The 70,642-nt window shown below is 48.3% G+C and overlaps 1 protein-coding gene and 1 long non-coding RNA gene across 3 annotated transcripts; one reads left to right on the top strand and one right to left on the bottom strand.

Moving 5' to 3' along the window:
- Window positions 1-29,912: 29,912 nt before the first annotated feature.
- On the bottom strand, window positions 29,913-35,079 carry LOC308566124. Its single transcript, XR_014000129.1, has 3 exons — window positions 34,283-35,079; window positions 33,393-33,501; window positions 29,913-32,322 (listed from the first exon to the last, which is right to left on the bottom strand). It is a non-coding gene; the product is annotated as an uncharacterized lncRNA (long non-coding RNA).
- A 169-nt stretch (window positions 35,080-35,248) lies between these two features.
- Window positions 35,249-49,230, top strand: SLC20A1 (solute carrier family 20 member 1). 2 transcript variants are annotated; one of them, XM_081156293.1, is made up of 11 exons: window positions 35,249-35,398; window positions 35,649-36,270; window positions 36,411-36,551; window positions 36,739-36,824; window positions 41,157-41,253; window positions 43,645-43,764; window positions 45,202-45,471; window positions 45,584-46,142; window positions 46,711-46,896; window positions 47,441-47,525; window positions 48,312-49,230. In XM_081156293.1, the coding sequence occupies exons 2-11, from the start codon at window positions 35,907-35,909 to the stop codon at window positions 48,465-48,467; spliced, it is 2,064 nt and encodes a 687-aa protein (XP_081012419.1). In that variant the 5' UTR covers window positions 35,249-35,398; window positions 35,649-35,906; the 3' UTR covers window positions 48,468-49,230. The 2 variants fall into 2 exon arrangements, with proteins under 2 accessions (XP_081012419.1, XP_081012420.1); XM_081156294.1 differs by lacking the exons at window positions 35,249-35,398; window positions 43,645-43,764; window positions 45,202-45,471; ... (2 more) ...; window positions 47,441-47,525; window positions 48,312-49,230 and adding an exon at window positions 41,344-41,502 and having other exon boundaries at window positions 35,812-36,270.
- Window positions 49,231-70,642: the final 21,412 nt, after the last annotated feature.

The raw sequence follows: 70,642 nt of genomic DNA, 5'->3' as shown, positions 1-70,642 counted from the left end.
AGGGCCCTGGCTTCCTGAGGGCAGGCTGGGCTGGTTTGGGGAAGAAAGGTCCCCCCCACCCCATTCACCCCACAGCCTGAAGAAGCCAAGTGCCAGCGGGATGGACCCGCATGAAAGCCAGAGACGCGCTCAGCCTGCCAGCCCCACACCCTGTCCTGGAGCAGCCCAGCCACCGCCACTCTGTGCGGGGACCTGGCCTCCTGCCCCTGAACCTGCCCCCCACCTGCCCAGGGACCAAGCAGATCCTCTTCCTGCTCATCGGGACAGAGGGGGAACATTTTCAGAGAATCGTTAAGGGACAGACGACCAAAGCCACATCCTGCACGGTCCCCGCTTCCCTCACCCTCCTCTCTTTCCAGACCCCCGGCCTCCTCGCTCTACCTCCATGTTGTTCCTCCAGATCTCGGGATTGTCCTCCTCACAGAGTTTGGTCATTTCCACTCTGCTCTTCCTGAGGGGAGGGACAGAGGAAAGACATGTCCAGGAATGATGGGGGAGGGGCGCTAAGGGCAGATTCCTTCTGACCATCTAAAGTTTCAAACTCCCGGGGGGAGGGTCCTCATGGGTTCCTCTGAGCAGGACCCTCTCCGTGGGACTGGGGCCGGGCTCTCAGATGGTCACCGGGGCCCCCATTCCCATTGCTCTTGAGCGGTTTTGACCAGTTCTGGTTTCCGCTGGGCATAGGCTTCTGGTGCTGGAAACACTTGCCAATCTCCTATTTGGCTCAGTGCAGCCTCTGACATTTAAGGGCACTGACTCTTGAAACAGAGCTGGTGGCCTGAGGTCCCAGGGAGGCTGAGAGTCTCCGCCCACGAACCCAGTTCCTGTCCCCAGGGTTGGCTGCCTCCCAGGAGGTGAGGGGACTTTGGGAGACACATGGGAGACACTCCGTCCTCTGACGGGGGAGGCGTGCACACCTGGAAACTTCCTTCCACGTCTTCTTCAGCCGATGGACTGGCGTGCTCTCTAGACCCGACAGGATTGCGTGGAGGGAAGAGAAGTTCCCCAGGGCTCTGCACTCCTGGGAAGGGGGAGATGGGCTGTGAGGTGGGGAGCTGGAGCTCTAGCTTCAGTCCCCCCCAATTGACACCCCCTCCTGGGTGAGGCAGATGCTCAGGGTGGACACGTTTAGCACCCAAAGACCAACACTCACAGAGAGGAGGGTCTTAGCTCAACCCAAGGAAGGAGCCAGGTAGGAAGTGAGCCTCCCACCACTGGGACCTGAGAGTCAAGGTCAGCATGCCCCTGGCACAGGGGACCTAGAGACTGTGCCGGGGCTCAGACGTCAGGCCTCAGTCCTGAGAGCTGACAAAGCAGTAGAGGCATTTGTAAGGCTCCACACAGGGACTCCACTGGGCCTCCCATCACATACCTTGGCCACCTTCACCCAGTGCTCCACGACCTTGGCCCTGTCCTGGGGCCTCATGCCTGGGTCCCCAAGGCAGGTGGTCATCACGCAGGTGGCCACGCGAGTGAAGTGCGCCATGGTGGCACGGGCAGTTGGTTCCAGCTGCTCATTGGCAGGATTTTCCAAATGGGGCCAGATGGAGCCCAGGCACTGGGAGGGCAGCACCTCCGTGAACAGCTCCTGGGGAGGAAGGGCAGTGTCACCCGGCCCAACAGCGCCCAGAAGCCTGGTCCACAGCAGTTGTGAGGTGTTAACATCTGTGCTTTATGGGTACAAGGTTTGAGAGCAGTGTTATTTGTGCCTCGGTTTCCCCATCTGACACTCAGCAATAATAAAACCTTACCCTCTCTGAGGTTATGGAGGGTGTTGAAGAATTAATGTTTGAAAAATGGTGGGAACACTTGGCACATCACAAGGGCCGTGTCTACGTGTTAAAATCAGTTTCAACATTCTTCCAGTGTCTTTAAGTGCCCGAGGGTGAGGAGGAGCTCCTGGCCCAAGATAGAGAGCACTCCACAACATATGAATACGTGAACAGGTGACACTTTGGAAGGCCTTGCAAATGTCCCCTCCTGCCCTGGCCTCACATTCTCCATGTGAAGAGCTGGGTCAGACCACAGATCTGTGCATGTCTGTTCATGGTTTGAGGCCAGAACTTCTCAGGGTCCTGGGGACTTCTGGAGAAAGATGGGACCCCCTGGGTGGGGTGAAGGTGGTAATCAGGGTCAGCCAAGCCTTCTCTGGGGGAGGGCAGGGGCACTGAGCTGAGGACAGAACCCGCCCCAGCCCTGGGCCTGGAAGCCAAGAAGGGAGCAGACACTGCCCAGGAGGCTCTGATGGAACAGGCAGAGGCCAGCAGGAGACTCTTGGGGTCCATATTACCGGCTGCTCCTGCCGCGTGGAAGGCCCTGCGCGGAGATATTTGAATGACTCCTTTTGATGCTAGAAATTCAACTTCTGTTTAAAATTATACATGTGCCTAATACTTACACCAGCTGAGTGGACACTGCAAGGCTGTCTGGGGGGCCAGGATGAGGACCCCTCTCCTAGGAGCAGCTGGAGCTCTGTTCCTGGTCCCAAACCAGGATGGTTTTCTGCCGGGTGGGAATCTGCAGCCTGCAGGAGCAAACCTCAGCCTCCAAGGAAGGAGCCCAAGACAGGCGGCAGTGGGGAGGGAGCTGCCAGCCCCTTCACCCTCCCCACCTTAAAACTACCTGCCCCCACAGTATCACTAAGCCCTAAAAGGAGGGGAATTGGGGTACACTCCAGGACGAGTGCATGCATCTGGAGGACACTGTGCTACGGGACATGAACCCATCACAAAAAGACAAATATGGATGATCCCTCTTTCATGAGATTCCTGTTTGCATCATAGTCCCAGGCAGGGAAAGTGGAAGGGAGGCTGCCAGAGGTGGGAGGAGAGGGGGACTGGGAGTTAGTGTTTCCGTTTCACAAGATGAAGAGTTGTGGAGTTGGGGGCCGTGATGGTGGCACAGCAGTGTGAATATACTTCATACCAGTGAATTGCAGACGTAAAAATTACTAAGAAGGTCAGTTTTGTGTTACGTGTATTTAACCACAAGTATTTTTTTATTAAAACTAATGATCTGGGGCTGCCTAGAATCTGCAGTCATGCTGACACCCATCTGGAAGGACACGTCCTGGACATCCCTGGGGGCTGGGACTGTGACAGCTAGATCTCTCCCATTGCCCTCCAAGGGCACGGGAACTTTCCTGGGGTGGCCCCAGGGGTCTGGGGTGGGCTGCGCTGACTTTGGATCTGCATCTGTGGACAAGCCAGAGGGTGGAAACCCATGAAGGCCTTGGCCAGGAATGGTTCTTCTGGGTGTGACCTGGAGGAAGCCCAAACCTGGCACCGACCAGCTGCAGGACTCCTGCCCCCAAGAATCAAAGATGCAGCCCCGGATCTCAGGAGAACACACCTTCTCCCTGGTGGTTCCATGGGCTGTGCTGCTGGGTTCGCAGCTGAGGCCTTTGGGGAGAAAGCCCAGTAAGTGCTTCCTGTCCTGGGACCCTGCTCCAGCTTTCAGGGCATTGGGTCAGGGAATGGTCAAGCTGCAGGACAGAGACAGACCCAGTCAGATCACCTAGATGACAATTCAGTGGCCACTTCTCTCAAGCTTCGAAGTCTACAGACACCTCATGCCCACGCCCTCCTCACACACACACTGTCACCCAGCCCCAATGGTGGCTCCTGGTAAGATACCCTAGCTGCCGCCCGGGTTACCTGATCCCATCAGCCCCGCCCAGGAACACATCTGAAGCCAGCAGGACAGCACATGTCCTCCATGATGGCACCGCCACGGTGACAGAGTTCCCTCACACACCCTGCAGTGCCCATTTTGCTGGGTTGCTGGCCCTGTCCTTTGTGGGCTGTGGAGTAGCAAGTGGCCGTGCTGGGGAGCCCCACGGGTCACTAAGCTCCCTGCGGCCTCTGGGAGCTGAGGGCGGCCTGCAGCCCCAGCAAAGAAGAAATCCAACCCCTGAGTCCTCCACCTGCAGGAAACCGGGTTGTGCCCACCCCGGAGGGAGATTGGAAGCTGCTCCTTGCCTCGTAGACCCTCAGAGGGGACCCCAGTCTCAGCCAAACCCTGGTCTGGTGAGGCCCGAGTCAGAGGGACCGCTTATGCCGTGCGCTGCTCCTGCCTGTAGAAGCTGTCGGACAGGCACGAGCGTGTACTGTCCCTAGGTTAGTGGAGACATGGCTCCACAGCACGAGATGACTAAACTGGGTCCTTTAGGAATCAGGTCCTGTCCACCCTGTGGTGTCAGCAGAGATGGAGGGAGGGCATGACCTGAATTAAAACTTTGGAGTTAGAAACTATTAATCCCCAATGGGGAAACTGAGGCTTGGAGACTGAGTTACACAGACACAGGGGGACTAGCGCCCTGAACTTTATACAAATCTGGATCTTCATCACCCTCTTCCCACGTGCCCACCTATATCCCTGTGATATAAATTTCCTGTTTATATCCTAAACTTAGATGTCTGTGTGTGCGCCCATTTTAGAGTTAGATGTCTGTGTGTGTGCCCATTTTAGAGTTAGATGTCTGTGTGTGCGCCCATTTTAGAGTTAGATGTCTGTGTGTGCGCCCATTTTAGAGTTAGATGTCTGTGTGTGCGCCCATTTTACAGTTAGATGTCTGTGTGTGTGCCCATTTTAGAGTTAGATGTCTGTGTGTGTGCCCATTTTAGAGTTAGATGTCTGTGTGTGTGCCCATTTTAGAGTTAGATGTCTGTGTGTGTGCCCATTTTAGAGTTAGATGTCTGTGTGTGTGCCCATTTTAGAGTTAGATGTCTGTGTGTGTGCCCATTTTAGAGTTAGATGTCTGTGTGTGCCCATTTTAGAGTTAGATGTCTGTGTGTGTGCCCATTTTAGAGTTAGATGTCTGTGTGTGTGCCCATTTTAGAGTTAGATGTCTGTGTGTGTGCCCATTTTAGAGTTAGATGTCTGTGTGTGTGCCCATTTTAGAGTTAGATGTCTGTGTGTGTGCCCATTTTAGAGTTAGATGTCTGTGTGTGTGCCCATTTTAGAGTTAGATGTCTGTGTGTGTGCCCATTTTAGAGTTAGATGTCTGTGTGTGCCCATTTTACAGTTAGATTGCCTTCACAATTTTTGAGGGCTCTTTTTATATCAGGGATGGTAATCTTCTGTTATGCACATATTGCAAAAACTTGCTAGCAGTTTGACTTTCAGTCTTAAGTTTAAAATTTGCTTACAGTGTTTGCCATGACAATGTCAATGTCCCACTTACAGAAGATAGGTGGGATCACAGAGGACCTGGGGACCCCGGCTTAGCTTTCCCTCTCTTTGGAGGCAACTGGGCTGTTTCAGTACCGTGAAAATTGCTAATCCTGTAGGAATTTACTGAGGACATTCTCAGTAGACGGTGCCAACATCTCTTAACATTCCTTTTCTATGTGTCACCCCCCCTCCCACCACGGGAGTGCTGCTTTCACACTCTGCCTAAAGGACCATTAAATCAACATTCAAAGCCCTCTCCCCACAAGTTATTGAAATGCTAACAGAGCAGACATTCTGCAGACCTGAGGTATCTAGATTCTAAAGACTGAATTTCTACCAAGTTACCCTTTGGAAGGAACATATGGCCAACTTACTCTGCTGGATCAGGAATTCCACTGGCATCAAAATGTTTAAGAAACATCCAGTTTAATTCTCCCCTCTCACCAGCTGACTAGGAAATGAAAACGTAGATGAAACAGCCTCTGAAAGAGTCAAGTGTATAAGCACATACCAGGTCCTTCTACAGGAACAAAGTTAGTGTCCATTTTAGACTGAACACTGTTCACAGGAAAATCAAGTGAAGCACAGGGGGTCCCTTTGTACTTTCAGAGCTCCTGGTGACAAGCAAACCCCATCCAGTTAAATTGCTCCTGAAAATCCCGTCACCTGGCTGATGATGTGGCAGCTGGTGCTGAGCCCCCTGAGTGATACGTGTGATGGAATGAGCCCAAGTCACATCAACAGCACAGCTCAGGAAGCCTTGTCTCCCTGACAGATAAGCGGATAAACCAGCAAGCTCAATTGTTCAAGGGTCTTTCCTGCTCAGAACTTGGTCCAAGTGTCAACTGTCAGGGGCCACTGGGGCCTACCTGGGGGTTCTGCTCCTGTCCTACCCACACTACACAGATGGGCGAATCTGCCTGAGAGGAATGAAAGGATGGCGCTCTGCCACCAGTGCAGGAACAGGGGCTCCCTGGGTTCCCGTGAGGCCTAGTGTATATACCACACCTTTCAAGCTATTGGACTATGGGGACAGATAATGACTATCACAGACCCACACCCACTGGGTCAGTAGTTTATATGATGTGAAGTTAATCCAAGTTTCCTGTGTTCCCTTTAAAATAATCACCACTTTGCCTGGTCCCTTCATTAGAACCCTCATTCAGGAGGGTAAGTGCCCTCTGACTCTAGGGCGGAGGGAAACCGCGGGGGATAAATTGCATACTTCAGAATATAAGGAACTGACACCCGATTTGAGCTTGTTTTCCTTCTTTGACAGTTTTTAATTTTTGTTGTTTTTGTTTTGTCACAAATCACTAACCAATAGCAGGCTTTTCCGCTGTTGCTCAGTAATGCCCTGTATTTTTTTTTCCTTTTTACCTTTTCACCCCCTTCACCCATTTTAACCACCCCTCACCCCTGGCAACCACTAATCTGTTCTCTGTATCTATGAGGTTGTTTGTTTTTGAGACTCCACACACAAGCGAGATCATATGGTATTTGTCTTTCTCTCTGTCTGACTTAGTTCCCTTAGCATCATGCGCTCAAAGGCCACCTATGTTGTTGCAAATGTCAAGATTTCATTCTTATTCATGGCTGAGTAATATTCCACTGTGCGTGTTCCGCATCTTCTTTATCCAGCTGTCTATCGACGGGCACTGAGGTTGCTTCCACATCTTCACTGTTGTAAATACTGCCGCAATGAACACAGGGATGCATACATCTTTTTGAATTAGTGTTCTGGATTTCTTCAAACACCCAGAAGTGAGATTGCTGGGTCATATGCTAGTTTTATTTTTTATTTTTTGAGGAACTCCCACACTGTTTTCCACGGTGGCTGTACCGATTTATAATCCTACCAAGGGCAAGAGGGCTCCCTTTTCCCCACATCCTCGCCACCACCTGTCACTTCTCGTCTTCTGATATGAGCTAATCTGACAGTGGGAGGTGATATTCTGTGGTTCTGATTTGCATTTCCCCGGTGACTAATGATGCTGACCATCTTCTACACGTTAATTTTAAATGCTACTGCATAAGCAGCGCTATACATAAAATTACAACCACGGCCATTCTGCCCTGGCCAGTGTGGCTCAACCTTTAGAGCGTTGTCGGCCTGCACGCAGAAGGATCTCGGGTTTGGTTCCCAGTCAAGGGCAGCACGTCCCATCCCTGTCCCCATTGGGGGCGGGGGCGGGGGGCAACCAGTCGATGTCTCTCTCACGTTGACGTTTCTCTCCCTCTCTCTCTCTCTCTCTCTCTCTCTCATTGATGTTTCTCTCTCTCTCTTCCTCTCTCCCCCTCTCTCCCTTCCACTCTCTTTAAAAAATAAATCGAAAAAAGATCCTCTGGTGAGGATTAACAAAACAAAAAACAAAAAACCAAAAAACCACTGCCACCCCCATTCCTCAGGGCTTAAAATTCTATGACACTCAAAAACATCAATTATTTTACCTGTCAATACAGGCTTTAAAACCTTCCCTTTGAACTGATACAGTAGAAAGCTTCCCCTCTAACTGACGTACATTGCGAATACAAGAAATTCCAAGTTCAAGTAATATTCCAAGATCTGGAGATGAAGAATGGGACCTGATAAGACAATCACCACCAAGCAAGCACAGCAAGGTGGCAGTAACCTGAAACAGTGAGAAAACTAAGGTTACCAACAAACATTAAACCTGGGGGGGGTGTCAGCTCCACTCACCTGTAAATGGTTTATGCCCTCGCATCAGGGTAAAGGTCTTTTAAAGGAATCAAAAAGCAGATGGACTGGACTCATCTGAACCAATGATTTGAAATTTAAAACATTAACTATGTGTTAAAGGGAAATACCTTTCCCTTCACTTACCCTTCCTTGGAGAGGCTAAGTAAAACAAGTACTATACCTAGGTCCCCAGAGGTGTGAGAAACATCAGTTGCATATATAAAATATTTACACTAATCATAGTGATTTGTAAACAGAGCTAAAATTGAAGACTTATACACACCTTGCTCAATTTTCCTGAGGCGAGCCTTGTGAATGCCCCTTCCCTTCCCTTCTGCTCATTCCATTCCCTCTCCCGGGACAGCCACCTCCCTCTTTCCTGCCTATAAAATCCCACCCATCCTCCAAGGTCTAGATTCTCTGCTACAAAACCTTCCTGAGCCTGGAATCAAGTTCTCCCCCTTCTGAGCCTGGAATGAATTTCTCCCTCCCCTGAGCCTGGAATGAATTTCTCCCGCCTCTGAGCCTGGGATGAATTTCTCCCGCCTCTGAGCCTGGAATGAATTTCTCCTTCCCCTGAGCCTGGAATGAATTTCTCCCTCCCCTGAGCCTGGAATGAATTTCTCCTTCCCCTGAGCCTGGAATGAATTTCTCCCTCCCCTGAGCCTGGAATGAGTTTCTCCCCCCTCTGAGCCTCCACAGCGCCTGGGGTCCCCTAACTGCTACCTTCTGCCACGGGGACAGTTCCCAGCAGCGCCCACCCCGCAGGGTGCTCTGAGGGTTACAGGAGGGGGTGCCCCGGCTTAGAGCTGCAGAAACACAGGCCTTGTTACAAGTGCACAGGTTTCTCCTCTAGCCCCATGTCAGCTCCCACAGTACCTAGGAAGAGTGCCTTGCACCTCACAGGTGCTTAACTTCATTCAACAAAGGAACAAACACCTCCTGTTCATCCTTCCAAACAGCTCGTCTTTGCATCTGAGACCTTAGAAAACTGCACCCTAAACGCCTCACACACACACACCGGCCAGGTCAGGACTAGGAGGCGCTGCGCAAATACAAGCAGCAGGTGCTCAGAGGACCACGGGGCCTTCAGGACCTGTGTTCTAGACACGTGTGGACACACAGAGCACACAGCGTGGGGGCCACGCCTCTGCCACACCCGGTGCCCTCTCACTGAACCTCTGTCTTGCTTTCAGATCTTCTGATGCCACAGAGGGTTAATGCCGGTTCTTAGGGCGCAGTGACACGGGAACTCGTGTGGCAGGGAAGAAATACTAAGGCAAGGAAAAGTTGGAGGGAGAAACATTAAGTGAAACACACTCAGACAAGTAATCTTATCAGAAGAACACAGACATCTTCGCCGTCACTGCCCCGTGGGACTGACGCAGGGTCTGGAACCCCCGGCCTCACTGCGGTCCCTTTCATTCCGGTCCTGCCTGTCCCTGGGCGGGATGTCCCAGTCCCCTAGGCGTCACCCTTGATTTCATCTGAAGAAAGTACAGCTCACATTAACACAGTGGGAGCTTTCATTTTTGAAAATCACTTCTTAAATGTTGTTTTTCTGTTTTCATTTTTCTGCAGAGGACACTCGTTAGACTTGAACCCTGAAGTCCACTGAATGAGATGATTCATGGGCATTATAACTTTGCTGAGTCAGAAACGTGAGTAATTTTTATCACCATCCTCAAAGAACATTAAATAACTTAAAGATTCAAACCTGACCCCGTATTTTCTGTACTAAACATAATTATATCATTTCGGAAATATACTCTGACAGCCTCACCTTAGAGATTAATTGAATCCCACCTGACGGGTAAAAGAAGTTCCTGTTTCATTCCATTCCCTCAGCAGATGACTCACCCGGGAGGAAAGGTCCATGTTTGGGGCTTTTTAGGTTGCCGTGTGGCTCTGACTGCACGAGGGTTGCTCAGACCCGAAATGAGATTTCCCCATTTGAAATCATGTAGAAAGTTCTCTGAAAGATCAGGAAGCTTCCACGCCCCAAACGGTTAACAGTGACGATGCTGTGTGGAGCAGAGGGAAAAGGGATCATTCACTTTTCACTTTGTGCAATTCTGTCGTGTTTTTTTTCTTTTAACATGATGTACATACATGACTTTTAAAATGATTAACGTAAAATAAATGTTACAGGACTTACTTATAAAACAGAAAAGAAACTAATAAAATGAATCAGACTCAGATCTTTGCACTAGTAATAGATGATATTAAGTGCAATACTTAATATCTGAGCCAGGTTTACCAGAAAAGGAAGTGAAATTTCAGCTATAAACGACCTTTTAAGAAACATGACCCATAAGAGCATTTCATGTGTAGTCCATCACCCTGCCCCAACAAGGCTAACAGCTCAGACACACGGTTCCATCTTCTTCAAGATCTCAAGGCCCGTATATTATATTCTTTCTGCAATTTATCTCTTATAAAATGCTACTGCAGAACTTAGTCCCACAGCATCATAAAACAATTAAACACAAAAAGAGCCAAAAATGTAAAGACCAGTTCAAATTCTGTAAAGTTATGGCCCAAATTGACATCTTCCAAAGGAACAGGTAAGAATTTTTATTTTCAATAAAAATATGTTAGGATAGTGCTTCTAAAACTAAGCTTTAAAAGTAACTAGAAATGATCCCAAACATGTCATCTTAGGTCAAATTCAGCTCACTGCCCTCCAAGTCCCTATGGTAAGCAGCAGTATCTTATGGGCAGCCCAGTGGTTTTCCACATAAGAAAGTCCCCATTTCCTTCAACATCTAATATACATAAATGACTTTATTTAAACTCTCTGTAAAATAATATCTATTCTCAACCTGGACTCCTGGAGTATACAAACTCCTGATTATTACTGGTGTTTAAGGTGAGACTGCATTTTATTTATTCTAAGGTCCCAGAGGAGAGGAGAGTTTGGAGCTGGAAAGCATCAGAGAAAATAATGGCTGAAAAATCCTCAAATCTGGCAAAAGACATGAGCTACAGATTTAAGAAGCTGGCCCAGCTGGCGTGGCTCAGCAGGTTGAGGGCCGTCCCATGAGCCAGGAGGTGGCGGTTTGATTCCCAGTGAGGGCATGTGCCTGGGTTTCGGGCTTGATCCCCAGGAAGGGACGTGCACGAGGCAGCTGATCCATGTTTCTCTCTCACTGATGTTTCTATCTCCCTCTCTCTCTCCCCTTCCTCTCTCTGAAATCAATAAGAACATATTTAAAAATAATTAAAAAAAAAAAAAAAAAGAACCATTAGATGATACTCTAAGAACCAGTCATGTGCTTTTATTGACTTTTGGCCTGTCCCCAGTGGATGAGCCATCTGGTCTGTTCTTGGAAAACCACAGGCTGGCAAATTAAAGACACTGCTCTTTGGGCTGCAAACTGTGAAAGAAATGACTGTGGTTGGTGATTCAACCACTGGGCCCATGCTGAGGATCCTTTTTCTGACGTGACTGACAGAGTCAAGCTGTTGGTCAAGTCGTGCTGTCCAGAGAGCCCCCTGGATCCAGCATTGTGCCAAACACGGCACTGTATCCACTGTCATGCACGGGACACGCAGGAAAGGACTGTTTCTGATGGAGAAGACTCCACTGCACCTCAGACTTGCGAGTTTTGCAGAAAGTTGCCCCCTTGCCCTGGCTGGTATGGGTCAGTGGATAGAGCCACACCATAGACCCTTCAGTCCAAGGGCCGACGCTTTAACCACTGAGCCAAACTGGCTAGGACTCGATTGATTTTTTTGATTTTTTTTTTAGTGAGAGAGAAAAACATGTCTTGATGAGAGAAATATCCGTCAGCTGCCTCCTGCATACCCACGACTGGGGATGGAGCCCAAAACTCCGGCCCAACCAGGAATCTAACCTGCTCAACAGCCACACTGGCCAGGGCTGAATTAAGCCTTTTATCACAATGTGGTGAACCTCTCTATAGCCATGGAAGCTTTTTGCCTTAAATCTTATTTTGTCTGATAATAACATGGCCATCTACACTTTCCTTTTGTTAGTTTGTCTAAATATATCCTTTTGCATTCCTTTACTTTAAATCTTTTAAGATTTCAAATGTTTAAATGTTTCTGGCCAACAATATTAACACTATATTTTCTATAATCCATCCTGAATATCGTCTTTCTTAGTGAAAAACTTCAATTATCTGTATTATATCCATTTTATTACAGTTTATGTGGTAAGATCTGTTGGATTCTTTTGGCCAGCTCATTTCGTGCTTTATATTTGCCCTCTCTTCTATTTTATGCCTCTCAGGCTCTTTTGGATTGATTAACCATTTTTTCTAATTCCTTTTAATTCTTTGCACATGTGTGGGGTTTATATTTCTAACCTAGTAAGTTTTACCCTGCATATGTTTAACTTATTATAATCCATGATTAACTTATTACAATCTAAAATGAATTAACAGCTCCATCGTCCTTCGAACTGTACATGGATAGACCTTTGAATACACTGAGCTCACATCCCTCCCCCACGTGTTGTTCGTCTTATTATTTTCAGCCCAGCAGACATATTATAGTGTGTTACACCATTAGTGTTCTTCATGCTTTCCTGCCTCTCTGATCTTTTTCTGGATTGCTTTCCTTCTGTTTAAAGTACATCCTTTAGAATTCACTGAAGCTCTCTTGGGAGCACACACAGTATTTTGTTAACCTGAGAATGTCTTTGTTTTGTTGAGTATGGAATTCCAAGTTGACAGTCTGTGCAGGAAAGAGCTAACACTGCTGTCCTTGGAAAGGCCTGCTTGCAAGGTTGGCCCTCGGTGGCACCTGGGCCCTTGATTTCGGGAGGGTTCCCACCATTCCCTGACTGGCTGGCTCATGGCACCTGCCCTGTTTGTACAATAGAGTTTATGCTGGCCATCCACTTTGCTGCAGGGAGTCTGGAATTTTGGTACATGCTAGACAAAGGATACAGGCTACGGGACCAGTCCCCAATAAAAACCGGGCACATGGAGCCTCTAATGAGCTTCCCCTGTGGAGGTTTCACACGTGTGTCACAGCTCACTGAATGTGAGTCCTGTGTGACTTTCCTGGGAGACTGTGGTTTCCTCCCGACTGTGTTCCACACACCTTTCCCTTCACTGATTTTGAGTTGTATCTTTTTACTGTAATAAATCATAATGGGGAGTCGTCTAGTGAATTGTTGGGCCTGGGATGGTCCTGAGGACCCCGACACAGTATTCCTCTCAGAACACTAGTCTTTATCTCGGAACATCCATCTTCCTCTGGAGAGAAGTTAGCTGTGGGTTTAGGTGTTATCCTTACATTCTCAGCACTGGCACAGCGATTGGCATATGGTAGGAATGCAAACCCCTCTCCAAATGATGGAGAAAGGGAATACATAGAAGAGATCTGAGGTTGTTAAATAACCAGAGACTTTCCCGTCATAACTTGTGCCCCGGGGCTGCCTGAAGGATTACTCAAGACTGAAATTGAGCAAGAAGCAGTCTCCAGGAAGAAGGGTTAGAATATTCTTTTAGAGGAAGTTGGGCAGCTCTGTGTCTGCTGGACTCACATTAAAGCTTAATTGCAGGTTAAATGGGAGCCTTTCAGACCAAGGGTCAAGCATTCCTGGAAGCTGGTGATGGGGGCAGGGGAGTTAAGGGGCCAACAGTGGGAAGACAGGAAGAGGCTGGAGGTCCTAGCTTAGTTTTAGGTGAGAAGGAGCAGGCTTCCTGTTTGGAATGGCTGGGATCTGCAGGTGGGATCAGGCCCTGGAGGCAGGGAGAAAATTGGGTCTCAGTAAAAGGCGCACAGAAGCAACCCCTTCATTGTTTCCAAGGTCTCTGGCCCAGTCCACGGTGGTGGGGGTGGGGGCAGGGAGGAGGTGAGTACCAGGAGTGAACACAAATCCCCAGACCAAGGGAGCCCAGTGCATCTGCATAAAGTTCCTGTACACAGTTTAGTTGGTGTACTCCTGCTTGTGACACTGCAAGATTTTTTTACCTAACCCAGACTTGCTCTCAGGGGCCCTAATTCTACCCCCATTCCTCCAAGGAGGGTGGGAGAGTTCCCCTGGGGCAGGGATGCAGGAGAGCCCTTTGCCAGCTCGCTGAGGGTACTGCTACCTGATATCCCCCATACCTGCCCTAAGGAAGCCAACTGGATGAGTCTTCATACTGTGATTTCAATGGGGGAGAGGGGGTAGGCGCCTCCACCTCTGCATTCTGTCGTCTTTATGGGGGCACTAGTCAGTGCCAAGCCCCCACCCGGGTGTGGTGTCATCTCTGATGTACTGTTGTGGCCTGTGAAGCAGTTTCAGAGGCTTCCACTGACCTGTCCACAAGACAGTTCTTCCTTGCAGGCCGAACTGTATGGGATGACCATATGGGGGCTCTTCCAACGGGCAAGCACGTCCTTCCACTTACGTATTTGTGGGTGGGGAAGTGACCATCAGGTGGGCCCATGGCCCAAATGGACCCGCTATGCCTGGGCCTGGCCTGGGACTGGTTTATCACCTGGCCCCTGTAACGATGATTCTTCAGGTCCCCGGTTTTCAGGGTTAACTCACACCCAATAGTCCTTAAACTGTCTGCTTGTGCACATGACGCCCAGGCCCCTCTAGAGAAGGAGAGAGGGGCCGTGAGCACTGCGTTTGCCGTGATGATGTAGGAGGATCCTTCCTCGTGCAGCCTGGCCTCCCTCTCAGTGAGAGGCCTGAAAACTAGGCAGCGGATCATCCTTTATTGGGATGGCTGCCTTGATCTTTCTCGTCTACCCAGATGCCTTTGTTATTGAGATGAAGCTCTGCCCTGCCCCGGGAGCACTGTGTCTGCTACCATCTCGCCGTCCTCTCCGGAGACAGACTCCATGGGCTGCCGTGTGTGACCTCTGTTCTTGCCGTGCCTCCCAGGCACCCTGCGCACCTCTCTCTGGCAGTGAGTGTTGTCACCTGGTCTCTATTACTTCAGGATCCTGCCACCCCCCTCAGGGTCAGGAGCACAGTTCTGTCACAGCATCTCCCACCACCAGCCCTGGTCTAGAGAGGAGCCGTCACTGCTGCTGGGGGCCCCTTTCACCAGCCTTAGCCCTTGGGTAGATAGAATGTTCTCTAGGTTCTCCTGGGGACAAGGCCCTGGTGGCTGTTCTGTCCTCAAGAGTCTGTCTACTCCAGCATGCCCGCTTCTCTGGGCCTCTGATCCCTTCGTCCACTGCTTCCCTTCATGGGGCCGCTGCTTTCTCTAGGTTTTCATGAGCCAGTCCAGTAGAGCACGTTGTCCAGCTCCCTGCCAGGCGTTAAACCTGTGCCAAACCAACAAACTCTCCTTTTCCCAACTCGATGCGTGTCTCACTCGATGCAGCACAAGGAGATCCAGTCCCCGGTCTGTCCCCCAGCTCCTGCTGGACACATGGGCCACAGCTTGCAGTTCCTTGTGTACATCTCCTTCCCCCTTGGCAGGCCCAGGACCTTCCTGTCAAGTGGCCAAGCAGACCCTGAGCAGCAGCGAAGGGTCAAGCACAAGGCAGGGCCTGGTGGACATGTTTGGCTGGTAAAGAAACAATGAGGCCTTTTCCAGTTTAGACAGCTTATTGTTTCTATGGAGAGAGACGGTGTGACTAGTCCGAGGTGCCAGATCCCTGTGGTCCTTCTGCAGGGTGACACCAAAGCACAAGGGGCCAAATGACAGCAACGTGGATGATGGTGGCATTGTGATGGGCTGCAGCTGTGTTCTAAGGGGAAGGGGGGTGGAAGGCAGAGTTCTAGGTGGCCCCGAGATCCCCACCCCTGCTGCACATGCCCTGTACCATCCCATCCCTAAACTGCAGAGTGAAGGGGCAGGGTAGCAGATCACACCGAGAATATGTGCGTGCTAACCAAGCCTCATTCCCAGCACCATCTGCCTTTTACTCTGACCAAGCAGGTGATGCCAGTGCAGAGGCTATAAATCCCCAGCCCTGCATCTTTCAAATCTTCATGGAACGAAATGTCTGCAATGTCCCCAGGGGCACACAATTGCTTTTACGTTATTATCATGGCTGTAGGAGGCCCTTTCAAGGACTCCAACTGGCTGTTCTTACATAATAGACCTCATTCCTCTGATCAACGAAGTAAGACTGCAAAACAGGCACGCAGTGTGTCTGGGACCCCACCTGACCACTCCTGACTCGGGCCAAGACTTGTCTCCCTCCTGGCCTCCCTGAGCCTCTCTCTCCAGTGACTCATAGTGCTCCAGGGACTAGGCTCAGATAAACAGCAATATCCCCAAACGTAGCTTTCAGTAAAACGAGCACATTTGCTCATCTGTAAATTAAAGCCAAACACATTTCTTCTGATTGTTTGTTGTTTGCACTGATGCGATAAGATTATATACCAAGTGCTGCATTGTACCCACTCCCCAGAATACAGCCGGACAATACCATTGGCTTCTGAAAAGCGTAAAGAGGAATAGGAATATGTATTACTACTTATCAGTATCTTAATAACTCATTTTATGCATTTTTAATTAATTTTCATTTATTCCTGAATTTGTCATTTTTTTTTAGTAACAGAATTTAGAGATAGGAATTTAAGACCAGGTCCACCATCAGGTTGAATGAATATTCCTACATGACAGATTGAATGGTTTAAGGCCCAGAGAATCAAATGAATTGATCCTTATTTTCAAATAACTGAGCTATAAGATTTATCGTTTACTTCTTAACATATAAATCTGTATCCTTTGTCTAGGATTTAACTTGGAAAAGATTTTCAAATAAGAGTAGAAAGCATGTGTCGTGACCATAGCTGAAAGACATGCGAATTCATGAAGCGTTTCTGCAGAGCCGATGCTGAGGTTTGTTAAACCGTGGATTTCTGGGCTCCGACCCTGGAGTTTCTCACCCCACAGGCCTGGGTGGGGCCCAAGCATCTGCGTTTCTGCCAAGCTCCCGGGTGCTGCTGCTCCTGATGCTGCTGGTCCACAGAGCGCACCGAAAACGACTGGTGTATTCTGGCAACATTTAATTCAAGCCAGAAAAATCATCAATTTTGACCCAGGATAAATGAAGATGAGCAGCCCCAAACCCAACACTTGCTTTGGAAGCTCCCCGTGGGCCGGTCACAGCCACCATCTGTCACACACTGGGCCAGCCCCCAGGAGCACCGTGTTCATAAGGATCCACAAGAAAAGGTAGCAGACTTTCTGGAAGCAAGAGAAATGGGAGAAGGAGTGGGAGTGGGCATAACTTTCTACTGACTGTTCAGCCCTTTGAATTTTTCCTACCAATTGTTAAAAACCAGACAACAGGCCCAAACTGGAGTCAGTGATGCTAAGCCACCAAACCAAGACTTAATTAGTTTCCGCTTTCCCAGAAATGGAATCTCAAACCAGTCACCCAGGAACCTCCTGGTCAGCACTCGGTAGGTAGCCTGCCTGATGGACGCCTGACAGCCCCTGAGGGAAATGACCTTGCAGTGACCAATCCACTTCTCTGCCTATTAGGACTTGTTTCCCTCCCTTCAGGCTATAAAAGTCTTTCATTTTGCCCAGCTCCTCTGAGCTACTTTCTGTCTGCTGGATGGGAGACTGCTGATTTGAATCAACTTTTGCTCACACTCTTAAATAAATATTTAATATGCCTCAGTTCATTTTTTTAACACTATATATTTTATGTAGCGAACCAAAAAAAAGTTAGATCTCTATTTAAAAAAAAAATACTGACTCACCAAGGAGTCAGAATATTTTATCCATTGATTTTTAGAGAGAGTGGAAGGGAGGGAGGAGGGGGAGAGAGAGTGAAAGGAGAGAGAGAGAGAAACATTGATGTGACAGAGACACATTGATTGGTTGCCTACCACACACTCAGGACTCAGAGACGGGGCAGGATTGGACCTGCAGCCCAGGTACGTGCCCTTGACCAGGAATCGAACCCGAGACCCTGGTGCGAAGGCTGATGCTCCAACTACTGAGCCACGCTGGTCCGGGCAGATCCCTATTTTTAATTAGGAAAAACAAGTTGTAAGGGAAATAGGCATAAAAGGAAAAAACATAAGGAATGCACGCGTGCGTGCGCACACGTGGCTGGGTAGGTCACTGGATAGAGAGCTGTGTGAGAGCCTGAGACAGCCTTGAAGAAAAACTCCTGTTTACTGAGCATCCATCCTGCTGAGTGGCCCTGGATCTAGACCTGAGGCCCCACTCCAGCCCCACCTGAGTCAGGCCAGGCCCCAGGCTAACCCTGGCTCTCCCTCCCAGAAACCAGAAATTTCTGCCCTTCCTACTGGCCCATCTTATTTACAAATGTCAAGTAATAACAGTTACTGCTTAGGGGGGTGGGGCCCAGGGAGATAGACTTATAGCTGCTTCCAGAAGGAGACAGTATTTTTAAATCCAATGAACTGAAGGCCAGGTAAGAACCTGGGTGTCTTGCCCCATCCGTGTGGCTCAGCGGTTGAGCGTCGACCTAGGAGCCAGGTGATCGGGGTTCGATTCCCAGTCATGGCACATGCCCGGGTTGCGGGCTCGATCCCCAGTCGGGGGCGTGCAAGAGGCAGCCGATCAACGACTCTCTCATCATTGATGTTTCTATCTCTCTCTCTCCCTCTCCCTTCCTCTCTATGAAATCAATGAAGATATATTTAAAAAAAAAAAAGAATCTGGGTGTCCTAAGGGAGAAAGAAGACATACTTAGAGAGAGAGAAAAGGGAGAAGCCGTGAACTAGTTCTGACATGATCTGAAAGCATCTTCATGGGTGGCAGGGGCCTGCGTGGAAGAATTAGAGGAATTAGCAGAGATGCCTCCGGCAGGGTTGGACGCCAGAGAGGCAGCCTGGAGCTGGGAGAGCCGGGCAGAGGGCCTTTGTGGCAGAGGAATTTCCAGAAGAGGGATGATGAACTGTCATTGCGCTCCTGATCAAAGCCCGGAGTGGTTTCTACCGCGGGTAACTGCCGACCTACTTATTTATCCAATAAATATTTATTGAGCACGTCGTGTGTCAGGCCCTAAGAGAAATCATTTTGGGTAAATACAGAAACTGTCTTACTAGAGACCTTTAAGAAGGCACCGATACCACAAGGAGAGGCCAAGCCTTCCTGGGAAGGTGGCAGGAAAGCAGGAGGCTCCATCTTCGCCTCACCTGTACCTCAGATGTGGAGCAGCCCGGAGAGGGCTCCTCCTCCCCGCTGGATTTTTCTGTCGCCTCTGACCCCGCAGCAGCTGCTGTGCTTGCCCAGCAGAGGGCAGCCGGGGCCCGAGCACCACTTTCCTAGCCACCTGCTTTGGAAACAGGACAGATGGGTACCTAGCCCCTCGCTGCCCACTGAAGGTTGGGCACGATGCCAACTTGCTGGCAGCAGCTGCCCTAGAGAAACAGGGCACTTTGGGAGGTTGTGAAATAAGCTGTTTTGAATTCTCTCTGAGCTGCGTGGCTCCTGCCTGGCAGATGCTAGGCCCTGGCACCCTGCCACGCTCGCCTTTGAGAGGGTCCTGGGACAAAGGGCCATTTGCTTTTCATTCCAGTGCAGGCTGCTGGCCCTGTTTCTACTAACTGCTCAGAATTTGTTTCTTGGAGGCGTAGACTCCTAGAGCCCCAGAGCAGGAAAGGACCTGGGAGGTGCTAGTCCAGGAGTCTCCATTTCAAATAACTTGCGAGGCAGCAGGGCCCCTAAATCGTGAAGCCCACTTGGGGTGAGATGGTGGGGTCAGGGGTGGCTGCAGTCGACTGGAGAGACAAATCTTGTGCAAAAGCTCCTAAGTTCAACTGCTTCTCTGACTGTGAGTAAAATGACACATGGCCATGGACCGAGTTGGGATGCTGACTCTAGATCTCCCCTTCATTTTATAGTGAGAAAACTGAGGTCCAGAGAGGCCCAATTCCCATCCTCACCAGAATCCGGAGGGCACAGGGGTAAGAAAAAGTTGCAGTCTGTGGGGATGACGTGGGCTTCCAGATCTGCCAGGCCTCGGCGGCTTCATTTCCTTCCTTGGCCCCTGATCCTGTTTGGAGAAAACAGCGTCCCCAAGAACACAGGACACTCCTGTTCCGAGCAGTGAGTCAGCCTCTGAGCTGACTTGTGGGCAGCTTGACTCCGAGACAGAGCCTTCCGTCCATTGCTTTTTCCAGTGAATTCCTGCAGCTGTGGCGCTCCACTTCCTCTGCCCACCTCCCTGTGGCCGGGAACCTTTATTTACTTGGGTTTTTTCCTCCTTAGAATGAGGTCCTACTGAGAAGTACCCAGGAGACTTTCAACCGCGATTCCTCACATCTCACCAAGAAATCACGATTAGAAGCACGAAGTGCTGTTTTCCCATCTTATGTGACCTGCAGGGTGCAGCATGTGGTGGCTTTTCTTTTCTTTTTTCTTTAAATCCCATCTTACACTCAGGCAACCCGGCCCTGGCCCCTCGGCAAGAGAATTAGCCGGCCACGGCGGGGCTCAAAGCTTTAGTCTCTGCCTCCTGAGTAGCAGGAACTGGGCTGCAGCCTCATTGCCAGTCACGGGGACACCTCGGGGACCTGGAGCAAATGTTTTTGATGGTGCCAGCCACGTGAGGGCATTAGCTCACTCTCACCGTGACTAACCCCATTGTCACGGAGTTCCTGCCTGCAGCACCTCCCAAGCAGCCTGTGCAAAGGGTCCTGAAAATCCGGTCTCAAGAATATCATTTGAGAGGGGGAAGTAAGGACATTTACCCCTCCACTGAAGGAAAAAGAAACAGTGTGGACTGAAAACGGGCCACATACTAACCCTGACAAGCTCAGGGGAGGCCTGCATGGCGGCCTTACAAACTCAGACACCTCAAGTAACCACATAGGATGGTCTGAAATGAAAACTTTCTAACTAAAAGCAGCTCATCAGGCCCTGGCTGGGTAGCTCAGTTGGTTAGAGCATGGTCCGGATACGCCAAGGTTGTGGGTTTGACCTCTGCTCAGGGCACATACAAGAAGCAACCAATGAATGCATAAATAAGTGGAACATCAAATCGATGTTTCTCTCTCTCTCTCTCTCTCTCTCTCTCTCTCTCTCTCCCCTTCCCCTTCCTCTCTCTCTCTCAAAATCAATAAATAAAAACTTTAAAATTAATAAACAAATAAAAGCAGTTCGTGGCCGGTAGTCCTAGGCCGGTGTTTTTCCCTAACAAAGGTCAATCTTTATTTTTTGACTGAGCCTGTCTGTTGTTTTTTCTTGCATCTACGGTAGCCGGTAGCAAACTGATAACATACTTTTGGAATATCAAAGTAATTTCCTTTTATCCAGACCCCTTAAAACATACCCGCTGCACCAGAGCACAGACCTTGGATGCCCCTCATTGTTATTATTATCATGTTAATTGTTAACTGTTCTGCCCCCACCAATGTGAAAGAAGCATGTGTCTGTTCCAGAGATTTCCCTGCTTTGCTCTCTCCCGCCTCCCTAATCTATCACCAGTGGATTTCAGGTAGCCCCCTTAGGCCCCCATCCTTTGATTGTAATGTAGAAAATGAGATGCAAAACTGCCATTCTCTGGAGCATTTTCTCAATCTGTTGACATTTTGCTTCCTCTCAATTGTCAGTTTGGCTCAAATAAACTCATAAAAATTCTTACAGGTTTGACTTTTCTTACTTTGACAAGAGAAAGAAAAAAACAGTGCAACAAGATCAGTCGCCTGCAGGGCATGTTGGGGACAGAATGGGAAGGACAGGGATTGAGAGAATATTTCTAAAACATCTTTTTGTTCTGACTTGATTTTTGGAGACATTTTAATGTTTATGTTTCAAAACTAAATGAAACTCACAAGGATGGGGAAAAACTTAAAATTGAATCTACACAGAAATAAGCAAATAAAAAAGAATGCACTTTGACATCTTCCTTACAATTTATCCTAAAAACTATTGGCCCCTTGTTGGGTGTTAAACAATTTCTCAGGGTTCACTTAATGTCTGCGACATCTCCCAGTGGTAGGTACTGTTTCCTTCCTAGTTTTATGAGAGAGCAGCGTGCCCTCGGTGAGATTCAGTGACGAGACTTGAACTCAGCTTTTATATCCGATCTGTATTAGATCTCAGTAGATCTACGTCTGCTCTGTGTCAGGCACAAAAGCGATTTAGTGTCCTGGGTTCCGGGAATCTAGAATCTCTGCGATAAACAATACCGGGAAGCTGAAGCTAAGGAAATGAATGAGTCTCTTATCAGTCAGTAAGATTTAAAGGCCACAGAGATTTTAGGAATTCTGAGCACTGCTGTGGGTTGGCTTCCTAGAGGATATGGGCTCTGAATCAAATATTAGGTAGGACGAAAAGGGTGAAGGAATTCCAGGCAGAAGTGTGGAGAGGGGTCTGGGGTGCAGGAGCCGAGAAGACCAGCCTTTGCAAAAGGAACACACCCAGGGCACCCGTGTAACTCTCTCGGGGACTTGTGGGGTTCCAAGTGGGGGTGACTGTGCTGGGAGGAAGGTGACCGCCTGCGGCTGGGTGCGCTTGGTGAATTCCCAGGCCCTAACATTGGCCCTTTGTAACTGCGTATTGACACTTGATATTTGACAGCCCCTTTCCAATTACTGGGCTCAAAGATTACCAGGAAAGGCAGGCACCATACTCTGGATCTACAGATATAAACTGTTTTTGCATAAAGGGGAAATCAAATGAAATGGCTCCTTTAGTTGCTTTGCTTTTCCGCTCCCATTTCTACTTTCTCAGCAGAGACTTACAAGCTGGAAGAGGCTGCTCCCTGTTTGCTGAGCTGAGAGCTGGCCCTAAATCCCCTTCGGAGCCGCCCCAGGTGTGCGAGGAGAGGGGCTGCGGGAAGCGCATTCTCCTGGTCCTGTCCCCTCCCAGCCAGATGGTCTGGTGCCCAGCAGGGACCCTGAGAGGGAATAGAGGAGACAGCGGGGAGGCTGGGCCTGGCTGGACAACAAGGAGGAAGCTTGAAGGAAATCAAAATAGGAACATTTATATCAGACTAATGGTGGGTTGCATCCAAAGTTTTCATCAGGACTGATGCTCAGATAAACCTGAAAAAAATCCTCGAACAAACACGACACTGGCCCTCAAGGTGCTGCTCTCCGAAACATCACCCTGCCTTTTTTTAGGTTTCCCTGTATGGTTTCTTTCTTCCTTTCTTATTTTTTAAAATATGTTTTTATTGACTTCAGAGAGAGGAAGGGAGAGGGAGAGCTAGAAACATCAATGATGAGAGAGAGTCATTGATTGGCTGCCTCCTGTCCCAACCCAGGCATGTGCCCTGCCCAGAAATTGAACCGTGACCTCCTGGTTCATAGGTCGACGCTCAACCACTGAGCCACACCAGCTGGCTCCCTGTGTGGTTTCTTTAATGGGTCAGTCTTAACATCTCTTTTTTTAATTGAAAAATTTTATTGTTTACACTACTGCAGATGTCCCCCATTTCCCCCACATACACCTTTGCCCACTTCCTCCCAGCCCCCATCCCCTCCCTTGGCCTTCACCTCACACAAATGTTGTCTGTGTCCATGGGCTGTATATATATGTTCTTTAGCTAATCCCTTCACCTTCCTTTATCCAGTTCGTCCCAACCCTCTTCCCTCTGACCTCTGTAAATCTGTTCCATGTATCCATGCCTCTGGTTCTATTTTGTTTGTCAATTTATTTTGTTCATTAGATTCCACATATTAGTGAGATCATGCGGTACTTGTCTTTCTCTGATTGGCTTATTTAGCTTAGCATAAAACTCTCCAGGTCCATCCATGCTGTTGCAAAGGGTAGAAGTTCCTTCTTTTTTACAGCTGCATAGTATTCCATTGTGTAAACGTCCCACAGCTTTTTTATCCGCTCATCTGCGATGGGCACTTGGGCTGTTCCCAGATCTTGACTACTGTAAATAACGCTGCAATGAACATTGGGGAGCACAAATTTTTGATTGGTGCTTCTGGATTCTTAGGTTATATACCCAGAAAGCCATATGAATAAATATTCAGGTCAGTAATCATCAGAAAGATGCAAACGAAAACTACTTCTTTGTTGTAAGTCAACAAACAACAAGTGCTGACAAGGCCGTGGAGAAAAGGGAGCCCTCGTGCAGAGCTGGTGGGAACGCAGACTGGCGCAGCCACTGTGGAAAGCAGTATGGAGGGTCCTCAGAAAGTTAAAAATGGAACTGCCTTTGCCCCAGAGATCCCACATCACCCCCTCTGAAACGACAGCAATCAGCCCACAGGATAAAGCCCTCATGTGGCCCCTTCTAAGCTTTTCATCCCTGTCACTCTAGTCCCTGCGTTGTTCCCCTGCAGCGCCCCCACCCCCAGCTCTGTGTTCACACCCAGTGGGACACTGTTTCCCCTTTCCTCTCCCAGCCACCCTGTAGGACCAGCCAGGGACCACCTCCTCTGGGAGCACTGACCCCTTTTCCAAGAGTGTCATTGCTGTCACATCCTGTCCCAGTGTCCCAGTCTTTTCACCCCTGATTCAGAGCTGCTGAAGTGCAGAACCAAGTCACGCTCTTCTTATCCTGCAAGATATCATTTTTGATATTTGTTTAATATTGGGTGAATGGATGTCTGCCCCTTAAAGCAACATTTCTTAAAATTTTTAAACAACAACCCTCGCTAAGAAATATTTTTTACTTATGACCCAGTTGACACACACACGCACACACACACACACAGGTATAACAGAAACAAAAGTGTCAAGAAATAATACTTATGGTGGATGCACTCAAATTTTCTCTTTTCATTTTTTTTTAAGTGCTATTGGGACTGGCAGGTGGAAAGCAGGGTCCTAATGCACAAAGAGAAGCTGTCCTTGCTAAGGTGAGAAGCGTGTCCCTTCTGAGCAGGGATCAGGTCAGGCTCAAGCTGTAAAGGAGGAAGGGCCCAGCTCTGATGCACTGATGAGCCTGGGCCTTCAGCTGCAGGTGACAATGCCCTGGGCCTGCCCTCAGCAGTTTTCCTGTTCAGGTCTTTGTAACTTTCTTTCACGTAGTCACCCCACCTCACAAAGCACGTCTCCACTGCTTGCCACCTGGCTGTGTTCTGTGCCAACCGCTCTGACGCTCTGATCACACTGGACTGTAATGTGGGTCCTTTTGCAAGAGCTCCTGCCGGGAGCCTGCCCTGGGGAAGCCAGCCAACAAGCCTTTGTTGTGTGACGGACGAGACAAATGGCTGCACTCATGGGGTCTGCACGTGCCTGTCTGCCCCCATCGCTGCCTGGGCAGAGAGAGGCAGGCCAGAGTGGCTGCCTTGGAGCTGCCCAGGCAAAGGCCTGTGACTGGATTCAACAGGAAATTTATAAAACTCAGTCATCTCTTTGTATAGAAACCTCACAATTCAGACATTAAGACAATGAACCTGGGATTCAGGGTAAACTGTGGCATTCAGACGTGGCTCATAGGACTGGCGCTGCTGGGAAACCAAGGAGATGGCAGGTGACAACCAACCCAGGGTAGGGCACTGAGAGCCCAAATGTGACCTGAGTCACTCCCTGCGAAGTCACCAACCCTGTGCCTTAGAGCACCTTCCTTCTCGCTGTGCCTCACCCTGAGCACTCGTGAGCAGAGCAGCACTCGGGAGGGTGGCCACCCTGTCCCCCACCACCCATCCCAACAGATCAGTATTCCACGTGGAAAACTCTGTAACTGTCAGAAACAACACAGACCAGAGAACATGAATCACATTGCACTGGGGACATAAGTTGTGGTTCTATTTGCCCTGTGATGCTGGCAAAGAAAGAAACAGCAACCATGGGAAGCTGCCTTCAATAGCGGGCCTGCTACCTCAGAAAGGAACCAGGTGAGGACATTCCAGAAGGTTCCAGCTGGTTTCTGCTTGTGTCTGGGCCCTGCTCAGTTTGTGTCTTCATTCTTTCAACCTTGTCAAGTGCCTTTCAGGACAGCATTGTGCTGTCTGCCAAGGGAGAGGAAATTTAATTTGTTGTTGTTGTTAATTCTCACCAGGGGATATTTTTTCCATTGCTTTTCAGAGAGAGTGGGAGAGAGAGAAACACCGATGTGAGAGAGACACATCGATTGGTTGCCTCCTGATGAGGGCTGGGGATCGAGCCTGCAACTGAGGTATGTGCCCTTAGGCCAAAATTGAACCCTGGACCCTTTAGTCCAAAGGCCGATGCTCTAGCCACTGAGCCAGACAGGCTAGGGCCCTTCTCGGGGAATTAAACACATGACCCTTTGCTGCACCGGCTGACGCTCCAACCACTGAGCCACATCAGCCAGGGCAAAACTTAATTTTTAAAGTGAACTTGAGCAACTCTATAGATTAAAAATAAACAAAAGACTAACAAATGTTCCTCTGAACTGTTTTCCTAGCTCTGCTCTCTGTGACATACCCTTGTTGTAACTTATCACATGCATTGTTTGTCACTCAAAAGAGAGAGCATGGCCCGTTTCCAGGAGCTTACTTTTTCCATTTAAGTCAGGAAAGCGAGAGGGCCTTGGCCCGGGCAGGGCGAAGGGCCTGAGCTGAGTCTGCGGCTCCGGCCCCCGCGCCCTGTGGTCGTGGGCAGTGAGGGACTGCTTCTGAGCCCAGCCCCTCATCTGTGGAATTAGGCTAACTGTACTGCTCCCAGGCTGGGGGGAGGAGTGAGGGGACCCGCACAGGAGCAGCCAACGTTCCTGAGGAAGTGGCAGCTGTCTGAGGTGGCCTCGAGAGCCCGCTGGCCTCAGTGCTCAGAGGGGAGGTGGAGGTGACGAGCCAGACGGAGCGGAGTAAATGTTTCCCCTTGGGAATCAGTGGGAAATAAAGCTGGTGGGCAGAGGAGGCCCCGTCTGGAAAGCCCCAGCCAGCCAGAAGTGTCTGGGTTCTGCCCTGCAGGCAACGGAAGGGGGGAAAGCCTTCAGGAAAGCGACGGTTTAGCAGATGAATGTGGCCCCTGGGGTTGGTTGCAAGTAGGGTGAGGCTGGAGGCTGGGGAAGAGCTGAGTGGTCAGCGGGGTCAGTGCTGGGCACAGAAGGCTGGGGCAGCCAGGGGAGAGCTCCAAGACTCAGATAGGGGTCCCCCACTGTGTCCTTGTCTCTGCCTGTGCCTTTCTCCTCCACGTCCTCTGTCCCTACCTCTCCATAGCAGCCCAGGTCTTTCTATCACCCGAGTGGGTCCAAAGGCTCAGCAAATGCTTCTGACGAGAGATGCTGCAGCAGGCCGGCTAGGGGCTGACGTGGCTGGGCTGGCTGTGCTGGAGTCATCAGCGGGAGGGGCTTCGAGGGGGTCACGAGCCCCTGTTTTCTTTAGAATGTGAGAAAAGCTGCTGCTGGCTAGACCTCACAGGAAGCTAGAGCCAGCGGGGAGCACCTGACAGCAGGCGCAGCACAGCCTGGGCGACAAAGGGAGGTAACACCTCTGGGCGGCTGAGGCAGCTGCTCCCTCCACTCCAGGCCAAGGATATCAGGTCACCCTGCCCCCATACACTCTGCCAGGCCCGAGCGACCACTGCTGCCTCGGAGGAATCAACCCTAACAAGGATCATGGAACAGCCACCGGGGCAGGCCTCTGAGCAAGGATCCCAGCCTGTTCACCTCGCAGATGGGTTTTGCTTGGTCTACACGGGGACCCTCTTTCCCTCATTCCCTGTCTACCTCATGTACTTGCCTCTGTCTTACCCACCCCTGAGCCTACGAGTTTAGCAACCCGTCCTGGCAGGGCACGGAGAGATTCAGAGATGCTCCAGGATCTTCTCACATGGCTGGGAAAACAGGACAAATGCACACGCCAAGGGGGCTGGGCAGCCGGACCCAACTACGGGCAGACGCTGTATTGCAAAGTGGAGTTTAGACATCTTCTCCCACTGTGGTCACGATGAAGGGTGTGTGCAGGGAGGTGCTGGAAGAGGGGGGTCAGGAGCAGCTAGGGGAGGGTTCCCAGTGGGGAAGGTTTGCAGAGCTGGGCTGCATGCCACACGCAGGGGACCTCTGAGGTGTGTGCTGGGGAGTGAGGGTGATGGCACAAAGCCAGGAACGGTGGTGGGGGTGGGAGCTGAAAAGAGGCCCCCATTTGGGAGAAATTCTGAAGGCTGTAAAAACTCACGCAGAGTGTAAGTCAAAGGATTCAAAGGAAGGCCGTCTCGCCCTGGCCGAGTGGCTCAGTTGGTTAGAGAGTTAACCCAATATGGCAAGGTTGTGGGTTTCATGCCCCGTCGGGGCACGTACAAGAAACCGATGAATGCCTAAATAAGCAAAACAACAAATCAATGTTTCTCTCTCTCTCTCAAATCAATTTTAAAAAAACAAAGGAAGGGCGCTGTGAAGCTTCAGAGTATCTTAGAGACACAGGGAAGTCGTGAGAAGGCTGCTGGGGGAGGCATGTGAGAAGTTGGGAGGCTTGGCTTTAAATGTGTTACATTTGCCGGAATTTGTAACTGTGGACCGGGAGGTGGACATGGTGATCTAGGGCAGCATCGGATTAGGTGAGACTCCAGGGGAGATGTGGAGACAGACACCGCGGTGGGAAGGGAGGAGGGGCTGGGAGGAGCCTGAGTGGAGCTGGACAGGGGCCAGCACGCAAGACAACCTTAAGAAAGAGGCCTGCCAGCATTTTCTACTCAGAGGCTGCAGGAAGAACAGAGCAGAGCAAGGGCTGGGGCTGGAGCTGGGGGAGCTAGAGGTGACGGGGGTTTCAGCAGGTGGGGACAACATACACATGTCAGGGTCAAGAAGGGCGGGGAAGGAAGGTAATGGGTATAGACATTATCTCAAGGGTGTGGGGCAGGTAGGTGTGACAGTGGGAATGAAAGGAAGCTCGTGATGTTCGAAGGCAGAGGAAGGAACACAGCTGTGGGAGAGCACTGCCTCTGCCAAGGAGACGGGAAAATGAAGAGAAAGGGCCGGACGACGTGGATGGGGGATGGAGATGCTGCTCTTGGGTTTCACAGCGGGCACAGCCCTCACCCTTCTGTCTCGTGTCAGGTCCTGGGCCGCCACTGTGGTCCTCAATCCCGCAGTGAGGCAGCAGGGGGAAGTCAGGCTGTTGGCCAGACTGGGCACATCTGGGACCCGAAGCACCAGCCAGTTCTATGCTATGGAGTCCGTTCTCCTCTTCTGGTCAAAGGGCCCCCTCAAAACTGGTAGCTAGAAATCGTCCAGAGGGTCATAAACCTTAGTGACGCCCTGTGATGGCTCCTGTTTTAGGTGCCCAGGCAGGCACAAGCAGACAGACTGGAAGTGAAAGTGGGTAACCCAGAGGAAGGGAGGGCGAGGACTGGGTTAATTGCCAGAGTTCTTGGCAGCAAGCGCTCAGCCAGGCTTCGCTGAGATGCTGAGAAACTACAGATTTAAATTTGTGAGCAGGTCTGTGTCTTCAGGGTCTGGTTACCGACGCTGGCCCCATAGCAACCACCATGCCTAGGCCTGTGGAGGGAGGAACGTCAACAGCCAGGAGATGACTGTGAGGGTGACCTCACTGAGGCAGCAAGCACGCACCCTGGGGGTGGAGGCTCGGGAAGGGGGTGCTGGCAGCTGGGCTGGAAGCTGCTCTGGAGTGTGAGCGCGGGAAGGGGATGGATGGAGTAAGGAAAGCGGGCTTCATGGAGTTGGGAGGGGCCCTGTGAAGGGAGAGACAGGTTAGTGCAGGAAAGGCAAGAACCAAGGGGAAGGGAAGGAAAAGCCTTTCCCTCTGAGAGAGGTGTTCTAGAAGAAGGCATTGCTATCACAGGAGAGGACGGCTCCACACATGGCCCCTGGAGCCCTTCCAGTGGGACACCATGTGGGTGGAGGTGGAACACAATACTGGTGATCCTGACCCTGTGTGCACCTAGGCTAACGTGTGTGTCTGTGTCTTAGTTTTTAACAAAAAAGCTTAAAAAGTACAAAAAAAAATTAAATAAAAAAAGCTTATAAGGATATAAAGAAAAAACATTTTTGTACAGCTGTACAATGTGTTTGTGTCTTAAGCTGCGTTATTACAAAAGAATTGAAAAATGTAAAAGTTTATAAAGTTAAAAAGTTATAGTATGCTAAGGCTAATTATTAAAGAAAGAAAAATAATTTTTATAAATCTAGTTTAGCCTAAGTGTGCTGTGTGTATAAAGTCCAGTCATGTCCTAGCCCTTCACATTCACTCACCACTCGTTCACTGACTCACCCAGAGCAACTTCTGGTCCTAAAAGCTCCATTCATGGAAAGTGCCCTATACAGGCATCCCAATTTTTATCTGTTATGTTGCATTTTATTGTACTTTTTCTACTTTTTTTGGTTAACCCTCACCCTAGGGTATTTTTTCCATTGATTTTTAGAGAGTGGAAAGGGGGGGGAGGGAGAGAGAGAGAGAGAAACATCGATGTGAGAGAGACACATCATTTGGTTGCCTGCTGCAGGCGCTCTGACTGGGGCCATGGAATGAACCTGCAACCCAGGTACATGCCCTTGACTCAAAATTGAACCCAAGACCCTTCAGTCTGTGCATGAACGCTCTAAGCACTGACCAACACCAGCCAAGGGCTTTTCTGCCTTTAGATACACAAATACCATTATGTTACAGTTGCCTAGGGTATTCAGTACAGTAACATGCTAAAGGTTTATAGCCCAGGAGCAATAGGCTACACCATACAGCCCAGGAGTGTAGTAGGCTGTACCATGCATGTTTGTGTAAGCTCATTCTGTGATGTTCATACATGACAAAATAACCTAATGACACATTTCTCAGAACATATTTGTCGTTAAGCATGACCGTAATTGCTTCTCATTCTGCAATGTGCATGTGAATCACACGGGGACCTGGTCAAAGTGCAGCTTCTGTTTCAGTAGGTCTGGACGGGGCCTGAGATTCTGCAAGCTCCCTTGTTGCTGGCCGGCAGACCACACTTTGAGCAGCAAGGCCCTAGGCAGATGCAAGAGGGTCCCCATCATTGGAAACAGATTTCCCCACTGAAAATGAAGATATTGGAATGTGCTCAGAACCGCATCACCCATGAGGCAGTTCCCAATAGCTGAAGCCCCTCTTTGAGCCCCCAAACACCTATATTTTGGGGCCTGCAAAGTTAAAGTTCAGGTCCAGATTCTGGTGACTCTCCCAGGGCAGCTTTTCCTCCAGCTTTGCCCATCAAACCCTGGGGAGCTCTCCCCAGAGAACTTCCTCCAGCTGAGGATTCAGATGAGTGAGGGGCTCTGAACTGGCTGGGGGTGTCCTGTGGAGAACAGGTGGCTCTGCAGCGTGGATGGACTGTGGTGCTCGTGTCCTGGCACAATCCCTTGTGCTCTAGAAGTGTTTGCTGGGACAGTGAATGATAAATAAGGATGTCCTGGAAGATGAGCTGTGTGGCTGTGGCTGTGGCTGGATACAGGAGTGGGTGGTCTGGTTGGAGTGGAAAGTTGACTTTGCCTCCTTGGTGGTGATGTTCATGGCTGGTCCTCAGTGTGAAATTCCAGGTGGAAGGAGTTTGTGTTTTGTGAGGGCATGGGCTGGTCAATCTTGTTGATCCATCAAACCCATAGCAGACTATTTGTTGAATGAATGAATGAATGAATGAAGAGCTAGGCAAGTGCCTGAAGTTGTTATCCTCTACCTACTCCTTGGGCTGGCTGTGGGAATGACTCATGTCCTGCTGCCCACTCACTTTCTCAGTCAAAAACCACATGTCCTAGGGTGTGGTGGCAGTGAGCTGACCCCTCCCTGCTTCTGCCACAGGATCTTCATTACATAGAGTTCCTGAGTTTCCAGCAAGTTGCCTCTCTTCCCTGCTTTCCTGCTATGCTCTGAGAACCAGGGCCTGGAGAAAACAGGGTCTCAGTTTAGGTCTCCAGAGAGTTCATCCTGAAGAAGTGTTCAGGAACACTGGGCTGTCCTGAAGCTGGCTCAGAGGGGATCAGAGACGTCGGGAGTTCCAAACTCTAAGAGCTGTGCTTCTGTCCCTTCTTTCTTGGTCCAGCGCCACATCACACCCAAATTTGTGAATTCAAAACCAAAGGGAAGGGACCAAGGGATGAGTAGTCAGGGAGGAGGCACATAAAGTCTGGGGAGGGGGGTGGGCCAACCCCGGATGCCTTGTGTTGGCGGAGGAACAGACCAGTTTGCCTGGCACAACCAAAATCCAGCTCTTTTTTGCTGTGGGACGCTGGCCTGAAACCACTCCAACCAGTGAGTCTCCGCATCACAGCTTGGCTGTCTGGGTGCTTGAAAGCACCCTCCCCCTATACGCCCTCTCTGTCTGGAAATTTCAGTGGACCTTGTGGGGGCAGAGCCATGGATGCTGGGTGCCCAGTTCTGTTTGAAGGGGAGTGAAGAAACATTTGAAAACAGAGGCTCGCCACACCCAGAGCTGGTGGGAAAGGGTGACGGTGATGGAAATATGTAGTCCTTGAGACATTATTTTGAACCTACTGCCTGTAGGATTTGAGCACAGGTGGGTGCAAGACAGATATCCTTTCTTGAGAAGTCTCAACAGAACAGCTTCCAGTAACTCTAAGACATGATCAGGCCACTGCGTCAACTTTACTTCTGAAGAGAGCATGTGCCCTGGCATCCTGCCTCTTCTTACTGGGAAACTGGAACCAATCTTGGAGTCAGGTCTCCTAGAAATGCCCTTTTCTATTCTGGCAGGGTTTGAGGAGGCTTAAAATACAGGCTGTAAAAGCAACAGAGTTAATAAAAAAAAAAAATAAGAAGGTTAAGAAGAAATAAATGTGTTAACCTAAGTGCAAATAAGAGTTAACACCCAAGGGCATCACATTTGCCTCTGTACTTATTGACACCCAGGGGAAAAGTGCTTAGAAACTTGAACTTTGTTAGGTTTCTCACTGGTTTAAAGGTTGCTTCATTGTCTATGACTCGGTTTCTTTGCCTATAAAACAAGGTAAAAATACATCATCAGAGGTATGGTGAGAAAGTCACAAGGTGATACAAACAGACCACTTGAAACAATGCCAGGCACAGTAGGCATTCAATTGCATCATAGATAAGTTTCTACCTCATTCATCTGGGACTGTAGCCAAGTGGAGGGCAGGGGTGGGCAGAGAGGAGGTGGTTCTCCTCTACTCAAAGGCTCCTGCCTTCTCCTCCCTGAATATTCTCTCTCCCCCCCCCCATCCCTGCTCCCATCACGTCCTAACGGACAGCCTCTGAATTGCCTTTGATCCTGGTCTGGCTCCACAGCATTCCCATCCCCAATCTGGAGCAAAGTATGCTTTTAAACATTGCTTCTGGAACTTGCTTTACAGGCAGCCCTTCAGAACATGACTAGCATACTTTCTTAGTCTTTGACTACAAGCTACGTGACAACCAAAGCAATTGAAACATTTGTTTAAAGCCTACATGTTAATTAAAAATTAAATTATTTCATTCTAGCTGCCAAAAATACGAGGGGCATTAAAATCACAAGGGGCTCAGCTGTAGTCACATGACTAGTGAGTAGCAGAGCAGGTGGCCCGGCTTTAGTCTATGTGTTTAATCACTAGACCAATGGCCTCACTGAGGTGTTAGAGAGTGTGTGCCAACACCTTGATTCTAACAGACAAACATGCCCTTAGGATCTCTGTCTTCTTTCCCGTGACCAGCCATGAGGTCAGAACCCAGCATCACTGTGTGTGAACTGGTGGTCCTCACACTTCCTCTTTCTTTGCACTTTTAAGGTACTGTAACTTCTCTCCACAGGCAGGACCCACCTTTCCCCCCTTAGGTGCGGCTGTTAGGACCCACCTCCAATCCTCACTTCCCCTTTTGGCCCGGTTGGTTAGAGGCACTCTGATTTGTCCCAGGAGGAAGGATCAGATCATTCCAGAGCCTGAAGACATGGGACACAATTCACCTGTAATGCAAGGGGATTCCTGTTGAATCTCTCACTCCCTTAAACCCACCCAAGTGGCCTGGACCGTGCTCTGGCCTGTGTGGATATTCCAATGGCTGCCCCATTGCCTCACACAGAGGTTGTCCAGCAAGTGTTTGCCAACTTAAGGAACTAATACCACAGACAGGCAAGAAGTACACTTGTGGACAGATGCAAAACACAGCGGGAATAGTTCTAGGCAATTTCCTTATAAATGTTTTGAAAATTGTTTTAAACGGGCAGAACTCTAAGGACCTTTAACAGGGGAGTCCTTTTATTCAAGTTTTTCATGACCTTGAAATGAAGTAAGGGTGGAGGGACAGGGGTGGATGCCAGAATTACATCTGAATTGCCCTCCCAGGGTCAGTGATCCCAGACATGTCTTTTTTCAGGCATGACCTTGGGCCCTGGAGCTTTGTAAATTACTCCTATAACTCCATGGCAAGTAGGTCAGAGGATGCTCAGGTGGAGTTTAAGCCTCCATGGATGGCGCAGACACAGCAATGACTGAGATTTACAGTGTCTTTGCTCCTGCTCTTCACTGCGTGGCCACTAGAGATGGCAAAACGGGGCGGGGCGCGGGTGGGGGGGGGGCTGTAGATCATTCTCAGCCTGGTCGGTCTTTCTGGGTGGAATTCTTTACTCTCACTCCAACCCTGACAAGAGACCAGGCCTTACCCTCCCACGGCATGACTGGTTGTAGGACGCAATGCCACCCAACGTGCAGAGCCGATTTTATGAACGTGAAAACCCCACTACAGACCATGGAGGGTCCAGAAGTCAATTGATCTTCCGGGCTGGGATGTAAAGAGAACATGTCCTTCCATTCTTTTCTACAGCCGAAAACAGGTATATTCAGGGAAAAAGTGAAAACGGGAATTTGCATTCACTGAACGCCCCGAGTTCTAGTCACACCCCTACACGGTGACCCTGAATTTCCGCCACAAGGCGGGCGCCGGTCGCTAAACAAGTCAAGTCCCGGAGGGCGCAATGGGCTGCCTTGGGCTGGCTCGCGGTGACGCAGTGCAGGGACAGGCGCAGGGACAGGCGCAGGGACAGGACCCCGCAGCGGGGCCCTCCCCGCCCCCACCCCGCGCACCGCCGCAGCGCAGAAATCACCGGCTTCCGCGGGGGTCGCTGACCCGGAGGGTCCTGGCGTCCCCCGTTCCCTCTCGGGGGCCGCTCGGTTCTCGTCACTGTCCACTCTGCCTCCACTTGGTGCGTGACTGCGGGAGAGCGAGGCCCACGCGTGAGCTCGTCCCTCCCCCGGGGGGCAGCGCCATTCTGACCGGGGGCATCCCAGGGGGCGACAACGCGCAAGACCCGGGTCCGCAGCGTCACCGGCCAGATGTGGCGCCCGGACGCAGCGGGTACCAGATGCGCTCCAAGTGTGGCCTGGGGTGCGGCCCGCTCGGTAAATCGGGGCTCGCGGGAGAAGACAGGAACGACCGAGATCGCGGCCTCTGCAGCCCCGCAGACGACGCCCGCTGTCACCAGGCTGCGAGGCCGGAGGAGGTGGAAACCCGCCGGCGGGGCAGCTCGTCTCCTCCCCGCGAGATCAGCAGCCTGGGGGGGCGTGGCCTCCGGAGCGCGACCGGCCAATGAACGCCGTCGTCGGGCTTTCCCGCTGGGCCCACCAGGTAGGCGGGCGTGCGTCACCGGGGGCGGAGATCCAAGCCGGCGCGCGCGCGCTCGCAGCGGGTCACGTGGGCCCGCGCCGGCTATAAAAGGCGGCGGTGCGGGTGCCATCAGAGTGATGGCTGCCTGCGATCGCTGCCAGTGTCTCCTTCTCGGATGCTGAGCCACTGCGCTGCTTCCCGGAGGTCCCATCCCCGCCGGCCTTGTGCTCGCCGCCCCCGCTCGGCCCTCGTCTCCAGTGGTGAGTGGGGCGCCGCGGTGAAGGCCGCTTTCTCTCGGGGCGGGATTCGTCGCGTGCTGCCCCACCCCCTCCTGCCCGCGGCCTTTTTGGCGGCCGGGGCGGCGCGCGGGAGCGGCCAGTTTCCCAGTCCGCAGAGGGCGCGCGTGGGCGGGCGTGGGAAGGGGCCCGCCACGTGCTCGCCGCGCGCCCTGCCGGGGGTGGTGGGCAGCGGGCGTTGGGCGCGCGCCATCGTGGTTCCGTGTCCCCCCAGGATGAACCTGTGTCCCCGCGCGTCCCCGCCATGGCCTTCCGCGCCGCGCCGCTAGCCCCCCGGAGCCCGAGGCGTCCCGGACTGCAGATGCCCGCGCGCAGCGTATAGCAGTGACCGGCCCGGTGTCTGCCGCAGTTTACAGTATTTAATTTTATATAATATATATTATTTATTAGAGCGTCTGTGATACCTCATACTCATTCTGTTTACACGCCTGAAAGCCGCGCAGTAGTTCTTGTTAAGGCCGCTGCTCTGGGGATGGCGTCCACCGCGGCCACGCTGATGGCCAGCACCATGGCCACGCTGATGGCCAGCACCGTGGCCACGGCCACCGGCCCGCTAGTGGAGTACCTGTGGATGCTGATCCTGGGCTTCGTCATCGCCTTCGTGCTGGCCTTCTCCGTGGGCGCCAATGACGTAGCGAATTCGTTCGGCACGGCTGTGGGCTCCGGAGTGGTGACCCTGAAGCAGGCCTGCATCCTAGCTAGCATCTTTGAGACGGTGGGCTCCGTCCTGCTGGGGGCCAAAGTGAGTGAGACCATCAGGAAGGGCCTGATCGACGTGGAGATGTACAACTCGACCCAGCATCTGCTGATGGCCGGCTCGGTCAGTGCCATGTTTGGTAAGTTCTGTGATATATTGTCCCCTGCGTGTTGGGTGAGCAAATGCCTTTCCTTTACCTTTCACGTGACTTCCTTCAGACTGTACTGCGTACATGATGGGATTTTGCCATTTACTAAATAAAACTTGACTGTGTTTCAGGTTCCGCTGTGTGGCAACTAGTGGCTTCGTTTTTGAAGCTTCCCATTTCTGGAACCCATTGTATTGTTGGTGCGACCATTGGTTTCTCCCTTGTGGCACAAGGGCAGGAAGGTGTCAAGTGGTCTGAACTGGTAAAAGTTGGTATGTTTAATTTAGAATGACTTCTTTAAGTTTTATTCTCGTCATGTTCTGTGGCATTATGTATGGGAGTATATTGTGTAAAAGGGAGGGTCAGACTAAAGTTCTGAAAACAATACTAAAATTTAAAGTGTGTTTTGGTTCCTGATTTTCATTAGTTGACATTTGTTCTTAATGTGTTCTATTCTAGTGATGTCTTGGTTTGTTTCTCCGCTGCTTTCTGGTATCATGTCTGGAATTTTATTCTTCCTTGTTCGGACATTCATCCTCCGTAAGGTAATTTTTCTCTCCTTTTTTGACCTTTAATGGGTCACACTCAGTGGTACTCAAACCAGTAGCATTCTTGCAGATGTGGTTGGTGTGTAGGAAAGTTGAAAAATTCTTTTTTCTGTACACCTTTTGTATGTTGCTAAGTTCTCTGAGAGAAGCAAGCTTTTAATACCAAAGAAGGTGTTCAGGAGGGAAAATTGAATGAGCGCTGTGGTGTGCCAAGAAATAGGAGAGACTGGGAGTGGAAAATTAGGGAAATATATTTAGGGTGGCTTTGTCTAACTGTATACAGATTACAACTTTAAAGCATCATTATGTAGACTGTTTTGAATTGTGAGCTTGGGGTTTAACAAGTCGCAGTGTTCCCTGTGTCTTTTTCTTAGCGCCACTTTAATGGAGTAGTTTGGGTCTATGTAGTTAATTCAGTAGAGCTGATTATCATAACCTGTATATAAGCTTCTTGATGGAGACTGTACTTCTCACAGTGACTAAATTCTAATTTCTTAGAGTAGTTAAAAAGAACCAGTAAAGAGTTTTTGTTTTGTTTTTCTTGTCCAGAAAAAAAATCCAAAGAGCCATTTAATTTCCTGTCCACTTGAAAATCCCTTTTCAGGGACCTGATAGCATTTCTTTTATCAAGAAGTCTGATGCTGGCTCCAAAGTGGACAACAAGGGGTGTTGTCATTGGACTGAGTTACAGTAAGAATAAATGCATTTTTCCAAGGAAACAAAGTTGTCTTTTTTCTGAGGTGAATGGCTCTTAACTGTCCATTGTCAATTCTTAAAAATGCTTCTAAACTGTAGAAGTCTGAGTGAAGGGAGATAGGTAGCTTAGTCCCCAGGGGTAAGAATATGTTCAGACCTGCTTGTTTGGTCTAGTTCTAGGCTTCACTAGGGAAGGATTTGTACCCCTTCTCTAAAGAAACTCTGGTAAAGTGATTCCTGATTGCTGTTTCCCATGGCATTAGTATGCAGAATAAAGCAGTTTAGTACTTTGAAAACTTGAAACATTTGTAGCCTGGAATAATTTGAGAGTAAACAGTTCATTGATATTAACTGTCTCAGAGTTTGGTATTGTTTATACAGCAAGCTGGTATGACTACACCCACCATCCACTTCCCTTAACTGTCTCATCTGACAATGTGATGCTTAGATTGGAGGCTTACCAGTAGTCCCAGACCAGATGTTTTAGTAGCATTATTAGAGTCACACATATTCTTTACAACAGAGGAACCAGAATTGATAGAATACTTCATTGGGGATTCCTCCTTATGTAAAGGTTTACACTGGGTGTCTGTTGATAATTGGGAAGCAGATGTATCTGATTCTGGAGGGGTTTTGTGGGTCTCTGGACAAAACAAACTTGTTTTCTCTATGGGAAATGGTGGTGCTCTGAGGTGCAGAGAGAGATTTTTGAGGTGTCAGAACTCATTTGAGGAATGCATGCCAGGTAGTTTTATCCCAGTTATTGAGAGCTTTAATTAATTAGATATAATAACTGCTTTTGAAAAAAAATAGTTTTTATTTATTTTTGAGAGGAAGGGAAAGGGAGGGAGGGAGGGAGGGGGAGAGAGAGAAAGAGAGAAAGAAAGAAACATCAATGATGAGAAACATTGATTGGGTGACTCCTGCACTCCCCCTACTGGGGACTGAGCCTGCAACCCGGGCATGTTTCCTGACTGGGAATGGAACCAGGAGGGACCTCTCAGTGCATGGGATGATACTCAACCAACTGAGCCACACCGGCCAGGGCTATATTAACATTTTAACTCTATATTCCTTGTATGGGTATGAGGATAGATATGATCAAGAATGAGTGAAACAGTGTTTAAAACAATATTACTTTGAGGATCTTTCTTACCCCCCCTTGGGGGGGGGAACACTAGCTCTTACACATACACTCTGTGTCTAGTCTCTCACTAACATGAGTTTTCAGGTAATGAGTGAATATTTCTGGTTAGTTAGGTTTTAAATCTCAAGAAAGCATCCTTACACAAGTAACTTTTGGGGGTCCTGGCTGTTGAATCTTCCAACTTAAGTTGTAGTTTTGGGAATTGACATTGAAATTACTTTTTAAAAAGTTTCTGTTCTCTGAATGTCTGTTCCAAGAGCATTGAGTAGTCTAGTAGGAAAAAGCAGAATGGAGGTGAGGTACTTCTGTTAAGGACTGGGGCAGTAAACTGGAACAGGGGAAGGGAAGGGGGTTTTTCCTGTTGAGTAAATTCTAGTTAAAGAAAATGGGTCTTTCAGCATTCTCCCTTCTATTAGGAATCACATTGAATATATCTAGGACATCTTTTCAAACTCAGAGGAACCTTTTATCTTTAGACAAGAGCTTACTGGAACATTCAGTATGTAAAACATGAACTCTTTTGGTTGAAGACGGGTTATGGAGACACCTTTCTCATCCCGTGTAAATGGATGATAAGCCACATTATTTCCAGGTAAAGTTTTAAGGGAATGTTAGATGGGTCATATGGTAATAAGCATTTCATAAAATTGTTAGCCCTGGTTAGTTCTTGGGAGTGACTGAAGGGTCTGGAGTAGAAGGGAGAAATAGATTGCTCAGGTTTTTTCCTTTTTCCTGGACTCTGTGAACCTTGACTTTTTAAAACCATGAGCCTGCTATTTCATAATAAACTACTATTAGTAGTGTCTTTCGTTCCCTATTTGATTCCTAGATAACATATAATTGTTTAACTTGAAATATGTAATTGAGCTATACAGAAAAATAAATACATGGGCTACTTCCTCTTTGACCAATACAGTTTGCTTTGATAACAAAATACCAAATATTATTTGAAAATCTGTTAAGAGAAGTCCCTACTTAAGTCTCTAGGACCCTATGGGTTTTGATTGGGAGGGGGGTGGTATGTTTTTTTCAAACCATGGATAGTTCTTAAAAGAAAAATGTACATATGCCTCAAGTTCATAACCTATTGACTGCCCTTGGGGTGTGTCCCACCTTGTTGAGTTGCTCAACAGTCCCTAGGTTCTTTAGGTTATTTATTGTTTTTATTTTGGCTCTCTGTACATAGGGGAACTCAAGAGTGCTTCTCAGTGAGGGCCTGTTTCTACTGATCTGGAGTGGCACCTTTGCTTTCTCTTGTTTCGTTGATTTTAAGCCACTGCCTCCCCCTTCCCAGTGTACTGGTTATTCTGGAAGCTTTAGGATTACTTTTGGGTTTTACCCTCTGTCTCTTCCCAAGATTTTTCATTGGATTGTGATCAAGATAGCAGTAAACCTTCAGGCTAACATTTTCATAGGTGTGCTTTCCCACGTATTCAAATTAATGCTCTCATTCTTTAAGTGTTTGACTTCGGTGTTTTACTGTAGAACTAATACACATTTGTTGGAAGTGGAACTCCTCTTGTGTCCAGTAACACTGGCCTCTCTGCTGTTCTTAAACATTTTAAGTTTTTTGCCTCAGGGCCTTTGTACTTGCTGACATTGGTGTCTGGAATGTTCTCTGCCTCCCTCCCTCCCGTCCCCCCCCCAGCCAGGTAGCCGGATCCTTCTGTACCCCTAGGTGTATACATGGTTGTTGACTCACATATGTGTCTTTGCTCTGCTGATTCTTACTCCCACCCCCCTCCCCAAATTAAAATGTACTCCTCCTTCCATCACTGCTCCCTTACCCTTCTTTATTTTTGTTCATAGCATTTGTTAGTACTTGACGTTTTTCTGTGCTAGAATATAAATGTCAGTTTTGTGAGGGCAGGAACTTTGTCTCATTCATTTCTGTATTTCAGTGCCCAGAATAATGCTTGGCACAGTCTGTTGGATGAGGTGTAATCTAGTGCTTGATTGGTTTTTATGTTAGCACTTGGGTAAATCATTAATGATGGTGTATTTATCAGATGTCTAGATAAGGTGGTGGTTATAGGTATATTATACTACATATTATATTTTTAAGGAATATTTGCAGGTATCAAGTCAGGTAAGAAAAGTCCTAACATCTCAAGGTCTGTTTCTTGACCCCTCTGACAAATGTCTAGTACACCTTCAGGTGTATGCTCAGATTTACGTCTGGAAAGAGGTACCTTGGAACTGATTTTTCAGGACATTACCTACCAGTCACTGATATAGGTAGTCTTGTTAAAAACTGGGAAAACAAACAAACACAACAAACAAAAACAAAAAAACAAACGAACTTAAATTCAGGTAGATGTAGATCAGCCTTGATGAACTAACTTCCAGGAACAGACGTAGGAAAAGCCCAGCTGGGCTTGGGAACTACTGTGAACAAACAGTTACTGGCACTGGAATTCCTTAACCTGCCCTATAGACATGGGTTACTTTTCAGCTTTTAAGGTATTGATCTAAATGTTTTACAGGCAGATCCAGTTCCTAATGGTTTGCGAGCTTTGCCAGTTTTCTATGCTTGCACGATTGGAATAAACCTGTTTTCCATCATGTATACTGGAGCACCTTGTAAGTACATATCAAAATATTTAGATGTGAATTTAAAGTTGTTTACAAAACTTGCATTAAATGCCCAATTTACCCCTTTTTGCTTTACAGGGCTGAAATCTCCTAGAAGGTGGCTGGCCTGCACCCATTTCAGAAGGCTGCAGGCTAGTGTATGCTGAGTTAACCTAGATAGTTTTTCAACCAGAGAGACCTGCTCAGATTTTAAATCACTACAGACCTTTACTCTTTAGTCTTCACAGGACCCAAGATAATATGGTCTTCTCCCTCCCTTTCTCCTATCTATGCTAAAAATACTGGCATTGGTACTGGCCACAGCTGCTGGCTGCTAAAGAGGCCTTAGTTATGTCTGGTCTTCAGTAATCAGCCATTAGCACTGGTTTGCTGGATATTCTCATTTTTCTCTCCCAAATGGAGCTACTTTGGTTTCTAAGTACTAAATTTACTCCCCTGAACCTGCTTGAATGAGAAGAGTTGGGATGTTTAACACCTGGTCTAAGTGCACGTGGAAGAAGAAGTCATGCAGCTAAGAGGAAAAGTAATTTGTGAGAATGTAAAAATTGAAATGTTACTTTATGTTGGGGTAGGGCAATTATGGATTAAATTATGCATGTTTAATTTAGCAACTGAAAAAGATTGACAACTTGTAACTTGTCGGGCAGGGCTGTACCTGCCTTGATCAGCTTAGTTGTGCTGTCTAGGTTCATTCTGCATGAGAGTCTTTGACCATTAAGTCAGTGCTCTTGATCTTTTGACTGATGCACTGGAAGAAATACATGTACGGTGTTGCCCAGAACACACGTGCATATAGCGAGGAGAGAGGAAAGGGAACTGGAATAGTATTTGGAGTAGTATGTGACCTTACTGTGTGCTGTGCACTCATATTTTCAAATATTCTTTTTTTAAAAATACTTGTGGCCCACTTAGTTGATTTCATTTCTGACTAATGTAATTACCTCACTGAAGTAATGTCAGTATTCAAAAGTAGAGTTAGCTAAGTATTTTTAACAGTTGTCTTTATTCTTGTAATAGTTGGGAGGAAATGACAACTTCATGAGAATATTGATCTTCCTTAGAGCATACGAAACCCCTTAGCCAAATGCTGCAGGCAAAGAAAAGATTGCATGTATTATTTTCATTGTTTTAAGTTGGGTGCTTCATGCTAACCTAAGAAGTTTCCAAGAGGCTCTATGCACTGGTGCTTTATGTAGCAGCAGCAGAGCTCGTAGTTCAGTGAAATTTAGAAACTTACAGTTTCAGTCATTTTTGAAAAGGGAACTTGGATATTTTTGTTCTGACATTTTTGGATCATTAACAAAAAAGTCTCATTTCCACTTTTTGACTTGGAATGTGAGCAGATTTAAATTGTGATGGAGATTGATTGGATTTCATGTATATTTTAGTTTGTGTGACTTAACTACACATCGAGCTTGATAGTAGGAATTAAAATGAAAAGATTTATAGTCACTATAAAACTTGCGTTTTGAAGGGTCCTCAATTTATATATGATTTTTTAAATAGTAATTGTTTTTGAGGCGGCAGTAGAATTTTCACTTTATAAGTAATTTAATTCCTAATAAGCAAAAGAAAGCAGAACAACCATAAGTAACTAGGCTCTTCTTGGACAAACAAAATCATAACGTCTTTTTATGCTTAAATTAGGTTCTATGGTGTTCTGCTTCTGTCATCAATAATATACTAGAGGCTTGGAGCCTGTTGACAGTTCAGTGATAAGCAGATGGTGACTAATATTAATGATCCCTGAGCCTTATGAAAAAGTAGACAAGTTGAGAGTGAAACTCCCACTGAACTATTTTCCTTTTGTGAGGGACCCCTTTGAACTGTTTGTTATCTTTTGATAGATAATATCCCTGTCTTCTATATCTTAGTTTGATGAATTTAAGAGAGAACCTTGTTTTAAAGGGGTTTGCAGGAAGGTAGTACAATGGCTGTGATAACTCCACAGAGAGTTATATCAATGCACATGTGATTACAGGTACCTTCCTATGGAATGTGCACAGCCACCATCTGGAGGCTGGGGAGTAGGGTGATTCAGTTTTTTTTCATAACGAGTTTTAGATTCTCAGAGTATAGTACTCTCCATCATTGCCTAAGGCAAAGAAAGGGAAAAGGCTAGTTTGTGAAGGCGCTTGGGAGACGTCAGTCTAGCAGGCATTTAAAGTGGGCCGGGCTGGTGTGGGTTTCAGATGACAACTGGATTTTCTTCCCAAGTCTGTACAGCCACGAGCACAGTAGATCCTGTGGACCTAAAGCTGGCAGCTGCTGTGAGGGTGATGGGCTGGCTTGGGGAACCCGAGTTCCCGCAGGAGGGTTACACACTGTTGCAAGGGCTGTAGCCCTGGGGTTTTCAAGATGCACCATTTTATCTCCTAGTGCTGGGCTTTGACAAACTTCCTCTGTGGGGCACCATCCTCATCTCGGTGGGTTGTGCAGTTCTCTGTGCCCTTATCGTCTGGTTCTTTGTATGTCCCAGGATGAAGAGGAAAATTGACCGTAAGTAACACATTGTAGCAGAAAATTTAATTTGTAATGTTGTGCTTATTTCTTTTTGTTTGGCCACCTATAAAAATCCACTGTTTGGATAGATTGACAGTCAGAAATTTTAAATAAATACTTGAGGATGTGGGTTTATCATCCAAAGTATGTTCTTACTGACCTAAAATGACATGAGACTGGTCAGAAGGAATGTTGGACCTATGCTCTGGACACAAGCTGGGAATTTAATCTATTATTTTACTACTGTACTTTGACCAGTTATCAGTGATGATAGACAAATACAAACATCGTAGCCCACATTGAGAATACTTAAGGACACTTAAGTGTTTTAATGAAAAATAACCGTCAGGTACAAAATGCTTTCATAGAGGAAACATTTACCCTAATTACTTCTGTATATAATTTCATATTTAGACATTCAAAGCTATGGCTAACGTATATGTCTGACTTTACGGTTCTCAGAATTGTAGCACAAATTGTGGAGGTGAACATTTCCAAGTGTCATTTAGGCATCATTTAGGCCATTACTACATGAGTGTTGTAATTAAACGCTAAATAAATTTTGGTATCAGTCTTAAGTCTTGTATTCCTTTCTTTATTGGTGGAGCTCTGTAGTCCTCCTCTGCCCTTTTCAGTTGCAAATGCTTGCTTAGTGATGTAGCTTGTTCTCTGGAAGGGAGGCAGCCCAGGCTGCAGTGGCCTTGAGAAGCAGTGCTGTGTCATGCGGCTGCACTGAGGCGCCTGCGCACAGTGGGAGCGAGGCTCTTGGTACTTGCTGACCTCGTTTCCCCTCAGTCTGGGAGATGATGATACAAGTCTCACTATTGTTTTATGTCCTAGTCTGTAGCTTGACTGATGCCTAAATGAGCATGTAAACTCTGGGCAGGATAGGCAGAAAATATCCCTACCTGGTTGTGGAATTTAGAATCTTAGGCACATCTCTGTTTTATAGAAGTGGAAATTAAAGTTGTCATCTTTAGTTACCTGCACTGAGCTGTGTTGCTTTGCTTGAACTCATGGAGGGAATTTTGGGGGAATTTGTTCTTTAAAAACACGAACTAGATGCAATCCGAATTTCAATCCTTTGCCAGCCTTGGCTTGAGTTACCTTTCACTACAGAACAGGTCGACAGGGAGCTAAGTATGGTTTACGTGTAAAGGATGTTAAAGAACAAGACACAGCAGAGCCCACAAAGCCTTCGCTGTCTGATCCTTTACCGAAGACTTTGCAACCCCTGATACTGAGTGTCCTGCATTGCTGGCTTCCTCCCAAGAAGTAGATGGGATATGGCAGATACAACAGACAGGAAGATTATTATGAATTTTTACTGAAGTTTACATGTTACTTTGAGATGGATTTTTTTGAGGTGGGGAAAGGGGAGATGTGGAAGAAATTGGTTTGGTCACAACCAAACAAAAACTCCTCCTCTTCTAGGAGAAATAAAGTCTAGTCCTTCGGAAAGCCCCTTAATGGAAAAAAAGAATAGCTTGAAAGAAGACCATGAAGAAGCAAAGTTGTCTCTTGGTGACATTGAAATCAGGGGTCCCATTTCTGAGGTGGGGCCTGCCACCGCGCCCCTGAGGGCTGTGGTGGAAGAGAGGACTGTCTCCTTCAAGCTGGGAGACCTGGAGGAAGCACCTGAGCGAGAACGCCTTCCCAGTGTGGACTTGAAAGAGGAAACCAGCCTGGATGGTGCCATGAACGGTGAGTGGAATTTCTTCGGTGAGGAAATAGTTTCACTTTTCTGCTGGTGCCGAGGCTCACTGTTGCATCCTGATGCTCTTTGTATTGAGTGTTACCTTTTGGTCTTGGCCAGGTGCAGTGCAGCTGCCTAACGGGAACCTTGTTCAGTTCAGCCAGGCCGTCAGTAACCAGATCAACTCCAGTGGCCACTACCAATATCACACCGTGCACAAAGACTCCGGCTTGTACAAAGAGCTGCTGCACAAGCTGCATCTTGCCAAGGTGGGCGACTGCATGGGCGACTCTGGTGACAAACCCCTTAGGCGCAACAATAGCTACACTTCCTATACCATGGCAATCTGTGGCATGCCTCTGGATTCATTCCGTGCCAAAGAAGGTGAGCAGAAAGGTGAGGAGATGGAGAAGCTGACATGGCCGAATGCGGACAGCAAGAAGCGAATTCGAATGGACAGTTACACCAGCTACTGCAATGCTGTGTCTGACATTCACTCGGCCTCCGAGATGGACATGAGCGTCAAGGCAGAGATGGGTCTGGGTGACAGAAAAGGAAGTAGTAGCTCTCTAGAAGAATGGAATGACCAGGATAAGCCAGAAGTGTCTCTCCTCTTCCAGTTCCTGCAGATCCTCACAGCCTGCTTTGGCTCATTTGCCCATGGTGGCAACGATGTCAGGTTGGTGACTTTGAATCTTAGCATGGCTCATTCTTTTTTAAAACTGCTTAGATTTTTATAAGGCTGTGCTGTGGCTGTGGTGCTCATACCATCTGTGGGACTCTAAATATCTAGGTAGAATGAGGTAATAGTTGTTGATATAATAAAACAAGCAGGAAATTCTTTCCTTTGGAGAGATTTCTGTGGATGATAAACACAGGTACTGTTCAGAGAAGCATTTTTGTTTATGGAGATGGGACCCTTTGATAATAAATTTTGGGATGTAAGATTTATTATCATTGCTTTGTGGGATTAGTTTGTAGGCCATTGGCTTTAATTCTGTGGTTCATAAACTTGGAGCCCAGAGTTGTAGGCTCCTTATGGGAAGACAGGCCCCACATACATGGTGCCCCTCAGATCAGCTCTCCTCTCCTTTTCTTGTGTTTGTGGGTTCCTTTCATTTCCTGTGAAACAGACCTGTTTGCTAAGTGAGCTTCAAGCTTCACTCAAGACAACTAGTAAGTTACTCATAAACTTCAGCTTGTCAATTCTGCCTGAAAAGTTATCTTTGCCTTCATTTTTTTTTTAGCAATGCCATTGGCCCTCTGGTTGCCCTGTATCTGGTTTATGAAACAGGAGATGTGTCTTCAAAAGTAGCAACCCCATTATGGCTTCTGCTGTACGGTGGTGTTGGGATCTGTATTGGTCTGTGGGTCTGGGGAAGGAGAGTCATCCAGACCATGGGCAAAGATCTGACGCCCATCACACCCTCCAGGTAAGCTGAAAAGGCGGGTCTCTTTCCTGAGGTACACAGAGCTGTGGTGTTGCCACATGAATCACTCATTAGCTAAAGTGACCTAGTTTGTATAAGTTCTTGTTCTCACTGTTGCTGTGAACTTTTTAGATTTTACTTATTGTCTGGCCCTTAAACTTAATTTTGGTAAAATGTTTATTCAGTTCCAGTGGTCTCACAACAGAATAACTTTTTCTGAGGAAGATAGGTGTGCTAAGAGTGAATTGCTGTGTATACTCAGCCTTTGTTTTATTTGGGACCCAAGACCGACATCTACCAAATTCTCAAAAGTATAAATGTTGTTACCCAGCTTCCAGAAAACCTTATAACCTCAAATGTTAGAAGAGAGAGAATTCCCATGGCCTGACTGAAAGTAGATTTTAAGAGTTCTTGCCAATTAAAGAGGTCCATGGAGGCTTTGTCACTGAGTGGGGCACAGCAAGATGGCATTAACTTTGAGGTAGTGTTAGCTTATCAAAAATAAGCTTCATTCTTGACAAGGCACCTTATCTTCATGTGTCCACAGTGGCTTCAGTATTGAACTGGCATCTGCCCTCACTGTGGTAATTGCATCCAACATTGGCCTTCCCATCAGTACAACGCATTGTAAAGTAAGTATAATGTCACGTGCTGTGTCATTTGAATGATTTGGGTAGTATGTAGGCTTTTTTTTTTTTCCTTCTGTACTTTGGTTTAGAAAGTGTTATGCAATGGAATCTTGAAGAGTTGCAGGTTTAGGACATATGTCAAGAATGTAAAGGCTTACCATTTTATAACTTCTTGTGCCTGTTACTCTTATTTAACCAGATAATATGTATTCTCCCCAAGTGTAGACCTGACTCTGAGAGGCCTGCTGGAAGGTTGAAGGGCAGTTTAGAGCCTGTCAGGACTGAACCTCTAAGAAACCTTTTGAGCCCTAAGGTTGCTTGGTGAACATGTAGTAACTGCAGGGAAAAGGAGAATCGATTCCCTAAGGGAGGAGTGTAGTTGGCTCATCATGGAGCCTGTGAGTCACCCTTTTCTTCAGAATCTCGCCATGTGATCAGATGTTAGGTCTAATAGCCTCCCTCTAGAGAGCGATCTTTGGAAAACCTGCAACTTAAAAGTAACTTATAAAGCGGCTAATTATTATTAGTGCAGTTATTAGATTCCTGTAGCCTAGAATGGAAAAGAAGTGTTCTTTTCCTATCATATTTTAGCCTAGTTAACAAACTTAATGGTTGGGTTTTTATATTGCCTTCATTCTCCCACGAGTAATTTCAGCCTGTTACACACCAGCTTTCACGGGCTGTCTAGTTCAGCAGTCTGGGGCTCCTTACCTACTTTAGCTCATGTGTCTCTTTACCAGAGTCCCATTGGCACTGAGTAACCAGTTCCGCTGCCTGTTTCTCTCCTAGGTGGGCTCTGTTGTGTCCGTTGGCTGGCTCCGATCTAAAAAGGCTGTTGACTGGCGACTTTTTCGCAACATTTTCATGGCCTGGTTTGTCACAGTCCCCATTTCTGGCGTAATCAGCGCAGCTATCATGGCGTTCTTCAAATATGTCATCCTCTGAGCAGGAAGCTATTTGAGATGAGAATCATGCCAGTATTTGGGCCACCGTAGCATCCCTGCTCCTCTGAATGATTACAGTGTTACAGAAGACCCAGGACAATCTTTTAAAGTTTGGGAGCTGTGGGAGGAAGTATTACTTGTGCTACAATTGCTTTTGTGCTAAATATGACTTGTCTCAAAATTAGCTATTTAAATAGCCAGGTTTCCACTGGTTCCTATTGGCTGTGACTTCATGTACATATTTATCTACTTTTTGTACCCGGCTTCAATTCCATTATGTTTTAATGTCTCTGAAGATAACTTGTGATTTTTTTTTTTTTTTTTAAACACCATTCAGAGCCATTTGACAGAGTGTGCTCTGCTTGGTGATATCACCAGCTTCTGCCTGAACACGCACAGGGACTTAACAAAAACGTATCTGAAGCTTCCCTTATAGTCTCTTAGACAAATAGTCATTTGCACTCTGCCCTCCTGTTGGCACTGGCAGGTTCTGCTGGCATTTGTGGGGACTTGTGAAGGGAAGAGGTTCTTGGGCACAGTGAGAGTTTAAATTAGTAACTTCTCTGCAAGCAATTGGCTGACTTACTGCTCTGAAGAAGTAGGAAGAAATGCCTCTCTCTGGCAGTCGTTTCATTAAGATTTCTGGCAGTGTGGGATGGATGAATGAAGTGGAGTGTGAGCTATGGGCAAGTTAGATGGGACAGCCTTCCATGTTCATCTGTCTACCTCTTAACTGAATAAAAAAGCCTACAGTTTTTAGAAAATTTGTTCTCCTGGTTTTTGTTCATATGTGAAGCATCGGGACTCCTGATTGGTTGACCTTACACCATTAACAAGTGACACGTACACCCAGTGTCAGGTTCCTCTTCCTCCCTGTATGGTTCCTGTGATCTCACTATACACAATGTCCTCCACGGGGACTATTGGAAGTGTAGACATTTTCCCTTTAAAAAATCAAGAAAAAAAATTTCCAACTACAGTTAACAGTCAATATTGTATTAATTTTTGGTGTATGCGGTTTTTTCTTTTAACAGCATAGCCTAGACGTTTTCACATTGGCACATACAGGTCTATTCACTGTTTTTAACACCCACAAAATTTCCTGTTTGAATGGAGTATTTTATGATTGTTTCTAGCTTTGTTATTACAAAGAATGCTCAGATGAGTGGGCGTGTGTGTGTGTGTGTGTGTGTGTGTGTGTGTGTGGTGTGTGTGTGTGTGTGTGTGTGTGTGTGTGTGTGTGTGTGGTGAGCTCAACTTCATTTAAAAATCTTCAGTGTTGGGTTCCTGACCATTCTCTCTTTTACCCTTGGCCAGAATAGTTAATGGAAAGTTTGCAAAGCAACACTTAGGTTGATGTTTTCTGCCCCAGAGCTAGTTTTTGGAAGATAATTTTTGGCAACCAGACTGTAACACAAGGATAAGGCTCTGCCTGACTTGTGCCTGAGGGATTAGACTACTGGTTGGGTGCTCGCCATGGTCACTGAGAACTCGGCAGGCCCTGCACTGAGCTCTTGATGCACATTTAGCCCTTGAGACCTGCAGCAGGTCTCACCCTTACTTTACAGATGATGAAAGGGGCCTAGAAAACGTCTATGTCTTTCACAATTCATGTTAACAAAGAGGAGTTTTAGCCTTTGGGGCTGGCTGGAAGTGGCCTTGTGGCTTTATCTGAGGAAGGAGGCGGGACTGCGGTAAAGGGGAACCGGGTGCTACGCCCTGAACTGAGGCTTCTGGAGGAGATGCTCTGAGTTTGGTACTGGCCTCCTCTCCTGGAGCCCTGTGACCTTACATATCCAGACCCTGTCTGCCCTGGGATTAAATAGAGAGTAGTAACTCTCAACAGTTCCTGTGGCTCAGGAAAGGACAGTTGGGAAAAAACCAAGGATATGAAGGGCACCTAGATCTGGGGAAGGGGCGCCCCAGGAATGAGGAAGAGACCAGAGGAAGTGTTTCCACATTGAATGTTATCTGTCATAGCCAGGGACACATGCTGGTGGGAACCTTCACCTATTTTCTTTGGGTACAGGTGCTCCCTTTTTATAATGCAAAATAAAAACAAAAATATTTGTTTTTAAATCAAGGTTGTATGTGTGGGTGTACAGGAGTCAGGTGATTCGATAGGCTGGTCACAGCAGGTCTGCCACCCGTTTTTGGCTTTCCTAAGGCATCGGCTTTCAGCCCTGGTTCCTCCTGTACCTCAGTGATGTTTAGTTCAATCTTCCCTTTTACATACGTAGACCCTAACCTCCCACCACCGCTGTGTAATTGGGTCTTGATTTTGGTAAGATCAATAGTCTGAGTATTTAAGAAGTAGTGCTGAGCTGCTGAGTCATACAGCAACTAGACTGTGATCACTTTCCCTGACATTTTGTTGTGTTTTGTGTGTTTTTTTTGGTTCTTGTCACTAACTCATCTCAAAACTCCACCAGCTGTCTGATTTTGTCTTGGGACCATCACAAGCGACAGGAATGGTCCCCATCTCTTAAAAGGAGCCTCACAGCTTCTAACCTGCCCCAGTCTAGACAAGCTGCACGTCTGCGTCCTGAAATCTTCCTCCTCATCCCATCATTCTGGGGATTTCTCTCAGCTCCTTTGTTAGGCTTCCCATCTCCTGTGGCCCATCTTTCTTTCCTTCTTTCTTTGTTCCGATGTTTAGGGAGAATCCCTCCTGCAGCCCCCTGAGAAAGAGTGTTGGGGAGGAGCCTTTTGAGACCTTGCGTGTCTGAACATGATTTCTTCTTCACACGTAACTGATAATCTGAATATAGAGTCAAGGCTCGAAATAATTCCCCTTTAGAGTGTTGGTGGCACTGCGTTAAGTGCTGCTGTGAAAGCTGGATCCTTTCTGGCGACTTTGCACGAGTGACCCACCTGCCTTGCCCGAAGCTCGTTGGATATTTACTCCTTAGTGTTGGAAACTTGACAGTGAGGTTAGTTTATTTTTCAGCGGACTGAGTAATTCACTCCTTTGAAGCCCAGAAATCCACATCTATATTTAGGAACTTCCTAAATTACTTTGTTATCCCCTCCCTCCCTCCCTCCCTCCCTCCCTCCCTCCCTCCCTCCCTCCCTCCCTCCCTCCCTCCCTCCCTCCCTCCCTCCCTCATTTTTTTAGCTTCCTAAACTATTGAACTAGTCCTCTAATTTCCCAGTTTTTTGCTCAATACATGTTTCTCTGACCTCATCCTTTATGTCCTGTTCCACGGGTGCAATCAATAGCTCTTTTTTGAAAATATTAATGATAATTCTAATTTGTTAAAATACTTCCTATTTTTCGCTCTGGCTTTTTGCTTTGGTTGTGCCAGAGGCTTTCCTTGGCTGCTCGGTGCTCTTTGACCATCTCATTTAAGGGCAGACCGAAATGCTGGTGAGAAGCTCAGTGTACGGGGGGGGGGGCACTGGGGCACTGTGGGGCCTTTATCTCAGGCAGTGCTGCTCACCGAGTTCCCTGCCTTTTGTTCCCTGCACCCCAGAATATGTATGTGGCAATATTGAGACTTTTGGCTGTCACAGTTGGGGCATGCTACTGGCCAGAGGTGTTGCTATGCAGGAGCCCCAACAGAAAATTATCCGGTCTAAAATGTCAAAAGTTGAGGTGGAGAAACCCTGGGCTAGGGTGATCTGGTTGACTGTTTCTTGGGGGAATCCCAGGGAAAAGTCAGGTCTAAGTGTGACTCAAAGCTGTGAGGCTGGCAGGGAAGAGGTCACTGTGCAGGGTGGGGCCAAAATAGGCTTATAGTTGCTTATATAGAAAAAAATACAATTAATAATAAGAGAAGAATAAACTGTTTTGCACGCTCACAACTGTAAACCTGTATTTGCCCCACCCTGTATTTCTATCGCCCTGTTTTCAGCACAGGTAGTTCCTGCTTTGTGGCTCCAACATGCACGAATTCTGTACCACCATCAGGGTACATGCCCCAGTCCCCCCGCAGCGTGGCTGATGTCAGTTGCTGCGGGACATTAACAATAAGCATGTGCATGACGTACTGGCTCCAATGCTAGCTCTTCAGTCCAGAAAGCACATTTACAGAACAGACGCACGTCAGCATCAGTAACCTACTAGGTCACCTCTCTCAAAGTCTGTTGGTGACTGGCTGCTGCGCATCTGTTACTCTGTTCACTCACAGATGACAGAGCTTTTGTGGTGTCGCCTCCTAGGCTCCTAGCAGTAGAGATGCCGCAGAGATAATGCTCTTAGTGCCACTGATGGGTGAGCTCCACCTTCTCTCAGGGGCTTGACGAAAAAGTGCAAAAACTTGCTTTTTACCATCAAACAACTCATCAGTTTGGCCAGTGGACAGAGATTATTTCAACTTTTCACGGACTTTTGGACAGGCTAGTGCTGCTATAACTGGAGATTTTGCAATTTCTTTGGAAGAAGTTGAAAACATCACAGCCAAAAGTGACAGTGTGGCGAATTGAAACTGAACATAAGCTGACTTGTATTTGACCATGGGACGGCCCGCACTGCTGCTGTGAGAGGAAATTAGTGAGGGTGGCCCTGTCACCGTGAGGGAGGAAAGTGATGAGAAGGGTGCAGATGTCCCAGACGAAGTGACTGAAGGAACTCCACATGCAGGGACTTCTCGAAAATGGTTCCCAGCAGTGAGGAAAAGGTATGATGTTGGAAGCCAACCCCTGAACACTTTAATCCCAATATTTCTAATGATTTTAAAAGACAGCATGCTAAATAAATAGTAGTTTAACTATTTTTTGATTGCCATATACATTTATAACTCATTTTTTCATGTTTTGACAAAAAATGTTAAAGCTCATGGGACAACCATGCTACCTGTTGGTTATTAGATTACTTTGCAGGGTCATGTTTGTGGCCCCACAGCCACTGTGCAGAGCAAGGGCGGCCTTTGTGTTACTTGCCCTCAACTCTGCCCGCTGTTTCCCATTCCATGGACCCTCCATTATGCCCTTTATAAAATCAACTTCCAGTCTGATGCCACACGGAAGACAGGGCCTGGAGTACAGGATCTAGGGGCTTCCCTGCTGCTGCTTAAGAAAGTTTAATCACAGAGGTTTCAAAGATACATGGAAACAGTATAATGAACCCCATGGGCCCCGTGCCCACCATCCGGCTCCGAGAACAGTCGGCGTTCTGCTCGCGTCCGCTCCCCTTCTTCACACGCTGACATTTTTCACTGGAGTCTTTTAAACCAAACGTCATCTCACCTGTACATTACCTGAGGATATGAAAAGACAGTGTTTTGTTTTTAAATGTCACCACGAGGTGCCCTGCTTCCTGGGCTTGCACCCTTTCTGGTTTACCTCCCCGTCTCTCCTGGAGGTACCGTCCCTGCTTTCAGAGCCTTGCAGGGCCGGCCACCTGTGCCCCCGGGCTACCCAGCAGCCACAGTTCAGCGGTATAGTCTCCTAGCCCATGGCCGTGATACTATTGTAATGAACTAGTTGTTAGTAATAGAAAAGGAACAAAGAGAAGGCCAGACATGCTAGGCATGTTCCCCGCAAAACACTAGGCGAGGGAACCACACGAGGAAGACAGACGCATGCCCAGGAAAGCCGAGATGACAAAGGGAAAAGAACTTGCTCGTCAGGCACACCTGGGGACAGGTCATTGGCTAGATTGGGTGTGGCCACTGCCAGGGCATGAAGATTTGGGATATATAATCCCTTAAACAAAGAAGCTCGTTCTCGGTTCCTCTTGGCACACTTGGCTCATGGCTTATGCTTGGCTGTGGCTCACGCCTGGCTTCCAGGCGTTTTCTGTGTAGCCCACGGCCATGCAAACCCCACACACAAGGGACTAATGGACTGCGGCTGGCCTGATGCTGGACGGGACCCGGCTGCACCGTGGAGAGGAGACTCTAGACACCGGCTTTGCTTCCAGCTTTACCGAAACCCAGGCTACCCTTCTATGAGTGGACTAAAAGAAATGGGACTTTGGAAACCCAGGGGTGTAATTCCATGGAATAAAGCTTTCTACCATATTGCATGTCCTGTGTGAGTCTCAGAAAGTTCCTTTTCTTGGGATATCACAAGAAGCCCATGCCCAGCAGCACCCAGTGGGGAAGAGCCCCCCATTTGATCTGGTAACAACTGTGTCTCTACAACAGTCCCTTATTGCCAGTTTGGTGTTTCAGAGGGAGTTTAAGATAAATGTTTCAATGTGTCTTTACCGAGGAATTCTTGACTAATTGATTTTTTAGTCATTTTTTTTTAAAGTGAGAAATTTATTGGAATGTTTAAATTGAAAATTTTGTGAACAATTAAGCGTATAAGGTAGAGAATGAAAGAACCTTGTGTGCTTTTCCATTTCCCAGTCCTATGACCCAAGGGTAACTGTGAATAGCTTGCGTATCTTCTTAGGCACTTTGCATGTCCATGTGTGCATGTGTACGTGTGCATGTCAGTGTGCCTGCGTGCGCGCGCACACACACACACACACACACTGAGAATCTCCCTGAGAGATGGAGCTGCTGCTTCCTTGGTAAAGCCCCCTTATGTCCAAAAGTTCACTGGTGTCGCTCACAGAATAAACAGGTTGGTGTTGAGTCACCTGGTTAACCCACTGCAGTGGATGAGAACTAGGTAAGTGTTACACAATCACGCACTTGTTTACTTGCAAGCTGCCCTGCCTGTGCAAGCTGGGCTAAGCTTTAGGCTAAGCTGGTGCTTTCAACAGTTCATTTCCTGATTGGCAAGGAAATGAAAGGATTTGTTCTCACCCTAGGGCACTCTTGACCTCAGGCAACTTAAAGCTGCTTAGAGACCAAAGGCAATAGTAACCTGCTCACTAAAAACTGGGCTGTGGTGTTTCCTATGAAATCCACTGGCATGGGGACACCTGGTCTCCTAACCCCTCTCTGCTGTGTTTGTGCAGCACATACGATTCTCAGGTATCTTAAATGTCAATGGTTTTCTCTTGCTGCTCGCCTAAATCTTGTCCATCGCTCCACATTGCGATAAGGCTACTGAACTCCTATCCCAAGGTGTAAAAGTCATGTCTCTTTCGCACTGTTCTCTAGCCTCTACGTGAGAGACCTAAATTCTAATCCTTTAAACATCCACTTTTTTGCCTGGGACCCTGAGATGTCTGAAAAGCTGGGAAGGGTCAGCTAGCTAGAGATTGCTGAGGTGCCCCTCCCAAACTTGCTTTTGTGACAGATGGAGACTTGAAGACTATTAACCGATGTTTAAAATAACTATAAGCCCAGCCAGTGTGGCTCAGTGGCTGAGCATCGACCCATGTACCAGGAGGTAGCTGGTTCGGTTCCCGATTGGGGCCTGTGTCCAGGTTGCAGGCTTGATCCCCAGCGGAGGGGTGTGCAGGAGGCAGCCGATCGATGTCGATGTTTCTCTCTCATCAATGTTTCTATCTCTTTCCCTCCATTCCTCTCTAAAAATCAATAAAAACATATTTTAAAAAACACAGTGAAAATGGAACACTAGAGCTGCTGACTGGCAGTAGTCCTAATAAGCAGGCTCTTGTACAAACGCCTCTTGTTCTGTTAGGACAGGATGTGGGTTTCCTCCCCTCACCTGAACAGACCATGGTGCACGGCAAAGAGCTGCTGCTGCAGAGAAGCAAGACAGATTTCCTGGGGACTGCTGAAGTTTCAGCACGGCCTCCCCTCCCAGAGTAGCGCTGCCGAAGACCTAGATAGCAGGCGTCTACCTCCTATTCATTCTATTTCTAGAAGCAAGCAAATGCTCTCTAATTGCAGGCTTGGGCTGAACGCCTCAGCAGTGTTTCTCGCTGCGCTAATTGGAAAAATATAATTTTCAACTCACTGTGTCCTGCTTTGCAAAATAATAGTTGGCAGCTGAGTTGCCAATTTGGTTCCTAAAGGGAAACAGTGCTTTTTAGTTTAGCGCTCAGGATAATGGACCTTTGGCAATCCCGGGGAGACCTGTGCTGTGTGCAAGGACCATTAGAGGCCAAAATTCAGCCTATGAGAACCAAGTGCCTATTGATTTGGTGTCTTTTTCTGGGCTCTTTTATTAAATTAAATTTCAATGATGAATTTTAGGGGGCCAACTTCTGGGAATGGTAGTCAATACTGCCCATTAGTTGAGTGCTGTGATGGGCCTTGTGTGTTCCTTATTGATTTGGAAGGGAGGTAATTGTCTTTGGGCTACGATCTTGGCTTCTGGCAGGCTTTCCATCAGCTTCAATGTGCTTGGCCTTGCCAGCTTGTGAGTATAAAGTTGGTGTGACACTCGGTTTTCCTTAAAGTGACTCCATCGTGTCCACAGAGAATCACTGTCTGGCATAGAGAAAGGCTTTAAACTCAGAGTTTCCATTGGAATCAGACGTCTTAAAGGCAGCTGGTTGCCTCCTGTGTACAGGAGGGTGTGGTGGTTAGTCAGGAACATGAGCTTTGGGGCCAGACCTGTCTGGGTGCTAATTCCAGCTCCACCACTTGCTAGCTGTGTATCCTGGTTACTTAATCTCTCTAAGCCTCAGTGCCCTTGTCTAAATATTGGTGATAATAATTGCACTTATGTCACCGGATTTTCATGAGAATTAAGTAATATAATGCAAGTAAAGTGTGCAGTGCCTGGTACTTCATAGTCTTTATTAACTAATCTCATCATGCAAATAAATACAGGTAACTTTTCTTTTTTTTTTTTTAAATCCTCACCTGAGGATATTTTTTCCATTGCTTTTCCTAGAGAGTAGAAGAGAGAGAGAGAGAGAGAGGAGAAACATGGATGTGAGACAGACACATCGGTTGGTTGCCTCCTGCATGCACCCCAATCGAGCCTGCAGCCCAGGCATGTGCCCCTGGCCAGAATCGAACCCTGGACCCTTCAGTCTGCTGGCCAATGCTCCAACCACTGAGCCAAACCGGCCAGGGCTCGGTAAATTTTCTTGATATGGTCATGTTCAACTCGACACTGATTCCCTAGATACCTTCTTTGACTGTGGTGTGACAGGTAATTTTCCTTAATGGTACCTTTATTTCTTAAATCTGAAATAAAGGATTTAATTTAATGGATTGCCTTTGAAGACAAGTCTATAAGACACTATAAATTAGGATTAGGTTCAATCTAGTGGCAGAAAATACCAAGAACAGAGAAGAAAGTTTAATTCTCCCCCAAGGGTAAGGAGCCCGGTGCTGTTATAGTGGTGCGATGGTCACCAGGGTAGGGAGGCGGGTTCCACGTTCAACATGTGATGACGGCCTCAAGACCCCAGGACCCAAAGCTGTCAGCTGCCATTATTGGTAACATTAAGTTTGATCACTCAGAGTCCTGATGCCTAGTGAAATAAAGGTACACACCAGAGGGTGCGACGTGAGCCTCACTCTTGGTACCAACCTCTGCATCAGAATCCAGTGAGAAGACAGGAATCATAGGTGTTTAACAGAATTTAATCAAAGAGTTGTCAACTAGGGGGAAAGTATTAAGCGCATAACAAATGGCCCAAAGCGAACACTAAGGTGTCACGGAGGCGGCAAGTACAGAGGCTGGGGAAACAGACAAGAGGTTGGAGTCACTGAAACTTCAGGAGCTTGGGGAGGCGATAGAGCTCGGGGGAAGGGGCACCGCTTGGCTGGTGCTGGCGTCTCAGCCTGGAAGGGCCAGTGGGCCTGGCACCCATACCTTGAGGAGGTCACGGTGGCGGCTGGCGACTTCGAGAGGCTGGCTGCGAGGTTGGCAAATCTGCAAACAGGTTCAACTGCTACGGAAGAGGGAACTGCTGCTTCGCAGAGAAGAAATGTGAGGTGACTTCACAGGGACAGGAGGCGGATAAGCAGGAAGCTCTCTCTCCGCAGTTTCCTCTCAACTCCCCTGACTCAGACCACAGCAGGGAGCAGCTGGCCCAGGGTCACCACAAAGCGCGGAGGCTCCACAGCGGCACTGTGTCTGCCAGTTCTCTCCACTTTAAAGTATCTTTGGAATTCGTACCCGATCTTGGGGCGAAACCTTCAGATGGTGTGAACGCCCAACAGTCTTTCGTCCGGTGGTCTTGGTGTCCACCGATGAATCTGGTGGTTCTAAAATGGTGATTTTCTATTTTCTCAATCCTTGTCGTTTATTAGTCGGCATTTCTCGGTGAAGGAGAGCTTTCCCTTCCCCCCTCCCCTTGCCCTGGGAAATGTGGTTTTCGGTTGGGTGACCCCATGCCCAGATGGAGCTGTACCGCTGAGAACAATGCGGGCGAGGCGCTGGCCCCCCACCTCAGCTCCAGCCCAAGCCGTCCTACCACTGCAGCTGAATCCCCGATTGGCCTGAACTGTAAAAGCTCCAGAAGGAACGAGAAGGAATGAATTAGTGTTTTACACAGGAAAGCAGGAGGGAGCACGGCCTGATTTCACAGGGGGCGTATGTCTCAGGGCCATCCTCCTGAGAAGACCGCATAGGCCTGGGGTCCTCGCCTCGGCTGCACTTCGGCCTCACCTGCAGAGGGCGGGTCTGGGCTCCAGGCAGAGCACTGGGGTTAACTGGTCTGGGAGGGACCTGGGCATCAGGACCTTTGGAAGCTCCCTGGAGGACTCCAGCAGGCTTCCCGGCTTGAGAAGCCTGGAACCAGGAGCCAGCCTGCTCACACGGGGTCAGTGGACGCCCTTCGCTCTGTTGCATTGGCATCGGGTGGGTGGAGGAACCGAATGAGCTTTACCGGCGTGCCTTGCTTTCAAATCAGCATTTTCGAAACTGCCCACTGTTAGTGTTTGTTAGTGTTTGACCACATGGCACTTTTGTACATTTGATTTCTCCCTTTCCAAAAAAAAAAAAAAAGTAAGTTGACTGTTCTCAAAGTGCTGGTCCAGACTCGGGCAGCCGGGTTTGGAGCGCATCTTGTGACTTCGGTCACAGACTCACTGGAAAGCCTGTAAAAATGGGAGCGTGTGTTTCCTCCTTAAGGTGGAGCGCAGAGGAGAATCTGAAGGTGAGAAATACTCGGGGTGGGCTATCCGGGTGACGGTGGCGGAGGCTGCTGCTCCATGTGAGCCTCGGCAACCTCCCCACCCCCCAGCAGCACGTGCTACACACTTAATATAACGTGGGCCCTTAAAACTTCTAAAATGTGATGTGAACTATTTCGGGCGTAGAAAAGGTTAGCTAAGGAATAAAATAATGAACACGTGTACCCACTATGTGGCGTCAGGTTCCAGGGCCCGGGCTTGCTTTCCCCTGGTTCCATTCAGGGTGACTGGCTGCTGACTGAATCCAGTGCTCATTGTCTCTTTTAGTTTTATTATACACGTATGCGCCCCTAGGTGACACATGTCAAAGTTTTGCATGTTCTCAAGCTCTGTATAAATGACCTCACAGTGTCTGCGTTCTCACGCAAATTACTGTTTGTTGTTCAGCGCAGTTGTTGTGCGATCCCTCCACGCTTGCTTGTGGCTCATTCATGACCACACGATTTATCTGTTTTCCTGGCCAACACTTAGGCAGTTTCCAATTTTTGGCAAATAAAAACAGTGCTGCCATTTGCCTTCTCACTGGGATTCCCTTGGGCACCGGTACAGGAGTTTCTCTGGCGTCTAAGTCAAAAACTAGAGTTGCTGCATTGACCTATATATATTCATCTTTAATCTTGTGAGATCCTGCCAAATTGGCCCCCAAACTGGAACCAGTTTATACTCTCATCGCCAGTGTATCAGAGTTCCAGTTCTATGCCTTTGCCAACACTTAGTACTGTCGGACCTAAAAACTTGTGCCATTTACATTATTTATTAATCCTCCCAACAATCCTATGATGTAGACTTCTTATTTCAGGTCAAGAAATCAAGTGTTAAATATTAAGTCGTTCGTCCAGGGTCACAGCGAGTAGTGGATACAGCTGATGCCAACCCGAGCCTACCAGACACCAAAGCTCTTGATTAATATGAAGTCATCGCAACACAGTGGAGCCCTGACTCTGTAACCCACAGACGAGCGTCAGCAGGTGTGAGAGATGACGGCGGGCAGAGGGACCGGATTAGGAGGGAGCAAGAGAGGCTGAGGTGATGGGCCGGTTGTAAGGTGTGAAACGGTAACTGCTGGCACAAGGAAAGGACAACTGGTGGTTGAGGAAGGGCCACAGATTATTTGACCCTCTTTCCTATAGAGATGGGGCCTATGTCCTTCTCCTTAAACCTGGGTGGGCTCTCTCTGCTTTAAGCATAAACTTTAGCAGAAGTGACCGCCCAGTTCCAGGTGCAGGTCTGACCAGCCTGACAGCTTCCTCCTCGTGTCTCTTTCAACGCTGGGTCTGGGGAGGAGGTAGTTGCCATGTAAGAAGCCTGACCACCTTCACTCGGCTGTGTGGTGAGTCAGTCCACGTGGACTTACGGAGAGGAACCGGGGTTCCCCTGCAGACGGCCAGCACCGGTGCCAGCCGTGGCTGAGGGTTGGAGGTTTACTCTCCAACCCCAGGCGAAGCACCTCAACCGAGGCTCTTTACTAAGGATGCCGCTAGCAACGGGGAAGACAGTGCAGAGCCAAGGGAAGAAAGGTCCTCGTACATCAGTGAGCTGCCGGGGCAAGCCTCCCTGTGGACTTCTCTGTTACCTGGGCCTATACATTTATTTTATTGTTTAAGCCAGTTTAAGTCAGGTTTCCTGTTCCTCGTAACTGAAACCATCCCTACCCTTGGGATGCCAGTTACTACTTTGATCTGAGCTGTGGTCCCTGATGTGTAGAGATAACTTGGAATTACTTCTGAGAATCCTAGGACCCTGGGCTGTGGGCTCTGGGGGAGGCAGCTCTAACCTATTTATCCTAATCGTCCTGGCAGAGGTGGACCCGCCTTCCCAGAGGTGAGGGGGAACTAAGTTCCCTGTCCTCAGGGAATTTACTGTCAAACAGTCACGTCCATGCAACTATGGCCCATCCACTGGGTTTCGAGGGCTAACCCCCCATGCGGAGCCTGGATGTCTTGTAAATATTCATAATTTCCTTTCCCCTACGTAATCATACCAGCAGTTCAAAACACAGCCCCTTCTTCCTATGTCTGTTTTCTGTAGTGCCTTCCCTTTGGGTCTCACCAGGTGATCCTGGGGATGTGGCTTCCAGGTCCTATCAGGCGCCTTTTCTCCTATCAGCCCCGGGCAGCTATGAGCCTTCCCGTCCCACCCAGTGTGGGCTCCTTGACATGAAGGTGGGGCCTCCCTCGCCCCAGAGCCTGTTTGGGCCTCTTTCATTCCTTTCCCTCCTAATTAATCATTAAGGTTAAGTATCTTCTGTGAATGATTAAAAAAAGAGACCGGGAGAGCAAGAACATACACTGATTAAAAGTTAATACTCAGTTTAAGGCTAGAACTCTGTTAAACTACAACAGTGAAAATAGTTTGGTGGTATTTTCCATATAGTCCAAGAATAGATATCAAGTCGTGGGGACTGAACAGACTCAAGTATAAATGACACATAAGAATTTACTGTGTGGTGCCCTGGCCCGTGTGGCTCGGTTGCTTGGGCGTCGCCCCACGCACGCAAAGGTCGCCGGTTCGATTCCCGGTCAGAGCACATGCCTGGGTTTGGGGCTCAGTCCTCGGTAGGGGGTGTGCCGGAGGCAGCCGATTGAGGTTTTGCTCTTACATCGATGTTTCTCTCCCTCTCTCCCTGTCCCTTCCTCTCTCTCCAAAAATCAATAAAAAGAAAATATTAAATGAAAGGATTTACTGTGGTGCAAGCTGTGAGAGGTGGATGGATGAGCTTGGACTTTCGGCTGCCCACAGCTCCCAGCTACTGCTGGGCCGACAGCCCTGTGAAGGTTTAAGCCTAAACTTGGCTCCTTTTTCTAATCCATCCACAGCTGGCAGTGTGAGTCTCGGTTTTTGGCAGATCGTTTACCTTCAAGAGACTTTGACACGTATGTCTGTCCCTCAACTGGGCCTTTGTCCCCAGGTCAACACAAGGGAAGGAGCCCAGCAGGCTGGGTCCAGGGAGAGGGGGGCCCGGGGATTGGTGCTCCTGCCCAGGGACCTTTAACTGGACTCCGCCGACCCCAGGCCCTTGGATGGAGGGGACCCAGAGCTCCTTTCCACAAGGTCCCTGAGGAAAGCTGGGCAGGAGTCTGAAGGGGAGGAAGAATCTGATAGAAACAGTTTCATCAAAGTAGAAGCTAATTTTAAGAAGAAGTTTGGAACTGGCTGCTGGGACAGAGGTCCCTAAACTCCCAAGGACAGGATTATCTGCTAGTAGACCATAACTTAACTTGTTCCAGGTCCAGCTTCTTTATCCCACTGTGGGTGGCAATTCTGGGGCAAAGATCCCAGAATCGTTTCAGCTGATCCTTACGCTGAAAACTCCAGAACGGTTAGTTTGACAGGGATTTGCAAGCCCGCCTGGTGTGCACACGTTTGGGCAGCGACGACTGTCATCGGCCCAGCTCTTTTCGCGCTCTCCTTATTTCTAAATCAGCACAGTGGAAATGCAGCACAGCCCACATGTAATTATTATTTTCCTCGTAGCCACATTTTGAAAAGTAAAAAGAAACAGGTGAAATTAATCTTAATAATGGATTTGACTTAACCCAAATATCAAAAATATGATTTCAAGACGTAGTGAGCATAACAGCTATTGATGGGTTTTATATTTGATTTTGGTATTAAGTCTTTGACGTCTGCTGTGTGTTTTACACTTACTTAGAGCACGTCCAAACCCAGTTCTCGACACCACGGCAGACGGTTCAGTGCGGCTCAGAGCAGGGAGGGGCCGTGAGGGCAGGAGGAGGTCAAGTTATCTCTGAGCCGCAGGGTGGCCTGTGCTGTGGGCAGGTTTCCCCGACAAGCTGCCCGGACAGCAGATTCCAGGAGCTCTTCTTAAGGACCCACCTGCCAGCCTCCCATGACCTGTGTTCATCTGTGCACAGCGTTTCGGGTTTCCATGAGGTTTGATGCCCCCCAGAGAGGCTTCAAATGCCCCATAGAAAGGAGTCACCCACAAATATAGTGATACTATTATTAATATTATAGCATGATAGTACGTGTGCACTTCGATACGATGGGGCCTATATCATATCGCTTGAAGACGGCCTCTGCCCAGGGTGAAGTTCTCTGCACCTGGCAGATCAGTGTCCCCGGCACCCCTGGGAGGCAGGCTGGGTGCACAGCCTTCCCCTGTTGGAGGCCTTGTCCCCCCTCCCCATTCTCAAGCCCAGTGCTGGCCTGCGGAGGGACTGTCCTCACACCAGGGTCCTGCTGTCCAGCCGGGGTCTGCAGGCTGCTTTTCCCTGGGTGTGGCCAACCAAGAGATTATTCAGTGTGATCTATGAATTTAGGTGACTTTTCTACTGGAAACTTTACTGCAATAAAAGCAACTAGCTACCACCAATTGTGAGCTCCTAGCTCTGTAGGCAAAAAATTTAAGTAGGAGACAGAGAAGGGCATGGGTGACCCAGGAAGGGGCTGAGACGCCGGGTGAGCGAGGGTGGATGACATGAAAAGACCACGTCAGCCTGGCCCTGCCGCTTGCCATGGAGACCTTCCAGATGTCTCCATGAACATCACAAAGATGCAAATATGTGCCAGGTGATTTCAATGACACAAACAGTTCCGTCTAACCACGTCAAGTGCCCTTTGAATGTTACTCCGTGGATGAATTAGAGCTTCAGACCCCTTTTCTGAATTGATATAAAATTTCACAGCATGACCTTGCTGAAGAGCCCAGATACTATGTGTCCTGCCTTGAAGGTTGCTGTGAAGATCAAGTTAACAGTTTAAATGAAAGCACCCTGTGAACCTGACGGCTACAAATACACCGAGTAATCGTTATTAATTCTCTCTTAATCTAGCTACAACTGGTACTAATCTTGGGGCTTCTGAGAATCTTCTCATCAGCCCCCATGGCCTTAAACTCCCTGGATAAGAACATGAATTTGCCCTCAGCCCGAGGCCTGCCTTCTCATTCAGATATAAATCCACCCGTCCGGTGGCCAGGAGCTGGCTGGAGCTGGCAGTCTATCCACCTCTCCCCCTGACCGCTCCTCTTTTTATGACCTGATAAGAAAGGCGTTCCTCACACCCGTCCTGCCTTCGGAAGGCAGGTGTTAATGACAGTCCCTGGGTTGCCCTATAATCAAGGATGGGTAGGGACTGGGTGGGGACTCCTGCTCTCAAGGAAAAAGGGAGCAACTGAGTCTCCGGCAGGTGCCAGGGCCCCCCATGGCCTCTGTCCCCACCCACGGAGCCGGTGGTGGGGCCTCTAATTGCACCGGGGGTGCCTCACGGGGAGATGGCCGTGCAGCTGACTGCAGCCTTCGGGGTTATTGCTTTCACTACGGTGCTTGTCTCTTCCCTGTAAGGATATTTCAAGATTTCAAATCTTGAAACTAAACTGGAGACTCCGGCCAGGCCCCAGGTGTGGTGCTGTCCTAGGGGAGAGGCCATAGTCCTGCGTCGGGCAGCTGGCCCTGCTGAGTGATGGGCGAATGTCCCCTTCCTTTGCTGCAGGGGGCAGGGAGAGGACGGCCACCCGGCCTGATCACCTTTGCCTGGTATCCCTGGGTGTCTGGGCCGAAGACTCGGGGAGACAGAGGGAGGCTCCGTTGCCTCTGCATAGTCACGTCCTGAGTCTAAATGGACAACAGCGGGGCCGCCCCCTCCATCATTCATCCGTAAACATCACCAAGCGTACACGCAGCGTAAATGTGCCAGCATTTCAGGCTCTCTCAAAAGCACCGTTTAAAGTAGACAGTGTGATGTGATTTGAAAATGTGTGTACAGCAGCGTAAACATCAGCATAATCAATTATCAAAAATTCCTATCACATCCAAAAATGCAGTCTCTCCCGCGTCCTCTTCTGTCACTGTAGCTCTGCCTTTTCTAAAACTTGGTGTAGATTTGATCCAGTGGCGTGTGTTGCTTCGTGTCTGGCTTTTTCAGTCAACATAGTGTCTGTCATTCTTGTACGTTGCAGTGGGTACTAATAGTGTTTTCCTTTTCTCTGCTGAGTAATATTCCACTGTATGGGTATATCACAATTTTTAAATTTTTCAGTTACAGTTTACATCGAATATTATTTTGTATGAGTTTCAGGTGTACACTATCGTGGTTAGACAATCATATACTTTACACAGTGTTACCCTCCAATATTTCCAGTACCCACCTGGCCCCATACATAGTTACTACAATGTTATTGACCATATTCCTTATGCTGTACTTTACATTCCTGGGACTACTTTGTAACAACCAATTTGTACTTCTTAATTCCTTCACCTTTTTCACCCAGCCCCCCCCAATTCCCCTCCCACTTGGCAACCATCAGTTTGTTCTCTGTATCTATGACTTTGTTTCAGTTCTGTTTGTTTGTTTTGTTCTCTAGATTCACACAGTCTTTGTCTTTCTCTGTCTGACTTATTTCACTTAGCGTAATACCCTCTTGGGCCACCCATGCTGTCACAGTTGCAAGATTTCATTCTTTTTAATGGCTGAGTAATATTCCATTGTATATATGTGCCACATCCTCTTTATCCATTCCTCTGTCAATGGACACTTACACCACAATTTCTTAAGTGCTCTTTTATTTTTGACTTTGCAAGAGGTGGTCTTTTCAGTCTCCCCTCCCAATGGGGGTGACCCACTGGGCCGCTGGAGGTGTCTGTGTACTGAGGTTTACCTCCTACCTCTTCCTTTGAAACTAGGCCCTTCCTCCCCACCCCTGCCCCTCCTTTGCCTTAGGTCTTCTGCAAAGCGGAGTTGCTCTTCTGCTGGTGGTTTAAGATTATGTTAAAAATAATCACTTATTGCACAAGTAATATAAAGTAACATCAAGAGATGCCAACTAAAGCCTAAAAAAAACCCAAAACACCCAAGGGAAAAAAGCAAAACAAAACTGTGTGCGGTTCTGACAGCAGTAGTTAGGATCCAGAGCCCACGTCAGCAGACGGCCAGCTCCTCACCACCTGCTCTTCGAAACGCTGCGCCAGTGCCAGATGCATATTTTACTTTCTATTTCCCTCATGTAGGCACTCTGTGGTATTTGTAGATGTACCGCATTTAAAAAAAAATAATTATTTTAAACTTTAGAAACATTTAAAAATAATATATGAATATGGTGAAGATCCGAACAGTACAGAAGAATGTAAAACGGAAGGAGACATCTTCCTGCCCTGCCCTTCTCATTTCTCAGGCAGCCACTGCGAGCAGGTTGGTGAGAGTGGACTCCGACGTTTCAACGTCCAATGTGCATGCTGTTCAGATCCCACCGGAACCGGGCCTCCACGTCCTCGCCTTGGCTCGGTGATAAGTCCGAAGAAACACACATCTGGCTGCACCTTAGACAACAGTCTAGGTCTTTGCTTGGTCTGCAAGGAAGGTCTGGGAGTGATAAGGAGACAGGGTCTCTGCACACGTGGGTCTCTGTCAGGCTGCTCTGGTCTCTGTTAGACACGATCAGGTGCTCATACGGTTTCTGCAGAGCGCACGGCTGGGAGGCTCTGCAGAAGAGACAATCCCCCAAACCACGTCACCGATGGGTAGCTTTTATAGAGGGCTTCCTGTCACCACTTTCTGATGCAAACACTGGGTGAGTCCATCCGCTGAGTCCATCTGCTGGTGGAACCCTGTGTCTATACCCTACCTGCCAGGTGACCTGGAAAGCCAGCTTCCAGATCTTCGATTCTGTTGGGAAGGGGATTGTGCCCTCTTAGAGGGGGGTTCCCCTAACAGAGACAGAGGATCAGGGGCTGGACAGCCCAAAGGGATGAAATTGCCTTCTAGGGTACTTCTGCAAAACTCCTTTATTTATTTATACATGTGAGAAGGGCCCAAATACGTGTGCGATTTTTAAACCTGAGAGAAAGAAGGTCCCCCCGGCCGGGTAGCTCAGTTGGTGGGAGTGTCGTCCCGATACGCCAGGATTGCAGGTTCGACCCCCAGTCAGGGGATCATCCAAGAAGCAACCAATCACTGCATCAAGAAGTGGAACAACAAATCGAGGTTTCTCTCTCCCTGCCCCCTTCCTCTCTCTCTCAAAAATCAATTAAAAAACAAGAAAAGAAAAGAAAGATCTTTCCCTCTCTCCTTGTCTGTCTGGTCGAGTCATTCCTGGCCCAGTGGGCAACCTCATGGGATGGGTGGGAGGTCTTCTCATCACTGGCGTGCGGCCCCCCCAGGCGGCCTCATTCCAGGAGCAGGTCCCACTGGCATGACCCCAGGAAGGGGAGGCCCATCTCTGGCGTGGCGGGAAGGCCCCCTCGTATGGGTGCTCACATCGCGCCAGGGCGAGGAGGACCCGGGAGGCTGGGGGAGGTGGGGTCGTTGCCGCTGCGGGAGGAGCAGAGTGGAGCAGGAGGTACTTTCCCTGTTGAAACCCTGCCGTTGTTTCGTCAAACAGGCTCTGAGCCTGCTTGTCCGTCCATTTCTTGTTCTTTTGCCTCTTTGCGTGCGTGGTTTGGAGAGCGCGTTTATTAAAGCCGGGCACAGTGAAGCAAAAGGAAGGGCCTGGGATGGGAGAAGCGACAGGAAACGAGGCGGAGCTGCGTCTAGAAACGTTATGGGAAAGAAGTGAGCCCAGGCAGGGTGCTGTCCCCTCACTGGAGAGCCAGAGAAAAGGGGGCCCCGGGGACGGGTTCAGAGGGTCAGCCCTGCCCTTGCTCCCCTGGCGGCCAGTCTCATGGATCTCCTTAGCGTTCAGGAGATGCACGCCTGCGGCGGAGAAGGGTGGGCAGGGAAAGTGCGGGCGTGCTCCTGGGAGGGGGAGAGCACACTGCGTCCTTGGTCTTGAGGGTTTTGAAGGCTGGGAGTTTAGGGGAGGTCTTAGGGAAGGATCTCAGTAGAATATTCCTCAGCTTTTCCAGGTGTATCCTTTCAGGGTCGTGGCCTCTACTGATGGGTCAGCGCCGGGGCAAGGGAGTCACTAGTCATTGCAGCTTGTCCTGGCCTCGCCAGCCTGGTTTTGCAGCTTTTCTGGGCCTGGAGCTGAACTACCACGAGGCCTAGATGTTATCTCCAGGGAGGAAAGGTCAGGGGTCCAAACCGCATGCCCAGCTGATATACCAGAGGAGAAAAGGCCACCCTGGGGGCGAGGTGCAGCTCCAGTTTTGCCCGTTGCGAGGCTCCCGGAGATTTCTGCTCTGGTGACCTTCTGTATCTAGCTGTAAATTAAACTGTATCCGCCAGTTTGTTTACCTGTCTTAGTTTTCCCATTCCACTTGCCAAGGAATTTTCCTAGCTTCTTACTGTCCTGCTTCATTCCTTCCTCAGAGACTTTCATCCCCGAAATCTTTTAGGGGTGATGAGGGAAGGAGGGTATGTCTTCAGTAACTGCTCTTTGCTGACGAGGGTCGAGGTTCCTGCCCACACGGGGTATGGAAGTCTCTTCCTGCCTGATCTAAGGGAGACAAGGAAATGGGATCCGAGGCTGGAAGAGGGAGCTTGTTAGCTGATTCTTCTAAAGCAGGATGGGTCGGAACCCCTGAGGCATCATCGTCTTGATATGGATTTGTTGTATCCAGAAGCCAAGTTGGTAGATTGCTCCATATTTCATTGACTCAGTTATTTAGTCCTGAAAATAAGTCAGTTCCATTAAATTGTTGAGTCTCATTTCAGGAGGCAGTGACGCGGACGTGCTCCCAGAGCGAGACCTGGAAAGACTGCCATGAACCATGTGAACAAACAAGATACCAGGCCCCTTCTCCCAGGGGCTCTAATTGGCCTCAAACTCAGTCTTCATTTCTTAAAGCTTTCGAGTGACATCCAGAGTCTAGTCATGTCTCTCTACATCATAATATTCCAGTCAAAGTCTTGGTTAATAAAACCACAGTTGGAAACTGGCTTTATGTGTCCGAGAAGGGTGGTAAGGTGATCTGAGTCACGGCACCATTTGCTATCGGCCATGCTGATGGAGAAAAGGCACCAGTTGTTACCAGCGAAATTCAAAATTACAGAGTAGCAGAAGGAAGCCAGATGGGTTATGTAGGCTCAGGAAACAAGGTCCCATCTGGGTGGTCAGAGAATGCCACTGGGAAAGGGGACCAGAGTGGGTCTGCCTAGGGCTGGCCAGGAGTGTGTGGGTTCTTCATGTGCAGGAAAGATTTCACAATGCGAGTCAGGTTCTTGACTTCATGCAGGAAAGATTTCACAACACGAGTCCAGGTGATTTTGAGAGTATGTTTATTAAAGCTGGGGATGGTGAAACAAGGAAGGGCTTAGGATAGAAGTGACAGGAGAGAGCCTAGGCGGGGCTGCTTTGGCTCTCAAGAAATGTTATGTGAAGGAAGTGAGCCAAGGCGGGGCTGCTGTCAGCTCACTGGAGAGTCAGAGAAAAGGGGGCCTTGGGGACAGGTTCAGGGGGTTAGCCCGGGATGAGCTGCCACTGCCCACTGCTCCCCTGGTTGCAAGTCTTGTGGGGACCCTTAGAGTTTTGGAGATGCATGCCCGTGGGGGAAGAAGAGGGGGAAGGGAAAGGTGGGGGTGTGCTCCGGGAGGGAGAGCCTGCCTCCAGCCATCTCGGATGGTCGTCTTTCACATTCTCTTTGTGTTTCCTATCACCGCAGCGTGTCTTTCTCACAGGTGGAGAGTCATGGGTGAGCTACGTTATCGCAGTAGACCCAATAAAACTTGAGCATGTTGACCGCTCTGTTCCGCCTAATTGTCACTGTTTTCAAATTAAAAAAAAATTTTTTGAAATAATTTCAGACTTTCCCTTGTGCCCTTCTCCCAGCTTCCCTACTGTTAACACCTTTCATAACATAGTAGAATTCCTGAAACCAGAACGCTAAGGTTGACTGAGTACTGTTAACAAAGCTATAGATTATATTTAGGCTTCCCTGGTTTCTCAGAGAATCTTCTTCTGCCCCAGGATCAAATTTGGGATCCCATTTAGCATTTGGTTTGCCACGCAGTCTTTCTTTTCTTTCACTGGTGAGCATAGTCTTAGTCTTTCTTAGTCTTTTCTTGTTCTCACGACCTTGACAGTTTTTCACAGTCATGGTCAGGTATTTATTTTATGGAAAGTTCCTCAATGTGAGTGTGTCTAATGTTTTCTCATGATTATATTAAAATTATGCGTTTGGGGGAGCATAACACAGAGATGATTTGCTTTCTCTGCCCATCATATGGGTCACCTGTTATTAATGTTGATCTTTTGGTTAATATGTTGTTTGCCTGATGTCTGCATGTAAAGTTACTATCCCCCCCCCTTGTAATTGACAAGTGTTTAGGGGAGATGCTTTAAGGCTCTTCAAGTATCCTGTTTTTCCTTAAACTTTTACCGACTAATTTCAGCATTTATCTGTGGATCCTGCTTACAGCCAGGACT

The sequence above is a fragment of the Miniopterus schreibersii genome (assembly GCF_964146895.1).
Source record: "Miniopterus schreibersii genome assembly, chromosome: 13".
NCBI classification, from domain to species: domain Eukaryota; kingdom Metazoa; phylum Chordata; class Mammalia; order Chiroptera; family Miniopteridae; genus Miniopterus; species Miniopterus schreibersii.
Note: the sequence above shows the minus strand (reverse complement) of the source record. Positions and strands in the feature narration are given on the sequence as shown.

Coding starts and splice junctions, on each gene's coding strand:
- SLC20A1 (XM_081156293.1), top strand. CDS start 35,907: ATGGCGTCCACCGCGGCCACGCTGATGGCCAGCACCATGGCCACGCTG. Junction 46,143..46,710: donor CATGGTGGCAACGATGTCAG/GTTGGTGACTTT, acceptor TTTTTTTTTTAG/CAATGCCATTGGCCCTCTGG. Junction 46,897..47,440: donor ACGCCCATCACACCCTCCAG/GTAAGCTGAAAA, acceptor ATGTGTCCACAG/TGGCTTCAGTATTGAACTGG.